At 43.8% G+C, this 72089-nt stretch overlaps 1 long non-coding RNA gene across 1 annotated transcript; it reads left to right on the forward strand.

Annotated features, from left to right (window-relative positions):
* The first annotated feature begins 25105 nt into the window (after positions 1–25105).
* Positions 25106–40324, forward strand: LOC149442490 (uncharacterized). The gene is made up of 2 exons (XR_016307189.1): positions 25106–25244; positions 37391–40324. It is a non-coding gene; the product is annotated as an uncharacterized LOC149442490 (long non-coding RNA).
* Positions 40325–72089: the final 31765 nt, after the last annotated feature.

Here is a 72089-nt window from a genome sequence, read left to right on the forward strand (position 1 = left end):
AGAGCAGACACCCTAGTAAATAAAATGGTGGGTGCTGCAACTTTTTATCTCACATAGTACTTACACAGCGATTTTTCAAACGCAATTGTTTTTTAAAATATACACTTTTTTACATTTTAATGCACAAAAACACAATATATTGGCCAGTTATTTGGTATGATATAAAAGATGATGCTATGCTGAGTAAATAGATACCAAACATGACATGCTTTAAAATTGCGCATGCCCTGTGCAATGGCGACAAATTGCATACATTTTTAATATCTATAGGCAACGCTTTAAAAGCCTTTACAAGCTACCATTTTAAATTTAGAGAGGAGGTCTAGAGCTATAATTACTGCCCTTGATCCAACGTTCGTGGCGATACCTCACCTGCATGGTGCAATCGCTGTTTCCATACTGGCACAGGGTCAACGCTGTCGACCGCAGGTGAGGGTGGGCGAGGTTCCTTTTTTTTTTTCTGATTTAATTATTTTTACACTGTCCCTTTAATTTTTTTTTTTGATCACTGTTAATGCTATCTCAGGGAGGGGGAGGGGGGCATTTTCTGCAGCTAATTAGCCACTAGGAATGCTTTTACATGAAAGCCCATCGCCGGCTGAAAAAAATGATACCAGGATGATGCCTGCAGCTGCAGGCATCACCCTGGTATAACCATTCAAAGTCCAGTGGTGTACCAGTACGTCGCTGGTCCTTGTTGGGTGTATATGCTATGTTCTTTTTTTCTTTATGCAGCCTGTGGGCTGAATGAAAAAAAAGAGAAGAAATCTCTGCAAGGAAAAGTGTGTGGTGGTATGCCCACCATTAGAAACCTCCCTGCATCCACCCACTTCTAATGGTGGGCACACATGAAATGTGCCAACAAATATAAAATATATATACCGAAGCATAGGGGCCATCCACCCACTGGCCACCCCAGGCCCCCATGCTTCGGCATATATGCTCTTTTTTTTAACTGCGGATGAAAAATCTCATCCGACAGCACTGCACACACCTACTTATGTCTATTCTGAAAGCAAGACCCTGTTGCTGTCAGAAGAAACAGGTCAGTGCTGCAGTTTGACATTCCTGCAAAGAAATCAACAATGGTTAACAATAAAACATTAACTCAATAAAACAACTTTATAATTGAAATATCTCTGCAAGGAAAAGTGTGTGGTGGTATGCCCACCATTAGAAACCTCCATGCATCCACCCACTTCTAATGGTGGGCACACATGAAATGTGCCAACAAATATAAATATTTTCCTCGCCGGCTCTTTTCCACCTTCAACTCCCTGCTCTCTCTGCCCCCACCTCCACCCAGTACCTCACTCACCGCCCACGAGATTGCTAACCACTTCCAAAGCAAGATCGACGCAATTCGCAGGGACATCACCACTGCTCAGACTTCCGCCCCACCTAGCATCCCTCACACGAAAACCCCCTCGACACTCCTCTCCTTCAACCTCACCACTGTCCAGACCTCCACCCCGCCCAACATTCCTCACGCTAAAACCCCCTCAAGACTCCACTCCTTCGACCCCGTTACCACCCAAGGGGTCACTAAGATCTCTGAAGCTCGTCTTAGCACCTGCCCCCTTGACCCTGTCCCCACACAACTCCTACGATCACCCTCCTCCTCCATCCTACGCTCCCTCACTCACATCTTTAATCTCTTCCTCTCTACTGGCACATTCCCCTCCACTCTGAAGCACGCGCACATCACTCCCATACTTAAAAAACCCTCCCTGGATCCCACTGACCTGAACAACCTTAGACCCATCTCCCTGCTGCCATTTACATCCAAACTCATTGAGCGCTTTGCCTATAATCGCTTAAGCTCCCACCTCACCGACAACAACCTCCTTGATCCTATTAATATATAGTACCCCCTGTGCTATTATACCGTTAAAACGCTAAGCAGCCAGCACTTAAGTGCCACAACCCAGGCACCAAACACAGTCAAAAAATAGAAAACATAAAACAGTGCAGCGCTACAAATTCCTATACAAATGAACGTATAATATATGCTAATCCAATATATCTCATCCCTTGTAAGAATATAGTACTGTGGTCACTCCCAGTGACATCTAAAATAGCGTTTGTTACACCACACCATAGGTGTACTGCCTGTGTGGATCCTAATAGGGTGCACCAAGATGGCACCCACGCTGGATATGACGTCACTGCGCGGTCCCTTTAGGCCCCTCCCACTGGCGTATCTATGCGTTACGTCACGATTGGTGCACGTGACTTCCTCAGGATGACCTGAGGAAGTCACGTGCACCAATCGTGACGTAACGCGTAGATACGCCAGTGGGAGGGGCCTAAACGGACCGCGCAGTGACGTCATATCCAGCGTGGGTGCCATCTTGGTTCACCCTATTAGGATCCACACAGGCAGTACACCTATGGTGTGGTGTAACAAACGCTGATGAATAGCTGCATAAGTGTGAGTAGACAACTGTAGTGTGGCTTTTAATAAAGTAAACGGTTTTACACTATGTTGGATCTTTTGGCTTTACTGGGGATGCTTATGGAGAGGCACCTGTCCTAGTACCGGGAGGTGTTAACTGGACACAAAACCTACCAGAGGAGGAGAGTCCCACCACTACTGCTGAGGAGGATTCCACGGTTTTGGAGGAACATAAAGAGGCACTTTTAGCTCATTGGTCCTGAGGGGCCTGGGCAGGAAGGTGAGGGGGCACCCCTGTCACTGTGGATTCACACTCAGTTTGGAGCACCTGCATGAAGAGTTGTTGTGTTTCACTTATTAGGACACTCAAGGACTTAGTATTTTAGATGTCACTGGGAGTGACCACAGTACTATATTCTTACAAGGGATAAGATATATTGGATTAGCATATATTATATGTTCATTTGTATAGGAATTTGTAGCGCTGCACTGTTTTATGTTTTCTATTTTTTAACCTCCTTGATCCCCTACAATCTGGCTTCCGTCCTCTACACTCCACTGAAACCGCCCTACTCAAACTCACCAACGACCTGCTAACCGCTAAAGCCAATGGCCACTATTCAGTGCTACAACTCCTCAACCTCTCCGCGGCTTTCAACATGGTCGACCACCCCCTCGTCCTCAAAAGACTATACTCTTTCGGCCTCAGAGACTCCGCTATCTCCTGGCTCTCTTCCTATCTATCACAACGCTCCTTCAGCGTTACCTATAACGCTGCCACCTCCCCCTCACTCCCCCTCTCTGTTGGGGTCCCCCAAGGTTCTGTCCTCGGGCCCCTTCTCTTCTCCATCTACACCTCCTCCCTTTGTCACCTGATAAACTCCCATGGCTTCCACTACCATCTCTATGCCGATGACACTCAAATCTATCTCTCTACCCCTCGCCTCACCCCTTCAGTCTCCGCCCGAATCACTAGCCTTCTGAACGACATTTCAGATTGGATGTCACTTCACTTCCTCAAATTAAACCTTGCCAAAACCGAGCTCCTAGTTTTCCCCCCAGCCCGTGTCTCTCACATGTGGTACCCCCATACTCGGGAGAAGTAGCAGAATGTATTTTGGGGAGTAATTCCACATATACATATGGCATGTGTGAGCAAAAAACGATTTAAATGACAATTTTGTGTAATTTTTTGTCATTTTCCAAAAACTTGTGGTAAAAAATAAATTCTTCTATCGATTCAACATGTCTCTCAGCAAATAGTTTGGGGTGTCTACTTTCCAAAAAGGGGTCATTTTGGGGGTTTGGGGCATTTTATGCTTAGCATTAGAAGTTTATGCCACACATCACTCACTCTTCTAACCACCTGAAGACCAAGCCTTTTCTGACACTTTTTGTTCACATTAAAAAAATCAGTATTTTTGCTAGAAAATTAAAGTGAACCCCCAAACATATATTTTTTTAGAGCAGACACCCTAGTAAATAAAATGGTGGGTGCTGCAACTTTTTATCTCACATAGTACTTACACAGCGATTTTTCAAACGCAATTGTTTTTTAAAATATACACTTTTTTACATTTTAATGCACAAAAACACAATATATTGGCCAGTTATTTGGTATGATATAAAAGATGATGCTATGCTGAGTAAATAGATACCAAACATGACATGCTTTAAAATTGCGCATGCCCTGTGCAATGGCGACAAATTGCATACATTTTTAATATCTATAGGCAACGCTTTAAAAGCCTTTACAAGCTACCATTTTAAATTTAGAGAGGAGGTCTAGAGCTATAATTACTGCCCTTGATCCAACGTTCGTGGCGATACCTCACCTGCATGGTGCAATCGCTGTTTCCATACTGGCACAGGGTCAACGCTGTCGACCGCAGGTGAGGGTGGGCGAGGTTCCTTTTTTTTTTTCTGATTTAATTATTTTTACACTGTCCCTTTAATTTTTTTTTTTGATCACTGTTAATGCTATCTCAGGGAGGGGGAGGGGGGCATTTTCTGCAGCTAATTAGCCACTAGGAATGCTTTTACATGAAAGCCCATCGCCGGCTGAAAAAAATGATACCAGGATGATGCCTGCAGCTGCAGGCATCACCCTGGTATAACCATTCAAAGTCCAGTGGTGTACCAGTACGTCGCTGGTCCTTGTTGGGTGTATATGCTATGTTCTTTTTTTCTTTATGCAGCCTGTGGGCTGAATGAAAAAAAAGAGAAGAAATCTCTGCAAGGAAAAGTGTGTGGTGGTATGCCCACCATTAGAAACCTCCCTGCATCCACCCACTTCTAATGGTGGGCACACATGAAATGTGCCAACAAATATAAAATATATATACCGAAGCATAGGGGCCATCCACCCACTGGCCACCCCAGGCCCCCATGCTTCGGCATATATGCTCTTTTTTTTAACTGCGGATGAAAAATCTCATCCGACAGCACTGCACACACCTACTTATGTCTATTCTGAAAGCAAGACCCTGTTGCTGTCAGAAGAAACAGGTCAGTGCTGCAGTTTGACATTCCTGCAAAGAAATCAACAATGGTTAACAATAAAACATTAACTCAATAAAACAACTTTATAATTGAAATATCTCTGCAAGGAAAAGTGTGTGGTGGTATGCCCACCATTAGAAACCTCCATGCATCCACCCACTTCTAATGGTGGGCACACATGAAATGTGCCAACAAATATAAATATTTTCCTCGCCGGCTCTTTTCCACCTTCAACTCCCTGCTCTCTCTGCCCCCACCTCCACCCAGTACCTCACTCACCGCCCACGAGATTGCTAACCACTTCCAAAGCAAGATCGACGCAATTCGCAGGGACATCACCACTGCTCAGACTTCCGCCCCACCTAGCATCCCTCACACGAAAACCCCCTCGACACTCCTCTCCTTCAACCTCACCACTGTCCAGACCTCCACCCCGCCCAACATTCCTCACGCTAAAACCCCCTCAAGACTCCACTCCTTCGACCCCGTTACCACCCAAGGGGTCACTAAGATCTCTGAAGCTCGTCTTAGCACCTGCCCCCTTGACCCTGTCCCCACACAACTCCTACGATCACCCTCCTCCTCCATCCTACGCTCCCTCACTCACATCTTTAATCTCTTCCTCTCTACTGGCACATTCCCCTCCACTCTGAAGCACGCGCACATCACTCCCATACTTAAAAAACCCTCCCTGGATCCCACTGACCTGAACAACCTTAGACCCATCTCCCTGCTGCCATTTACATCCAAACTCATCAAGCGCTTTGCCTATAATCGCTTAAGCTCCCACCTCACCGACAACAACCTCCTTGATCCTATTAATATATAGTACCCCCTGTGCTATTATACCGTTAAAACGCTAAGCAGCCAGCACTTAAGTGCCACAACCCAGGCACCAAACACAGTCAAAAAATAGAAAACATAAAACAGTGCAGCGCTACAAATTCCTATAGAAATGAACATATAATATATGCTAATCCAATATATCTCATCCCTTGTAAGAATATAGTACTGTGGTCACTCCCAGTGACATCTAAAATAGCGTTTGTTACACCACACCATAGGTGTACTGCCTGTGTGGATCCTAATAGGGTGCACCAAGATGGCACCCACGCTGGATATGACGTCAATGCGCGGTCCCTTTAGGCCCCTCCCACTGGCGTATCTATGCGTTATGTCACGATTGGTGCACTTGACTTCCTCAGGATATCCTGAGGAAGTCACGTGCACCAATCGTGACGTAACGCGTAGATACGCCAGTGGGAGGGGCCTAAAGGGACCACGCAGTGACGTCATATCCAGCGTGGGTGCCATCTTGGTGCACCCTATTAGGATCCACACAGGCAGTACACCTATGGTGTGGTGTAACAAACGCTGATGAATAGCTGCATAAATGTGAGTAGACAACTGTAGTGTGGCTTTTAATAAAGTAAACTGTTTTACACTATGTTGGATCTTTTGGCTTTACTGGGGATGCTTATGGAGAGGCACCTGTCCTAGTACCGGGAGGTGTTAACTGGACACAAAACCTACCAGAGGAGGAGTGTCCCACCACTACTGCTGAGGAGGATTCCACGGTTTTGGAGGAACATAAAGAGGCACTTTTAGCTCATTGGTCCTGAGGGGCCTGGGCAGGAAGGTGAGGGGGCACCCCTGTCATTGTGGATTCACACTCAGTTTGGAGCACCTGCATGAAGAGTTGTTGTGTTTCACTTATTAGGACACTCAAGGACTTAGTATTTTAGATGTCACTGGGAGTGACCACAGTACTATATTCTTACAAGGGATAAGGTATATTGGATTAGCATATATTATATGTTCATTTGTATAGGAATTTGTAGCGCTGCACTGTTTTATGTTTTCTATTTTTTAACCTCCTTGATCCCCTACAATCTGGCTTCCGTCCTCTACACTCCACTGAAACCGCCCTACTCAAACTCACCAACGACCTGCTAACCGCTAAAGCCAATGGCCACTACTCAGTGCTACAACTCCTCAACCTCTCCGCGGCTTTCAACATGGTCGACCACCCCCTCGTCCTCAAAAGACTATACTCTTTCGGCCTCAGAGACTCCGCTATCTTTTGGCTCTCTTCCTATCTATCACAACGCTCCTTCAGCGTTACCTATAACGCTGCCACCTCCCCCTCACTCCCCCTCTCTGTTGGGGTCCCCCAAGGTTCTGTCCTCGGGCCCCTTCTCTTCTCCATCTACACCTCCTCCCTTTGTCACCTGATAAACTCCCATGGCTTCCACTACCATCTCTATGCCGATGACACTCAAATCTATCTCTCTACCCCTCGCCTCACCCCTTCAGTCTCCGCCCGAATCACTAGCCTTCTGATCGACATTTCAGATTGGATGTCACTTCACTTCCTCAAATTAAACCTTGCCAAAACCGAGCTCCTAGTTTTCCCCCCAGCCCGTGTCTCTCACATGTGGTACCCCCATACTCGGGAGAAGTAGCAGAATGTATTTTGGGGAGTAATTCCACATATACATATGGCATGTGTGAGCAAAAAACGATTTAAATGACAATTTTGTGTAATTTTTTGTCATTTTCCAAAAACTTGTGGTAAAAAAATAAATTCTTCTATCGATTCAACATGCCTCTCAGCAAATAGTTTGGGGTGTCTACTTTCCAAAAAGGGGTCATTTTGGGGGTTTGGGGCATTTTATGCCTAGCATTAGAAGTTTATGCCACACATCACTCACTCTTCTAACCACCTGAAGACCAAGCCTTTTCTGACACTTTTTGTTCACATTAAAAAAATCAGTATTTTTGCTAGAAAATTAAAGTGAACCCCCAAACATTATATATTTTTCTAGAGCAGACACCCTAGTAAATAAAATGGTGGGTGCTGCAACTTTTTATCTCACATAGTACTTACACAGCGATTTTTCAAACGCAATTGTTTTTTAAAATATACACTTTTTTGCATTTTAATGCACAAAAACACTATATATTGGCCAGTTATTTGGTATGATAAAAAAGATCCACCCACTGGCCACCCCAGGCCCCCATGCTTCGGCATATATGCTCTTTTTTTTAACTGCGGATGAAAAATCTCATCCGACAAATATAAAATATATATACCGAAGCATAGGGGCCATCCACCCACTGGCCACCCCAGGCCCCCATGCTTCGGCATATATGCTCTTTTTTTTAACTGCGGATGAAAAATCTCATCCGACAGCACTGCACACACCTACTTATGTCTATTCTGAAAGCAAGACCCTGTTGCTGTCAGAATAAACAGGTCAGTGCTGCAGTTTGACATTCCTGCAAAGAAATCAACAATGGTTAACAATAAAACATTAACTCAATAAAACAACTTTATAATTGAAATATCTCTGCAAGGAAAAGTGTGTGGTGGTATGCCCACCATTAGAAACCTCCCTGCATCCACCCACTTCTAATGGTGGGCACACATGAAATGTGCCAACAAATATAAATATTTTCCTCGCCGGCTCTTTTCCACCCTTAACTCCCTGCTCTCTCTGCCCCCACCTCCACCCAGTACCTCACTCACCGCCCACGAGATTGCTAACCACTTCCAAAGCAAGATCGACGCAATTCGCAGGGACATCACCACTGCTCAGACTTCCGCCCCACCTAGCATCCCTCACACGAAAACCCCCTCGACACTCCTCTCCTTCAACCTCACCACTGTCCAGACCTCCACCCCGCCCAACATTCCTCACGCTAAAACCCCCTCAAGACTCCACTCCTTCGACCCCGTTACCACCCAAGAGGTCACTAAGATCTCTGAAGCTCGTCTTAGCACCTGCCCCCTTGACCCTGTCCCCACACAACTCCTACGATCACCCTCCTCCTCCATCCTACGCTCCCTCACTCACATCTTTAATCTCTTCCTCTCTACTGGCACATTCCCCTCCACTCTGAAGCACGCGCACATCACTCCCATACTTAAAAAACCCTCCCTGGATCCCACTGACCTGAACAACCTTAGACCCATCTCCCTGCTGCCATTTACATCCAAACTCATTGAGCGCTTTGCCTATAATCACTTAAGCTCCCACCTCACCGACAACAACCTCCTTGATCCTATTAATATATAGTACCCCCTGTGCTATTATACCGATAAAACGCTAAGCAGCCAGCACTTAAGTGCCACAACCCAGGCACCAAACACAGTCAAAAAATAGAAAACATAAAACAGTGCAGCGCTACAAATTCCTATACAAATGAACGTATAATATATGCTAATCAAATATATCTCATCCCTTGTAAGAATATAGTACTGTGGTCACTCCCAGTGACATCTAAAATAGCGTTTGTTAAACCACACCATAGGTGTACTGCCTGTGTGGATCCTAATAGGGTGCACCAAGATGGCACCCACGCTGGATATGACGTCACTGCGTGGTCCCTTTAGGCCCCTCCCACTGGCGTATCTATGCGTTACGTCACGATTAGTGCACGTGACTTCCTCAGGATGACCTGAGGAAGTCACGTGCACCAATCGTGACGTAACGCGTAGATACGCCAGTGGGAGGGGCCTAAATGGACCGCGCAGTGACGTCATATCCAGCGTGGGTGCCATCTTGGTGCACCCTGTTAGGATCCACACAGGCAGTACACCTATGGTGTGGTGTAACAAACGCTGATGAATAGCTGCATAAGTGTGAGTAGACAACTGTAGTGTGTCTTTTAATAAAGTAAACGGTTTTACACTATGTTGGATCTTTTGGCTTTACTGGGGATGCTTATGGAGAGGCACCTGTCCTAGTACCGGGAGGTGTTAACTGGACACAAAACCTACCAGAGGAGGAGAGTCCCACCACTACTGCTGAGGAGGATTCCACGGTTTTGGAGGAACATAAAGAGGCACTTTTAGCTCATTGGTCCTGAGGGGCCTGGGCAGGAAGGTGAGGGGGCACCCCTGTCACTGTGGATTCACACTCAGTTTGGAGCACCTGCATGAAGAGTTGTTGTGTTTCACTTATTAGGACACTCAAGGACTTAGTATTTTAGATGTCACTGGGAGTGACCACAGTACTATATTCTTACAAGGGATAAGATATATTGGATTAGCATATATTATATGTTCATTTGTATAGGAATTTGTAGCGCTGCACTGTTTTATGTTTTCTATTTTTTAACCTCCTTTATCCCCTACAATCTGGCTTCCGTCCTCTACACTCCACTGAAACCGCCCTACTCAAGCTCACCAACGACCTGCTAACCGCTAAAGCCAATGGCCACTATTCAGTGCTACAACTCCTCAACCTCTCCGCGGCTTTCAACATGGTCGACCACCCCCTCGTCCTCAAAAGACTATACTCTTTCGGCCTCAGAGACTCCGCTATCTCCTGGCTCTCTTCCTATCTATCACAACGCTCCTTCAGCGTTACCTATAACGCTGCCACCTCCCCCTCACTCCCCCTCTCTGTTGGGGTCCCCCAAGGTTCTGTCCTCGGGCCCCTTCTCTTCTCCATCTACACCTCCTCCCTTTGTCACCTGATAAACTCCCATGGCTTCCACTACCATCTCTATGCCGATGACACTCAAATCTATCTCTCTACCCCTCGCCTCACCCCTTCAGTCTCCGCCCGAATCACTAGCCTTCTGAACGACATTTCAGATTGGATGTCACTTCACTTCCTCAAATTAAACCTTGCCAAAACCGAGCTCCTAGTTTTCCCCCAGCCCGTGTCTCTCACATGTGGTACCCCCATACTCGGGAGAAGTAGCAGAATGTATTTTGGGGAGTAATTCCACATATACATATGGCATGTGTGAGCAAGAAACGATTTAAATGACAATTTTGTGTAATTTTTTGTCATTTTCCAAAAACTTGTGGTAAAAAATAAATTTTTCTATCGATTCAACATGTCTCTCAACAAATAGTTTGGGGTGTCTACTTTCCAAAAAGGGGTCATTTTGGGGGTTTGGGGCATTTTATGCTTAGCATTAGAAGTTTATGCCACACATCACTCACTCTTCTAACCACCTGAAGACCAAGCCTTTTCTGACACTTTTTGTTCACATTAAAAAAATCAGTATTTTTGCTGGAAAATTAAAGTGAACCCCCAAACATTATATATTTTTTTAGAGCAGACACCCTAGTAAATAAAATGGTGGGTGCTGCAACTTTTTATCTCACATAGTACTTACACAGCGATTTTTCAAAAGCAATTGTTTTTTAAAATATACACTTTTTTTACATTTTAATGCACAAAAACACAATATATTGGCCAGTTGTTTGGTATGATATAAAAGATGATGCTATGCTGAGTAAATAGATACCAAACATGACATGCTTTAAAATTGCGCATGCCCTGTGCAATGGCGACAAATTGCATACATTTTTAATATCTATAGGCAATGCTTTAAAAGCCTTTACAAGCTACCATTTTAAATTTAGAGAGGAGGTCTAGAGCTATAATTACTGCCCTTGATCCAACGTTCGTGGCGATACCTCACCTGCATGGTGCAATCGCTGTTTCCATACTGGCACAGGGTCAACGCTGTCGACCGCAGGTGAGGGTGGGCGAGGTTCCTTTTTTTTTTTTCTGATTTAATTATTTTTACACTGTCCCTTTAATTTTTTTTTTTGATCACTGTTAATGCTATCTCAGGGAGGGGGAGGGGGGCATTTTCTGCAGCTAATTAGCCACTAGGAATGCTTTTACATGAAAGCCCATCGCCGGCTGAAAAAAATGATACCAGGATGATGCCTGCAGCTGCAGGCATCACCCTGGTATAACCATTCAAAGGCCAGTGGTGTACCAGTACGTCGCTGGTCCTTGTTGGGTGTATATGCTATGTTCTTTTTTTCTTTATGCAGCCTGTGGGCTGAATGAAAAAAAAGAGAAGAAATCTCTGCAAGGAAAAGTGTGTGGTGGTATGCCCACCATTAGAAACCTCCCTGCATCCACCCACTTCTAATGGTGGGCACACATGAAATGTGCCAACAAATATAAAATATATATACCGAAGCATAGGGGCCATCCACCCACTGGCCACCCCAGGCCCCCATGCTTCGGCATATATGCTCTTTTTTTTAACTGCGGATGAAAAATCTCATCCGACAGCACTGCACACACCTACTTATGTCTATTCTGAAAGCAAGACCCTGTTGCTGTCAGAAGAAACAGGTCAGTGCTGCAGTTTGACATTCCTGCAAAGAAATCAACAATGGTTAACAATAAAACATTAACTCAATAAAACAACTTTATAATTGAAATATCTCTTCAAGGAAAAGTGTGTGGTGGTATGCCCACCATTAGAAACCTCCCTGCATCCACCCACTTCTAATGGTGGGCACACATGAAATGTGCCAACAAATATAAATATTTTCCTCGCCGGCTGTTTTCCACCTTCAACTCCCTGCTCTCTCTGCCCCCACCTCCACCCAGTACCTCACTCACCGCCCACGAGATTGCTAACCACTTCCAAAGCAAGATCGACGCAATTCGCAGGGACATCACTACTGCTCAGACTTCCGCCCCACCTAGCATCCCTCACACGAAAACCCCCTCGACACTCCTCTCCTTCAACCTCACCACTGTCCAGACCTCCACCCCGCCCAACATTCCTCACGCTAAAACCCCCTCAACACTCCACTCCTTCGACCCCGTTACCACCCAAGAGGCCACTAAGATCTCTGAAGCTCGTCTTAGCACCTGCCCCCTTGACCCTGTCCCCACACAACTCCTACGATCACCCTCCTCCTCCATCCTACGCTCCCTCACTCACATCTTTAATCTCTTCCTCTCTACTGGCACATTCCCCTCCACTCTGAAGCACGCGCACATCACTCCCATACTTAAAAAACCCTCCCTGGATCCCACTGACCTGAACAACCTTAGACCCATCTCCCTGCTGCCATTTACATCCAAACTCATCGAGCGCTTTGCCTATAATCGCTTAAGCTCCCACCTCACCGACAACAACCTCCTTGATCCTATTAATATATAGTACCCCCTGTGCTATTATACCGTTAAAACGCTAAGCAGCCAGCACTTAAGTGCCACAACCCAGGCACCAAACACAGTAAAAAAATAGAAAACATAAAACAGTGCAGCGCTACAAATTCCTATACAAATGAACGTATAATATATGCTAATCCAATATATCTCATCCCTTGTAAGAATATAGTACTGTGGTCACTCCCAGTGACATCTAAAATAGCGTTTGTTAAACCACACCATAGGTGTACTGCCTGTGTGGATCCTAATAGGGTGCACCAAGATGGCACCCACGCTGGATATGACGTCACTGCGCGGTCCGTTTAGGCCCCTCCCACTGGCGTATCTATGCGTTACGTCACGATTGGTGCACGTGACTTCCTCAGGATATCCTGAGGAAGTCACGTGCACCAATCGTGACGTAACGCGTAGATATGCCAGTGGGAGGGGCCTAAACGGACCACGCAGTGACGTCATATCCAGCGTGGGTGCCATCTTGGTGCACCCTATTAGGATCCACACAGGCAGTACACCTATGGTGTGGTGTAACAAACGCTGATGAATAGCTGCATAAGTGTGAGTAGACAACTGTAGTGTGGCTTTTAATAAAGTAAACGGTTTTACACTATGTTGGATCTTTTGGCTTTACTGGGGATGCTTATGGAGAGGCACCTGTCCTAGTACCGGGAGGTATTAACTGGACACAAAACCTACCAGAGGAGGAGAGTCCCACCACTACTGCTGAGGAGGATTCCATGGTTTTGGAGGAACATAAAGAGGCACTTTTAGCTCATTGGTCCTGAGGGGCCTGGGCAGGAAGGTGAGGGGGCACCCCTGTCACTGTGGATTCACACTCAGTTTGGAGCACCTGCATGAAGAGTTGTTGTGTTTCACTTATTAGGACACTCAAGGACTTAGTATTTTAGATGTCACTGGGAGTGACCACAGTACTATATTCTTACAAGGGATAAGATATATTGGATTAGCATATATTATATGTTCATTTGTATAGGAATTTGTAGCGCTGCACTGTTTTATGTTTTCTATTTTTTAACCTCCTTGATCCCCTACAATCTGGCTTCCGTCCTCTACACTCCACTGAAACCGCCCTACTCAAACTCACCAACGACCTGCTAACCGCTAAAGCCAATGGCCACTACTCAGTGCTACAACTCCTCAATCTCTCCGCGGCTTTCAACATGGTCGACCACCCCCTCGTCCTCAAAAGACTATACTCTTTCGGCCTCAGAGACTCCGCTATCTCCTGGCTCTCTTCCTATCACAACGCTCCTTCAGCGTTACCTATAACGCTGCCACCTCCCCCTCACTCCCCCTCTCTGTTGGGGTCCCCCAAGGTTCTGTCCTCGGGCCCCTTCTCTTCTCCATCTACACCTCCTCCCTTGGTCATCTGATAAACTCCCATGGCTTCCACTACCATCTCTATGCCGATGACACTCAAATCTATCTCTCTACCCCTCGCCTCACCCCTTCAGTCTCCGCCCGAATCACTAGCCTTCTGATCGACATTTCAGATTGGATGCCACTTCACTTCCTCAAATTAAACCTTGCCAAAACCGAGCTCCTAGTTTTCCCCCCAGCCCGTGTCTCTCACATGTGGTACCCCCATACTCGGGAGAAGTAGCAGAATGTATTTTGGGGAGTAATTCCACATATACATATGGCATGTGTGAGCAAGAAACGATTTAAATGACAATTTTGTGTAATTTTTTGTCATTTTCCAAAAACTTGTGGTAAAAAAATAAATTCTTCTATCGATTCAACATGCCTCTCAGCAAATAGTTTGGGGTGTCTACTTTCCAAAAAGGGGTCATTTTGGGGGTTTGGGGCATTTTATGCTTAGCATTAGAAGTTTATGCCACACATCACTCACTCTTCTAACCACCTGAAGACCAAGCCTTTTCTGACACTTTTTGTTCACATTAAAAAAATCTGTATTTTTGCTAGAAAATTAAAGTGAACCCCCAAACATTATATATTTTTTTTAGAGCAGACACCCTAGTAAATAAAATGGTGGGTGCTGCAACTTTTTATCTCACATAGTACTTACACAGCGATTTTTCAAACGCAATTGTTTTTTAAAATATACACTTTTTTACATTTTAATGCACAAAAACACAATATATTGGCCAGTTATTTGGTATGATATAAAAGATGATGCTATGCTGAGTAAATAGATAACAAACATGACATGCTTTAAAATTGCGCATGCCCTGTGCAATGGCGACAAATTGCATACATTTTTAATATCTATAGGCAACGCTTTAAAAGCCTTTACAAGCTACCATTTTAAATTTAGAGAGGAGGTCTAGAGCTATAATTACTGCCCTTGATCCAACGTTCGTGGCGATACCTCACCTGCATGGTGCAATCGCTGTTTCCATACTGGCACAGGGTCAACGCTGTCGACCGCAGGTGAGGGTGGGCGAGGTTCCTTTTTTTTTTCTGATTTAATTATTTTTACACTGTCCCTTTAATTTTTTTTTTTGATCACTGTTAATGCTATCTCAGGGAGGGGGAGGGGGGCATTTTCTGCAGCTAATTAGCCACTAGGAATGCTTTTACATGAAAGCCCATCGCCGGCTGAAAAAAATGATACCAGGATGATGCCTGCAGCTGCAGGCATCACCCTGGTATAACCATTCAAAGTCCAGTGGTGTACCAGTACGTCGCTGGTCCTTGTTGGGTGTATATGCTATGTTCTTTTTTTCTTTATGCAGCCTGTGGGCTGAATGAAAAAAAAGAGAAGAAATCTCTGCAAGGAAAAGTGTGTGGTGGTATGCCCACCATTAGAAACCTCCCTGCATCCACCCACTTCTAATGGTGGGCACACATGAAATGTGCCAACAAATATAAATATTTTCCTTGCCGGCTGTTTTCCACCTTCAACTCCCTGCTCTCTCTGCCCCCACCTCCACCCAGTACCTCACTCACCGCCCACGAGATTGCTAACCACTTCCAAAGCAAGATCGACGCAATTCGCAGGGACATCACCACTGCTCAGACTTCCGCCCCACCTAGCATCCCTCACACGAAAACCCCCTCGACACTCCTCTCCTTCAACCTCACCACTGTCCAGACCTCCACCCCACCCAACATTCCTCACGCTAAAACCCCCTCAACACTCCACTCCTTCGACCCCGTTACCACCCAAGAGGTCACTAAGATCTCTGAAGCTCGCCTTAGCACCTGCCCCCTTGACCCTGTCCCCACACAACTCCTACGATCACCCTCCTCCTCCATCCTACGCTCCCTCACTCACATCTTTAATCTCTTCCTCTCTACTGGCACATTCCCCTCCACTCTGAAGCACGCGCACATCACTCCCATACTTAAAAAACCCTCCCTGGATCCCACTGACCTGAACAACCTTAGACCCATCTCCCTGCTGCCATTTACATCCAAACTCATTGAACGCTTTGCCTATAATCGCTTAAGCTCCCACCTCACCGACAACAACCTCCTTGATCCTATTAATATATAGTACCCCCTGTGCTATTATACCGTTAAAACGCTAAGCAGCCAGCACTTAAGTGCCACAACCCAGGCACCAAACACAGTCAAAAAATAGAAAACATAAAACAGTGCAGCGCTACAAATTCCTATACAAATGAACATATAATATATGCTAATCCAATATATCTCATCCCTTGTAGGAATATAGTACTGTGGTCACTCCCAGTGACATCTAAAATAGCGTTTGTTACACCACACCATAGGTGTACTGCCTGTGTGGATCCTAATAGGGTGCACCAAGATGGCACCCACGCTGGATATGACGTCACTGCGCGGTCCGTTTAGGCCCCTCCCACTGGCGTATCTATGCGTTACGTCACGATTGGTGCACGTGATTTCCTCAGGATATCCTGAGGAAGTCACGTGCACCAATCGTGACGTAACGCGTAGATACACCAGTGGGAGGGGCCTAAACGGACCGCGCAGTGACGTCATATCCAGCGTGGGTGCCATCTTGGTGCACCCTATTAGGATCCACACAGGCAGTACACCTATGGTGTGGTGTAACAAACGCTGATGAATAGCTGCATAAGTGTGAGTAGACAACTGTAGTGTGGCTTTTAATAAAGTAAACGGTTTTACACTATGTTGGATCTTTTGGCTTTACTGGGGATTGTTATGGAGAGGCACCTGTCCTAGTACCGGGAGGTATTAACTGGACACAAAACCTACCAGAGGAGGAGAGTCCCACCACTACTGCTGAGGAGGATTCCATGGTTTTGGAGGAACATAAAGAGGCACTTTTAGCTCATTGGTCCTGAGGGGCCTGGGCAGGAAGGTGAGGGGGCACCCCTGTCACTGTGGATTCACACTCAGTTTGGAGCACCTGCATGAAGAGTTGTTGTGTTTCACTTATTAGGACACTCAAGGACATAGTATTTTAGATGTCACTGGGAGTGACCACAGTACTATATTCTTACAAGGGATAAGATATATTGGATTAGCATATAATATATGTTCATTTGTATAGGAATTTGTAGCGCTGCACTGTTTTATGTTTTCTATTTTTTAACCTCCTGATCCCCTACAATCTGGCTTCCGTCCTCTACACTCCACTGAAACCGCCCTACTCAAACTCACCAACGACCTGCTAACCGCTAAAGCCAATGGCCACTACTCAGTGCTACAACTCCTCAACCTCTCCGCGGCTTTCAACATGGTCGACCACCCCCTCATCCTCAAAAGACTATACTCTTTCGGCCTCAGAGACTCCGCTATCTCCTGGCTCTCTTCCTATCTATCACAACGCTCCTTCAGCGTTACCTATAACGCTGCCACCTCCCCCTCACTCCCCCTCTCTGTTGGGGTCCCCCAAGGTTCTGTCCTCGGGCCCCTTCTCTTCTCCATCTACACCTCCTCCCTTGGTCACCTGATAAACTCCCATGGCTTCCACTACCATCTCTATGCCGATGACACTCAAATCTATCTCTCTACCCCTCGCCTCATCCCTTCAGTCTCCGCCCGAATCACTAGCCTTCTGAACGACATTTCAGATTGGATGTCACTTCACTTCCTCAAAGTAAACCTTGCCAAAACCGAGCTCCTAGTTTTCCCCCCAGCCCGCGCCCCCCCCCCCCCGACCTCTCCATCACGACCAACAACACCACCATCAGCCCCACCCCGCAAGCCAGAGTACTTGGTGTCATTCTAGACTCCAATCTGTCTTTCCAGCCCCAGATCCAATCGCTGACAAATTCATGCAGACTCCACCTCCACAACATCTCCAAAATACGCACATTCCTAACTCCAGAAACTACAAAGCAACGCGTTCACTCCCTTATCATATAACGACTTGACTACTGTAACTCCCTCCTTGTCGGCTTACCCCAACACAGGCTAACCCTGCTTCAGTCTACTCTGAATTCTGCGGCCAGACTCATCCACCTTACTAACTGCTCCGTATCTGCCACCCCCCTCTGCCAATCCCTCAACTGGCTTCCGATTGCCCAACGCATAACACTCAAAATACTAACACTGATGTACAAAGCTGTTCATAACACTGCCCCAAACTACATCACCGACCTGATATCCATCTACCACCCAAATCGCACTCTCCGCTCCTCACAAGACCTCCTACTCTCTAGTTCCCTGGTCTCCTCCTCCCATGCCCGCCTCCAGGGCTTCTCCCATCCTCTGGAACTCACTACCCCAATCCATCAGACTGTCACCTACCCTCCTCACCTTTAGGCGCACCCTGAAAACCCATCTCTTCAGAGAAGCCTACCCCGCCCTCACCTAACTGCTGATCTCCTCCGCTCCCCCCACCACTCCATCCCCCACTGCTATTTCCTCCTGTACCACTCTCCCCTCCCTCCTAGATTGTAAGCTCCAAGGAGCAGGGCCCTCGAACCCCTCATGTATTTTATTGTATTGTTACTGTATTGTCTCATGTATTGTCTCCCATTGTAATGTACAGCGCTGAGCAAACTGTTGGCGCTATATAAATACAGTATAATAATAATATTTAGACTACTACAATAAAGAACATATTTTAAAATATATAATACTAATAATAATATTCAACAACTATATTTTTTTTTGTTTTTTTTTTGTTTTTTTTTTTAATTTTTTTGTTTTTTTGGGTTTTTTTTTAAAGCATTAAATACTATAACTTCTACAAGACAGGAAAACTCTTAAAATATATAATACAATAAATACATCTAAGCTGATAATATTAATAATAGATCTCTATAATACCATTCTCCTCATCGATCACGTAGTCGATTCCATTGTCATCTAGAAACTCTCTCATACGGTTGAAATCCTGGTTCCCTCGCACGATAGGAATGTTCGCCCGGCACATGGGACAGGTAGCACTCTGTTCAACCCATTGTTGGAGGCAGCGGTTGTGGAATTGGTGATCGCAGGGTAGGGTAGTATTGGCGTCTCCATCTTCACAATCTGCTAAACAAATGGTACAGATTACCTGCTCCTCGCCGCGAGGCTCCATGGCCGGTGCTCCCTGTGGCTCCATGGCTGGTGCACCCTGTGGCTCCATGGCTGGTGCACCCTGTGGCTCCATGGCTGGTGCACCCTGTGGCTCCATGGCCGGTGCACCCTGTGGCTCCATGGCCAGAGCTCCCTGTGGCTCCATGGCCAGAGCTCCCTGTGGCTCCATGGCCGGTGCTCCCTGTGGCTCTGGGTGGTGCTCAGCAGCCCTGTTGCGGTCTCTTGGAGATCGGCTTCGGCTGATGGCGGCGTCCTCCCTTCTCTGCCGATGTTGCGCTCTGGACCTCGTCCGATGAGCTATGGGAGACTCTCCGCCCTCCTGACGTGATGGCCTTCCACGAGATGGACGTCGTGAAGATCTCGGCATCCTGGTAGTAATTGATGCCGGAGTACCTGAAAACAGCTTAAATATATCTAATATTAAGTAGAAAAGGTACAATTTCTGGGGAAATTGTGTTCTTGCCTGCAGCAGTAGTCTACAAGTGCAGTGGGCGGAGTAGCATTTGTCACTCTGCTGGCTGCTCACACACCTGGGTTCCTATGGCAACTCACTCTACAGCAAGGGCAGAGGAGTGGGCGGAGCCTCTGTTGACACAGCTGGGTTGCTATGGCAACTCACTCTGAGAGGCATTTTTATATACACACTGCTCCAACTTGCCAACTTCACTGGCGATTGCCATCTTCAAACACTTGTAGTTTTAAAAGTATAAATGCTACCGTGAAAAGGGTTATATTGTTAGAATCACAAGAACCAGACCTAAATTTTGATGTATAGTATGTGTCTGAAATATTAAAAATGAATGCACAGTCGCAGTTTAAAAATGTCCCTTAAAATTTCAGGTGACTGTGAGTGAAGTTTCAATGAAAGTCAATGGGAGGGGTGAGTTGCAAACAAATGGTCATATTGTGAAAACTATCAGGACTATGGCTTAGCCGTGAACATTTTTAGTGACAGCAGGGTTAGCTGAACGTTTTGATATAAGATATGTGTAGGTGGGCTTGAAAATGACATAGTGATGGCAGTTTACAAATCATGTTATGATTTTTCCTTCCACACTGTAGCTTTGTCATTTCTCACTCTAGTTGCACCATTCATTCCTATGGGAAAATTTCACCACAAAAACCGCGATATTTCGTGAACGATTCGGCGAAACGTTCCACAAAGTAATAGCAATCCGATCGGGAACAATCCGCACGTTTTGATATATTACTTGTCTTTGTAGTGTAAAAACTGTGGGAGGAGTTAGCGTGGCAAATTTGGCTATAAGAATAAGAATATATTTGTGAGATAACAATAAGTGATCTTTGCAAGAACACTGAATTACACAGGATTGGGGCCATTCAATGGTTATTATTGAGTTCTGCCACAAGATGGCATTCTCAGGTGTAATACCGCTCCTCGCCATAGATGTCTCCCTTCCCAGTCGGCTCTATACAGAGAAAACGGCGGCCATCTTTAGCTATGTAAAGTCTATGGGAGGCGGAGGAGAGGAGCAGCTGAGAGGGGAACAGGAAAGGAACGGCCGGGGTGGGGATGATGGCCTCCCGGGGGGAGCTGAGCTGAGCAGGTGAGGAGGACAGAGGGCAGGAGAGCTGGGTAGGTGGATGGAGGAGGCCGGGGGGCTTTGTGGAGAAGGCTGGGGGGATTGTCTGTATAAAAAGGCTGATAGGAGGTCATGTCTGGAGAAGGTGGGGGAATAAGAGGCACAGATATAGCTGGGGCTCCCCAACCTGCCCCCCAGCGTCCCCCCCACCTGCCTCCTCAGCATCTCCCCAATTTCCCCCTCAGCGTTATCCCCCCCGCCCCATTCAGCTTTATCCCCCCCACACCCTCAGCTTTATCCCCCCCCAGCTTTATCCCCCCACACCCTCAGCTTTATCCCCCCCCCTCCACACCCTCTGGGTTATCCCCCCCGCACCCACTTAGCTTTATCCCCCCCTCCGCCCACTTAGCGTTCTTCCCCCCTGCCCCCTTAGCGTTTCCCCCCCCCACCTTTTCCCCCAGTTTCCCCCCCCCAGCCCAGTGTTTCCCTCCACCTGCCTCCCCCAGTTTTCCCCCAGAACACTGGGGAGGCAGACTGTGGCTGACCCCCCCCAGGCCTGCACAGGGTACAGCTCACTGAAATCAAAATAAAAGAAAAACAAAACTGTGTGACTGGCCCCCAAGTTGTGGCCAACAATGCCCTGAGTGTCCGAGTTCTCCAGTCCTCCCACTTCTTCCACAAGTCTTTCAGTGCCGCATTCCTGGGCCGTCCTGGTGTCATCCGGCCCTCAGAGTGTAACCAGTCCTCACCCAGGGTGCGTTTTTTTAGGTCATGTGGCAGAAATGTGCTGGTTGTTAAGAAGTGGCCGCCCACCGGCATCCTTCACAGCCAATCAATAGCTGCTAGTTAAAGGATAAGTTCACTTTTTATGAATAAAAGCACTTTTTTTTTAAAATTTTCTGGTGGAAAAAAAATGTGCACTTATTTATTTGTTTCAGGAGCCTGTAAAGCTTTGTACCAGCAATCAGCAGATGGCTGATTGCTGGTACTCAGCAATCACAGAGATCACCAGATGCGCGCTGCTAGGGGCACGCGGGAGGGCGCGTTCTAGGAGGATGTCGTATGACGCCCTCCCAGAACTGGACAACTGCGCTGTAGCCTTTATTCGGCTATAGGCTGGTTGTCAAATGGTTAAGAAGCCAGTACCTGATGACGTCCTTAACAACCAGCTATTCACCAATATGCTTTGCAATGCAACACATTTAACACACACCACAAAACGCACAGCAACCGTGGTATAAACGTGTGAAATATGCATATGTGTTTTTGCCGCAAGTCAGCGTGAAAGTAGCCTAAGTGATGACACAGCCCCTGTGATGTTGCTTGTCACATGGTGTTTCGGGAAGTAAACAGAGGAAGGCTTGTGAGAGTGAGAACCTATACTATAGATCTGTGATCATGTCATTAGAGCAAAGGTGTCTTCACATCGCAGCATTTTAGGATACTGAGAATATTCGTTAGAATGCACACGTGCCAGAGGTGTCCCCAGGAAGGTAAACATCAGTATTGTATTAACCGCTTCCCGTCCACCCTATAGCAGAAGTACTGCTACAAGGCGGCACGGGTGCACAAAATCACGTGTATATACCTGATTTTGCATTTCCAGGTAGGGGGCGCCCATGTGCCCTACCCGCGTCACCATTCGCGGCTGCAGCTATCAGTCACCGGGTCCCAGTCGGTGTTTACTCACCGGCACACGGTGATTGCCGAACATCTCCGACAGTGAAGGGGGGGGGGGGGGGAATGGTTTGTAAACAAAACAGTTCTCTCCCCTGTCAGCTCCTGCCCACTGCTTTGCATGGCTGTGCAGAGCACTAACACACAGCCCCATAGTAACACAGAACACAGGTTAACCCTTTAATTGCCCCACATGTTAACCCCTTCCTCCCAGCTGCCATTAGTACAGTGTCAGTGGTTTTTATTAGCACTGATCACTGTATTGGTGTTCTTAGGGATGTCAGTGAAAACAGGTCAGTTCCACCCAGTGTCAGAATGCCCACTGCAGTCCCGCTATAAGTTACTGATCGCCGTCATTACTAGTAAAAAACAAAAAAAAAAAACCCAGTATATATACCGCCATTTGTAAACACTATAAATTTCACGTAAGCCAATTAATTTACACATATTGGGATTTTTTTATAGCAAAGACATGGAGCAGAACACATTTTGGCTTAAATTTGTGATGAAATGTGATTTTTAAAAAATTTTTACTGGACATGTCTAAATGTCTAATAGCAAAAAGTCAAAAATATTGTTTTTTTTTTTCAAAATCGTCACTTTTTTTTTTTTTATTGTGCAAAAAATAAAAATGCATAGGCAATCAAATACCACCGTATCATTGACCAGCCGTAATGCAAAACAATGGCCTGCTCAGGAAGGGGGTTAAATCCTCTGGAGGGCAAGTGGTTAAAGGTTAATTCACCTTTTGTAACATGTTACCCCCATATTCAGAGTGTAACATGTTATGAAAGCACTGGCCCCCGCTCCCTGCAGATCACCAGCTTTGTCAGCTAGTGAGCGATCTTCTCCCCGATAGCTGTCAAATGTTTAAAAAATGTGGCCGTGCGGGGCTCCATTTGCCTGGTCACATCACTCCTCTGTGAATGAGAAACTACTAGTCCCGACAGACTTAGCGGCTGTCAGTTTGTAGTTCTCAATGAACTACCACGGCACTGTGGAGCACTGGGATAGTTCATTCAGTCTTTCTGTCAGTATATCTGCTTGCTTGTACATCCTGTATGGGGTGAGCAGATGTACTGACAGATCTGCAGGAGACCTGCATGGCATCAGTGATCTGCCTATCGCTGGTGCAATGCTTTCCAGGCTTCGGCAGCAAAAAATAATGCACATTTTTTTACCTGCATATAAAATGTGCATTTTTTTTTTTTTTTTATCAAAAGGTGAACTTACCCGTGAACTAAAGGGCTTTGGAAGGTGAGAATACCGGCAGCAAGTATTATGGAGTATTTTAATTCTTGGGATTAGAAAGCCTTAATGTATAACTAAAGGAAAAACTTTTTTTTTTTTTTTTTGGGGGGTAGAGAGGAGAGGGATTAGAACACCTGTCAGGTTTTTATTGCTGTCTTTGTCCCTGAGAGATCCCCCCTCTCTATGTGTCCTGTTTGCCATTATCATCGAAGGTAAATGTAAAAGAAAATCCCAAATTTTGTGTTGTCCCCAGAAAAGTAATAGAGGGGAAATCTTCCAATGAGGGACCCCAAAGTATTCCCTTAATTTTCAGGGATTTTTTTGACTTCCTGTTTTGGCTATGGGACAGGAAGTGAAGGTAAATCTCCCCAATGGGACACAGATGGCAAAAAATAAAACTGACGGGGGTTATAAATGTCCAAAATGAAAAAGAAATGTTGCCTATAGTTCTACTTTATACCCCTATTAAAACATTGAACTCTTTCTTAGCAGGATCAGTGATGTTCTCGCCTATGCCGTCCCTTCACCCACTTGTCTCCCCCCCCCCCCCCCTTGAGCTGACATCTTAATTGTGGTCACCCAGCTGTGACACCTTTTGGCTTCACAGCTGGGTGCCCACTGCACGAGGTGTACTGCACCTCCCGAATGGTCCGGCAGTCTTCTTGGACCTGTAAAGTGTCCTAGAAGACTGTGGGGGGAAGGAGGAGGGCATGCTAGAACCAGGGACCCGCTCCCCCCCCCCCCCCAAAAAAAAAGTGTAAAATGTGGCAGTGGAGGGGGTAGGAGGCAGACAAACAGAGCTGCCCCTTTTGGTGGAGCTCCCTTTAATATATCTATAAATTATTTTTTTTTAAATGCAAACAGTAACTGAAATTTGATTTATTATCAGCTTCTTGAAGTCAGCAGAGATCAGACTAAGGGGGGGGGGGGTGCTGCAGCAGTGCAAGGGACCAGTTGATTGTGCTCATGTGCTGATAGGAGGAGAAGGGGAAGTGACAGAAAGATTCGGCTTTCTGCTTCTCTCTTTACTGTTCAGTCATAGGCTAGGGGAAAGGCAAGACCTGTAAGTGTTAGTTATCTGCAGCAGAGAAAAATGGGGTTCCTGCTCTGACAAACAGTACTGTGCTGTGTGGCAGAGCTGTGTAGATTTCAGGACTGGAGGGATAGAAATATAAGTCCTTTGTCAGATAAGACCTGTATAAATATTTCAGCCATATGTTTGAGGTTAATATTATATAAAGGCTGGTATGTGTGAAATGTATTTATATATTTTGTTGTTTCTTTTTGTGTATTTTTCTCCTGGTTTAAGGTTTCTGCTGGTTTCTCCTTGATCAGTGATGGTCCAGTGAGCCAAGCAGTGTGTGAGATGATTAAGTAAGAAGTTGGGACCATGGGGCAGAAGAAAAAGCCATTTCTCAGGTTACTGGATTACCTGGTGATCATAGGCGCAAGGTAAGCCATGGTTCCTTTTCATGTTTTATCACTAGAGTACTACAGCAGGCATCACTCGGGCAGTTTAGTTCTATAACCAAAACACACATACATTGTCAGCAGCAATCCACTGCCTATCCAGAGCTCCTTTTTATTCTTAGTAATTTCAGATCATACACTAGAAGGATAGATGACATTTTAGCAAAAATCAATATTCCATCTCTCTGTTCTCTCCTTTGTCTTTGGCTCAGAGACAGCAGCGGGAGCCATTGGCCAGTGAGGAGGAAGCCGGGCCAGGCTGTGCTTTGTGAGTCAATAGACACTCAGAGCTGGCTCTGCAGTGAACCTGCACGAGTGCTCCCATAGCCAGTGGCTTGCTATGAGGACACTTGGCAAAGGGGGAGGAGCCAGGGACCCGAGGGGAGCACAGAGCAGGTAAGTATGACATGTTTATTATTTTAAAGAAAATAAAATGGGTTTAGAATCACTTTAAGTTGCTGTTTTGAGACAATTACAGGGGATTGCCATATCTGTTTTCCTTTTGAAAATGTAAAAGTCAACACATTCTTCAATTTAAATCAGCTAAATACATTTTGGATGCTTCAAAACAAAAGTATTGTAACAAAAAAAAAATATTTTGTCTAGTGGTACATAGAAATGAAAATTCTGGTGCCGAAAATGAAAATTCAAAATGCACTTAGCCGAGAACCGAAATGCACAATTTTTAAACATGAATATATATTTTTTTGAAAAAAATACACTTTGATTAGAAAAAAAACAACAATATATACCTCAATTTTTTTGTAAAATATGAAAGAGAATTTTACGGCGAGTAAATAGATGCCCAACATGTCATGCTTTAAAATTGTGCACGCTCTTGGAATGGTGTGAAACTGCGGTACTTAAAAAATCTCCATGGGTGATGCTGTAAAAATTTCTACAGGTTAGCAGTGTAAAGTTACAGAGGAGGTCTAGTGCGATAATTATTGTTCTTGCTCTGATGTTCGTGGCGATACCCTCACACGTGGTTTGAATATTGTTTACATATGTGGACATGGCCTACATATGCGTTCACCACTACGTGGGGTGACAGGGACACTTTCAACTTTTTTTTAATTTATTTATTTTTGTTTTGTTTTTTGCACTGTCCCTTTAAAAAAATTGTTATCACTTTTATTCTTATCACAAGAAATGCATGCATCCCCTGTGATAGAAATAATTAGTGACAGGTCCTCTTTATGGAGAGATATGGGGTCAATAAGACCCAACATCTCTCCTTTACAATGTAAAGAATTGGATCAAAAAAAAACCCATTGATCTAGTGCTTTAAAAAAAAAAAATGTCCGTAACCGGAAGTGACATCGCTCCGGTCCTCCAAGGGCATAGAGATGAGTGGAGGCCATCTTTCCTTCACTCATCTCTATGCCCAGCGCCGGGATCGATGGTTTCTCAGGTGAGGCTGAGAACTCCCGAGTGGCGGCAGCGAGGGGCGGGGTTTTTTTGGCACCCGTATCGGTGCTTTTTTTCATTTCGGCCGACGGCCGAAAGGGGTGTTTTTGGCAGAAACGCTTCGGGCCACTGAAATTTCGGTGCATCCCTAGTTTGGTCCACTACCTGCAATGCTGCTGAGAAGGACCCTTTCTCGCTGTGTGGAGGCAACGGTTGCCTTTCAGAGATCTGATACACCCACTGCTGAGTCAGAGACAGAACTCTCCAATCTGCAAGGTGCATGAGTGTCGCTGATCCCAAAGCTATAGGTCTGTCCTCTGCAGAACAACTGCTGCTTCCACAGAAAGAGCAAGGGTCCTTCACTGCAAAATGCTGTCAGGGGAAAAAAAGCTCAGTTCACGGGAAAGAAAGTACGTAAATTTCATTTGGGTTCAGCGTTGCATGACCACGAAATTGTCAGTTAAAGTAACGCAGCGCTGTAATGCAAAGAATGGGCTGGTAAGGAAGGGGGGGGGGGGTAAATCCTCAGTAGGGCAAGGGGTTAAATATGTGTTAACCTCAACACAGTGTACCATAAATAATCAAATGCAAACTGCTCATATTACAACATTGTGTATACATTCGATAAACATAAAGTAAACCAAAGAATATGTAAGTTAAAAGTTCAAAAAGATAATACGAAGGTGTGAAAAGGGCCAGTGGTTTGGTACTTGTAATAACATGCTCCACTTAACAGTACTGTTGGTGCCCCACATGGACCAACACTCACCCTATGTAGGTGACCAATTATCTCTAGTATGGTCAACAGCACTTGTGGTGTATTCCCCTGTACAATCATCACAGTTTTGTTTATCCGGGTAGTATGCAGCACACCAGATGAATCCACTCATAGAAAGGATTCCCCCTCTATTTTTACTACATTCTCTCGGGCCCTTAGTAATGTGGGGTCCTTCAGTTGTTCAGTGGCAAAATTTTCCCTGTGTACTTCTAAGTCAAACACTAGGGGTTGTAGGCTCCTCCCTAGGCTCTGTTTTCCCTGCTAATACTGGCAAGGGAAACACAGGCTCAATCCTCACCCTCAGAGGATTCCCTAGGATAACCTTCAGGCTCTGAAGGACCATTTAATGGGAAATCTGGGCCATTCTAGAGCTCCCAGAATTTTGGGAAATCCCTCCCCACAATGGCGTCATGTGGCAGTTGGGGAACCAGATCCACCTGATGACACAGGTTACCGAGGGAGGTCTCAAAGGACACTGTTGCCACTGGATACTCTCTCGTGTCCCCATGAACACAAATGACTGCCAATTTTCTAGGGTGCAAGGTTTTTCCCGTTACCAATTCAGTTTTTTCCAAAGTAACCAGGCTACCTGAATCCAACAATGCAACAACATTTTTACCATCAATACCCATTTTGCATAAAGGTTTCTCATTTCCCTTTTCAGCAGTGCAAGTAACAGTTGCAAATGGGGACTGCTGTCTCTCAGTAAGAAAGTCACAGTGCATTGGTTCATCCGTACTTGGGCAATCTGCTGCTACATGTCCCTTTTCCCGGCAGCGGTAACAGATTATCCTTCTGCTCACCTCTGGCGGGTTTGGCTTTCCAGGCCGCTCACGCCAGATATTGGAAACAGTCCCAAAAGTACCTTTCGTTCCCCCTTTTCCAATCTCTCCACCCCCATCCCTTGGTGCAATGTTACCCATTGCTGGGGATGGTCTGGTCTTGGGGTGGAAAGTCGGTGATTCCTTGAGGGAAGACGTAAGATTTTCAGTCGCTAGATATCTCTCCACAAGGTCCAAAAGCTTGTCTGCTGTTTGTGGATCTCCATGACTCATCCATTTCTGCAAGGTAGTAGGGAGAGACCTCAGAAATTTGTCCATCACCACCCTTTCCACAATCTTTGGTCCAGACAGTGTATCTGGCTGCAGCCATTTCCTGGTCAAATGAATAAGGTCATACATTTGGGATCGGGGTGGTTTTCCCAGTCGATAACTCCAGTTGTGTACCCGATGAGCCCGGACAGCCAGGGTTACGCCCAGCCGCGCCAAAATTTCCATTTTTAAACGATCCTAGTTCTTGGCTTCCTCAGGCTCAAGGTCAAAATAAGCCTTTTGGGACTCGCCAGATAGTGGGGTGGCCACTAGTCCAGCCCACTGCTCTTTAGGTCAACTTTCTTTTTCAGCTGTCCTCTCAAAAGTGGTCAGAAACATCTCAGGGTCCTCATCTGCAGACATCTTTGGCAGCAGGTGACTTACACGGAAAGATGCTATGGTAGTAAAATCACTCCCAGCCTCAGTCTGCTCACTCTGCTGAAGCTGTTTCATGATGGCTGCAATTTGCTGTTGGTGTATCTGTTCCTGCCATTCCAACGATTCCCTAAGGCGTGCCTACGCCTGTTCCGGGGCTTGCTGCTGGGCTGCAAGGCTCTGTTGCAAAACCTGCTGCTGGGCTGCAAGGCTCTGTTGCAAAACCTGCTGCTGGACTGCAAGGCTCTGTTGCAAACTTGCATTTGTTTTCTGCTGACTTGCATTTGCCAAAGCAAGCTGTCTCAGTATCTCTTCCATGCTGGCCTTGCTTCACCTGCCTGCATCCTCCACCATATGTGAGGGATTAACCCAGTAGCGGGTTGTGCTTGGCCCCCTGGATGGGTCAGAACACCGTGAAAGAGGCTCAGCACGACAGCAGGATCTTGGTGAAAAGTTTGTGCTTTATTTACAAGTCGGGTGAACACACGGTGCAAATAGTCAAAACAGCAAAAAAATACAAACAGAAAATAAAACCTTGCCCTGCTGGGCATCTAACTACAAACACAGGTTTCCTATCTAGCTGTCTGAATACAGCCTATTGCTGCTTAGACACAGAGTGTTCACACAGTCTAAGATCACACAGATTATCTCTCACCACAGGATGGTTTGGTTGCTCCCCAGTCTGTCCTGCACAGCAAACTGGTTCCAGGTTGGAGCATCCTCTCTAAGCAGCCTGGGCGTTTTATAGAGCCCAGAGCCCTCAACTCGCTACAGCTGAGCTAATGAAATCATCAGTGACCTAAAACGGCTCACTACACAGCACAACAGGAGAAACAGTCCGTGTATAACATGAACCTGGGGCAAATATACCTTCCATCCTGGACACATCCCTTAGTTCTTCCTGCCTTCTTGTCACAGCACCCTTTGAAATTATGGACAATCCTGAGGCACCCTATTCTGAAATGTATAAAAGTATTCTAATAGTTTTATATAACGCAGCAACATCCGCATACATAGGACGCCCAACATTAGAGGTGATTTGTTTTTCCAAAGTAAATACACTTTTGCACACTGGTACTGACTAGTATTCCAATGTTTCTCTTCTCCCTCAGTTTTTCTCTATCACTGAGATGTGACCCCCAGCACAGACCGAGAGGGGCGGGAGAGGGTCAAACCAAGATACTGTGCAGGCAACCAACATCCTCCTTATCAACTGATGATGTCATTGGTTGTCAGGCACTGGTGGCTAAAAGGTCCTAATGGTGCACAATGAAAACCTGTGGCTTTGTGTTACTAAAAGGCAGGCTTGTTCCACCCGCTGGCTTGTGTACAAGTTTTGGGCAATTTTTAGACCTTTTTCCAAGGCACCCCTGAAGAAACCTCAAGGCACCCTGGTTGAGAAAGGCTGGTCTAGTGCGTTAGTGTACAGTGCATTGCAGTGTCCAGTGTGCCAGTGTACAGTGCATTGCGGTGTCCAGTACATCACACAGTACGCTGCATTGCGGTGTCCAGTGTACAGTGCATTGCGGTGTCCAGTACGTCACACAGTACAGTGCATTGCGGTGCCCGTTGCGTTAGTGTACAGTGCATGGCGGTGTCCAGTGCATCACAGTGTACAGTTAATGGCGGTGTCCAGTGCATCACAGTGTACAGTTAATGGCGGTGTCCAGTGCATCACAGTGTACTGTGCATTGTGGTGTCCAGTGCGTTAGAGTACAGTGTATTTTAAATATTGTATTGTTTTTTTCCAGTTTTTTTCCACTACAAATAAGATGTGTGTGGTGCGCATATGAATTTGTTCTTTTTTTTTTTTCTTCTTCAAACTAGAGTCCGGCCCCCCAACAGTGTGAAGGTCTGTGAACTGGCCCCCTGTTTAAATAGTTTGAGGACCCCTGGTATAACCTGTAGGTCATAAAGCTACACATAAACCTATATTTGTTTTCTTTATTCTTCAATAGTCACAAAGGATATAAGTTCACTTTGTGTGCACCAAATGTCTTTGCAAACTTGGTTATTACCTTGCAGAAGTAGCAGTCCCATCGCTAGGCTGTGTGGAGTCTAGAGCTGTGAGAGGTACCCAGAAGGTACCAGAGCTTTTGACGATCGACGGCTTGACGTCATATCCGGCGCGGGCGCCATCTTGGTGCTCCGGTTTCCGAATCACAGTACACCCCTGGAGTGGTGTAAAGGCTTGCTTGCTTTCAGGTCTATGTGAGTAGTTTTTAGTCTTCTTTGTTTTATAATAAAAGGTTTTACACTATACGAGTCTCTTTTGCCTCACTGGTGACCATACTGGAGGGCCATACACTGGAGAGACACCACGGACTTCATCCACCGCTTATGTTATAGCCAAGAGGAGGGATTTGCACCATTGCAAGAGGGATCCATCTACTATCTGGAGGAATATTCCATCTATTACACAAGGCTCTTTGGTCCCTGGGGGCCTGGGCAGGAAGGTGAGGGGGCACCCCAGCTATAGAGGATTGGCACACTGCAATTCACATCTGCATGGAGTTTGTGTGACACATAAGGACACTATTTCACCAATTTATTCATGTCACCTCTATGTATGTCATTTTCCTAGTTGTCCGCTTCACCCCACATTGATGTCAGTTATTTGTGTTCAAGTCTATTTGCATACTTGGGATATATATCACTGAGTCGCCTGTTTTAATATAGCGCCGTATTATTTGTTTATATTCATGCACCCAACCATCCACACAATGTAAAAATAGTGATGGGCCGAACACCCCCCCCCCCCCTGAATTTCGAACTCATTGCAAGTCTATGGGACTCGAACTTGTAAATTCAAAAGTGCCCATTTTGAAGGCTTATATACAAGTTATTGGCCATGAAAGGGGTGTGGGGACTCGGGTACGGTCCTGAGGTACATAAATCAGTGAAAAAAAAAACTTACAAAAGTATTATTTTTAAAGGGGTAGTCATTTTTCATTGCCTACAGTTAAAAAAAAAAAAAAACCTTTAAATATCATGCCTGGGGGGTTCTCTTAAACTATCTGCAAACTTTCACATCTGTACAATGTATAGAACCTGCTTTAGCAAAAAAAAAGTGAAATGTAATATTTAGAAAAAAAACCTAATCCTTTACGTCTGGTAGGATGGTTTGGAGGGACTCTACAGTAAAAGATATTTTAAAAAGTGCGTGGGGTTCCCCCTAAAAGCCATACCAGGCCCTTTAGGCCACATGCCTTTTAAATTAGGACAGTGTCCCCATGCCGATGGGGACAAGGGCCTCTTCCCCACAACCCTGACCCAGTGGTTGTGGGGGTCTGCAGGCAGGGGAGCTCATTACCATCAGGGTACCCCTTTAAATAATGATTCTGCCCCCCTCCTTGTGAGTGAGTAAGGGGTACTTGTACCCCTACCCATTCACTAAAGGGTTAAATTGAGTAAAAAATAAAGAGACCAGACTTTTTAAAAATTCCTTTAACATAAAAAAAAACAAACGTTTGTAATAAGTCCTTTGCCGGTCAAATGTGAACAATCGGGCGGAGCTAGGGGTAACTATTGTGATGTGATTGGCCAAAACATTGCACCTGACGACCTGTGGTCAGTTGCATTGTTTGGCCAATCACAATACACTGTGAAAGTGCAGTGCATTGTGGGACCCGGCAGGTGAACAGCCTGCCAAATGCCCTTACCATTCATGTGTTCGCAGAACACATGAATGGCCGATGTTCGAGTCGAACTTACAGCCCATTACTATGTAAAAGGAAACGCGATTCATCAGACAGGCCACCTTCTTCCATTACTCCGTGATCCAGTTCTGATGCTGTTTTGCCCATTGTAGGCGCTTTTGCCAGTGGACATGGGTCAGCATGGGCACTCTGGATGGTCTGCGGATACACAGCTGCACACACCACAGACTGCACTGCCCGTTTATTCTGCTTTCGACACAACAATTTCAGGGACAACAGATTTACTTGCTGCCTACCTATTGCTGATTGGTATTTAAAAAAATAAATAAATATATATATATATATATATATATATATACACACACACACACGTGCGTATGAAGGGCAATTTATACAGATTTTCAGTGTCATCTACAGGAAACAAAATACTTATTCAAAGGAATATGGTGAAATGCATGAATGAAGGTCAGCAAGAGAGAGGCTTGAGCAGTGATGCAATCCCAGCACCCAGAGGCAAGGAGCTGTGGGTTAAAGGGGAAGGAAATTGCTCAAGGGAAGGGAGGTACACAGGGCAATCCTTACATAGCACAGATGGCTGAAATGTAGTAGGTCAATACCCAAGACAACACTAATAGAAAGGGCTGGGCACATAGGAGGAAAAAACAGGATCATAGTTAACAGAACAGTAATGAAGTGTGATGTTAGTGCATTACACTACTCCCATATTAAACGTCCCAACAGCACTCTATATTGGTCTGCTGCATAAGGGCTCTTGGTAATTACAATCCCCAGTCCCCAACTGTTTATGTACTGTACTGGTTCACATATATGCAGATTGGATGCGGTTTGAACCACATCCAATCTGCATGACAAGTGAAATAACATTGCTTCCTATGGTGCCTGTTCACATACTGTATGTCCTGTACACTGGCAGTGCTGATTCAATGCGGATTGAAAAAGAGTCCTGTCCGATTTCTGAGCAGTGCAGTCTGGTTCAGGTGCGGATTAACAGGCTATTGAATTCTATGGAAACTGTTTCTAAACCACACGTCATCAGTTGTGAACAGGATAAAATCTTGACCTGAACCTGATCTAAAACTAACCTGAACCGCTGAACAACTACTGTGTCACTTAGCTGTGATATCTGAGCTTCAATCTGCAACGCACATGTGTGTACCCACACGACTCCTTTGCAAGTAACTTTATGTCCACCAGATTTAAGAAATATTTTGGTCCAAAGACCTTTTTAAAAATCCTAATGTACCACTGGAAACTTGTGTTCAAACATGTCCCCTAGAAACCCAATAGCTGTATTCTGGTGGATGCGACTGTCAGTAAATGCAGGACACATCATTCAGACGTGAACAGACATCTGGGTTCAGGTATCTCTCAATATATGCTCTGGATATATTGCTGGCTTTTTGGAGGACATTATAAGGCTGGCCATACACTATACAATTTTCTGTCCAATTTCTGCCCATTTTCCTTTAGATTTAACTTCCACTATGTAAAGCAAGGGCCTGCCTAATTGGATACAGTTGAAAGTGTTTTTCAGGTTTGACCTCATATTCTATGGTTTTTGGTAAATCTAAAGCAAAATTCTCAAGAAAATTGTATAATGTATGGCCAGCCTAATTAAAAGAGCAAACTAAATGGGAGAAACCCGTCCTTTCAAAGCTTGTATGCTCACCTAGGCGAGGATGACATATGAAGTAGGATATCTACATATAGTTTACATGGGCGAAGATATGATGGGGATCTCTGTCAAGTCTATAACGCATGGCAGAGAGCTGCAGCGTGTGTACACATTTGTGCAATCCCACAAAACCCAAATTCATGTCTGGAAAGCAGTAGGTCCTTGCCAGTCTCTGGGGCCAGACAGAGACATACAGGTATTTCCATGCATACAATGGAGTCTCGCAGAGTTTTGCACATGCATAGACGTGCCATGGGCCTCTGCCAGGTCATATAGACTAGAAATAAAAAAAACTTTAGCTAGATAGGCTGCAGTTCCTCTTTCAAGAGTTCCTAAATTTTTTGTAGCCACAGATTGAGTATTATTATATACGGTTGTGCTCAAAAGTTTGCATCCCCTGGCAGAAATTGTGAAATTTGGGCATTGATATTGAAAATATGACTGATTATGCCAAATAATTGTCTTCTATTTAAGGATAGTGATCATATGAAGCCATTTATTTTCTCATAGTTATTTGGCTCCTTTTTAAATCATAATGATAACAGAAATCACTAATCCATTAGTCACCTTAAGTGTCATTGAATGTTTACGATGACACTAACTATAGACATTGGTCTCTGATGTGGGATGTACCCACTATGACCAGGAGACCAAATGTGTGGGTGAAGTGGACAAGCTGGTACTTTGGTAGCTAGAGATCTGCAGGTTGTCCTGATCTAGATGCTAAAACATATACAATTGTGCTCAAAAGTTTGCATACCCTGGCAGACATCGTGAAATTTTTGAATTGATATTGAAAATATGACTGATCATGCCAAAAGAAGTCTTTTATTTAAGGATAGTAATCATATGAAGCCATTTATTAAGTGTTCTTGCATGGCAAGACCACTTACTGTTATCTCACATATATATTCCTATTATTATAATAGCCAAATTTACCACCCTAACTCCTCCCACAGTTTTTACACTACATAGACAGTAATATACCGAAACGTGCGAATTGTTCCCGATTGGTGTGCTATTACTTTGTGGAACGATTCGACAAATGGTTCACGAAATATCGGCGTTTTTGTGGTGAAATTGGTCCCATAGGAATGAATGGCGGAATGTTCAAAACTAGAGTGGGAGCTGAAAAATCAGGACATGATTTCTAAACTGCCATCACTCCCTCATTTTCAAGCCCACCTACACAAATCTTATATCAAAACGTTCAGCTATCACTGCTGCCACTAAAAATGTCCACGGCTAAGCCATAGTCCTGATAGTTTTTACAATATGACCATTTGTTTGCAACTCACGCCGCCCATTGACATTCATTGAAACTCCACTCTAACCACCTCAAATTTGAAGGGCAATTTCTAAACTGCGACTGTGCCTTCATTTTTAATATTTCATATTTCAGAGACATACTATGCATCAAAGATGCATTTGAAGATGGCAACCGCCAGTGAAGTGAGCAAGTTGGAGCAGTTTGTTTTTTACCGCTCTTCTCTGCCCTTGCTGTAGAGTGAGTTGCCATAGGAACCCAGGTGTGTGAGCAGGCAGCAGAGTGACAAGCCACTCCACCCAGTTACTCCGTCCACTCCAGTTGTAGACTACTGGTGGAGGCAAGAACACTTCACACAATTTCCCCAGAAATTGTAGCTTTTCTAGTTATCACATAGTTGTTTGGTTCATTTTTAAATCATAATGATAACAGAAATCACCCAAGTTGCCCTGATCAAAAGTTTACATACCATGGAATGGCCTTTGTATAGACACACGAGGTGACACACACTGGTTAAAATGGCAAATAAAGGTTCATTTCCCATATCTGTGACTTTTTAAATTGCAGTTAGTGTCTGTGTATAATAGTCACTGAGTTTGTTAGCTCTTATGTGGAAGCACTGAGCAGGCGAGATACTAAGTCATGGGAAGCAGAACAGAACTGTCAAAAAACCAGCATAACAAGGTAAAGACACTTTATAAAGATGGAAAAGGATATTAAAAGATATCCAAAGCCTTGGATATGCAAATCAGTACTGTTCAATCACTTATTAAGAAGTGGAAAGTTTGAGGATCACTTGATACTAAGCCAAGGTCAGGTAGACCAAGAAAAATTGCAGCCACAACTGTCAGAAGCATTATTTGGGATACAAAGAAAAACCCACAAGCAACCTCAAATACAGGCTGCTCTTGGAAAAGATGGTGTGTTTGATGGAGCACAATATGACAATACTTGAAAAAATTAGGTGCATGGTCAAGTTGCCAGAAAGAAGCCTTTACTGCGGCAATGCGACAAAAAAGGTTAGTGACCCATGTCAAGGTGTTGTCAGGCATATTGTAGTAAACGGTCACTTGATGGCTAACCTGGAAAGTTAACCCAGGCAGATCCCACCCTCTATTCAGCGCTGCTGGCTTTGCTCTGTTATGTTAGTGACAGCGGTGGAGTCAATCTGGCGTCCGGCCCTAGGTTTCACCCCTCTGATATGACAGTCAGTAACACTGCTCTGGGGGGGTTCAGACCACCATGACCCCCCCCCCTTATCTATGCCCCAGCTCTTCAGTAGCTGGTTTCCTGTCTGGGTAAGCCTAGGTGCCCCACTTGAAAACTGGGTTCATGTGTATATTGTAGATATAGTATTATATGCATGTATTATGTTGTATTCATTCATTTTTCAGATGTTCTGCTCTCTGTTTTCTCCTGAAAAAATGGAATAACTGCAAAACATGTTGAGAAGAAGTGGGTAATTTTTATGCTCTAGATTGTACTCTCTGGCGTTTTGTATTCGTTTTCAGTAACATTAGTCCCGTTATGAAAGAATTATGAAAATTGTGTGGGCATATTATTGGTACATGTTTGTAAATGCTTGTATTTTAACATTGTAATAAAGTACTTTCGGCCTCAACCAAAAAATGTCCTTTGTATAACAGGCTTTGGACGTAGGTGCCCTTACATTTCAAAGTATATATATTTTTGCACATGTTTCTATGATCTCTTGTATCCTATCTGCAGCCTTTAACCATGTCCTGTTTCATGTCCACAATCTCTAACTATTTCTTGTATCGTGTCCACATTCACTAACCGTCTTCTGTATCATGTCCATAATCTCTGACCATCTCTTGTATCATGTCCACAGTTTTCGAATATCTCTTGTATCATGTCTGCAATCTCTGACCAATTCTTGTATGATGTCTGCAATCTCTGAAGAGGAGCCTGGAGAGGAGTCAAGAGCGAGAACGTTGCTAGCACAGGGGTCACAGGAGGAGTCAGATATATGTTGACTGTGGAGAGAATATCCAATGGAACCAGAGAACCAGAGCTGCCAAGCTGGAGTCCGGAGAGGATCATCTCACTGAACCCTACTTTGAGCATCTGAGAGGAGGTCATTGACAGTGCTACCAGTCCAGTCTGAGGGGGGTCACTGATGTAAGGAGGGACTGAATTGAGTTAGGTAAGGGGTAGGGATGCACCAAAATTTCGGTGGCCGAAACGTTTCAGCCGAAAACACTCCTTTCGGCTGTTGGCCGAAATGAAAAATAAGCACCGATACAGGTGCCGAAAAAACCCTGCCTCTCGCCGCCGCCCGCTGCCGCTCGGTAGTTCTCAGCCTTACCTGAGAAACCATCGATCTCAGCGCTGGGCTTAGAGATGAGTGAAGGAGAAATGGCTGCCACGCATCTCTATGCCCTTGGAGGTCCGCAGCGATGTCACTTCCCTTTCCAGCCATTTTTTTTTTTCTAAGGCACTAGATCAATGCTTTTTTTTATCGAATGCTTTACATTGCAGAGGAGAGATGTGGAGTCTTATTGACCCCCATTAAATTAATTTTAAAAAAAAGTTTAAAGTGCCCCCATCCCCCGTGCTACATGTAGTGGTGAACGCATACATAGGCCATGCCCACGTATGTAAATGGTGTTCAAACCACACATGTGAGGTATTGCCACTTACGTCAGAGCAAGAGCAATAATACTCACACCAGACCTCCTCTGTAACTTTACACTGCTAACCTGTACAAATTTTTAAAGCATCACCCATCAAGATTTTTAAGTACTGCAGTTTCACACCATTCCACGAGCGTGCACAATTTTAAAGCGTGACATGTTGGGTATCTAGTTACTTGCCATAACATCCTCTTTCTTATTTTACAAGAAATTGGGGCATATATTGTTTTTTTTTTTTGATTTTTTTTTTTTAACCAAAGTGTATTTTAAAAATATATATATATTCATATTTAAAAACTGCGCATTTCGGTTTTCGGCCAAGTGCATTATGAAGTTTTGGTTTCGGCACCAGAATTTTAATTTTGGTGAACCACTAGTAAGGGGTGCACTGATATACAGGTTCCCTGTCATATCAATAACCCCCCCCCCCGCACCTTAATTAATTAGTTCTGTGGAAATTGGTCTATTGCAGCAGTTTTTACTGGAACGGGTGGTGAGGGGAAACCATCACACGAGGACACCTGTCATACTGAAAACTGCAGCAAGCTCTTTGAACACATTTTTTTTTAACCAAGCATTAGCATTACTGTCTCTTTGGTAACTGATATGTCAGTTTTTAATGTTGTCTCTGTGCTCCAGCTGGGGAGAAATACCCTCCATTTGCCCTGTTCACTTTTCCACCAAGTTCAGAACAGAAATTGAGGGGATTTTTGCTCTCTTCATCCTGGGATTTCCCTTCTATTTCTGTGGTGATGGCTAATTGGCTATGGGACTGAAATTGAAGGAAAATCTCTCCAGATGGATGAAGGTGACAATACTGCTGTGTTATATCAACCTGACCTTCATGGAAATGGAAAAATATGTTTTTTTCACTTTTCATGTAACTTAAACAGATTGCTAATTGCACTAGCTATATGTTTATAGCTTAAATATTGATATTTGCACTGTTGTTCACTGAAAATTGACATTTTATGTACTTTTGTGAAGTAGGAAGATTCCAATGTTACAAACAACCTTTTCATTGGGGTGCAACCTATATGCTAGAGATGGTTTGCACCTAAATGTAAGGGGGTCTGCTGTGCTGGGGGAGAGGCTTATGGGAAGGCTGGAGGAGTATATAAACTAGGATCGAGGGGGGAGGGAGAATTGGATTAGAATGGGGTAGACAGATCAGGCAGGGGTCAGTCCTTATTGGTGGGTGGAATGTTGAAAGATGAGGGGAGGGCTATGGCAGATGATAAGAAGGTTCCCATGTTGCAAACAACCATTGGAACTGGTACCATTTGTAGAAAAATAAAAAACATGCAACATACGCGTGCAAAAGGTTTAAAAGAATTAAAGTATTTGTTCACCAATGCCAGAAGTCTGCCAAGCAAAATAGGTGAGTTGGAAGCAGGGCTGCTGTTAGCAATCATGGGGCTCCATACAGCCTACCTGATGGGGCCCCAAAACCCCAACCCTGCCCCACCCCCCTTACCCCGCCTACCCACCTAAAAAAATATGCAGCTTTGTCTTTAAGGATAGTTATTTTCCCCAGCCTGTTATAGGCAGGCCATACATGATGCAAATTTTGCAAAAATCGATCAATTCCCCCATCAACATCTATGGCTGGCTTAAGGATGCATCTGACTGTCCTATCTTCAGCCCTGACTCACACCACTGTGGCTTTGAAATTGTGCTACTTCAGTGTGATTTCAAAGCCACAGATCAGAGAGATTTGTACCTAGGATTTTACTGCGGCTTGCGACTCCATTTACCAGTCAATGCAAGTCGCAATGAAATCGGAAAAAATTAGTGCAGGAACCTTTTTCAAAGTCGCTGTGACATGAGTCGCAGTGATTTGAACGGTTCCAGTGTAAACCAGGGCTCATCAATCATCACGATTATCATGATAATCATAGTGCAGGTGCTGTGGCTCAAAGCACCTGTACTGTGTGACTATCATCATGACAATGATGATCTCATTTGGCTGCTCCCTGCTGTATAATTGAACATAGTCTAGGCAATGGTCAGGGCACAGGGAAAGGTGTGTATTGTGTCATGTAATTACTGTACCGTTCCTGTGACTTCTGCTGCTGCTGGGTCCGCAGGTGCCCGAAAAAGAAATAAAAGTCCCCCTTGTCTCCCAACCCTCAGGATGAACTGATGGAGCCCCCTCAGCCCAGGAATAATGTTACCACCACCCGGGAGCCATGTACACAGGGGAACAGTGTGTATGCACTGACTGTACATGTGATCCTACATGAAGCCTGAAGCTGCTGTCTGGGCCCCCCTTTTCTGTGGCAGAGCCCAGGCCCCCTACAGGAGGCCCGGTGGTACCCCCTTATCAGCAGCCCTGGCTGTAAGCTTTGGTACATGAAGAGAACTATGATTTGATTGGTATTGCTGAATCCTGGCTTCATTCTTTACATGACTGGGCCATTAATATTCCTGACGATGTTCTCTTTCGGGGAGAGATGGTAAAAAGGAAAGGTGGTGGTGTCTGTCTCTATGTGCGAAGTGATCTCAGAGCGAGTGTGAAAGAGGACCTAGTTGATGGAGAGTGTGATGAGGCTGAAGCATCATGGGTGGAACTGCATATGGGGGTGTGTACTACAAAGGTAATCATTGGAGTTTGTTATAGGCCTCCCAATGTTAATGAGGAGGTGGAGACTCAGCTCCTTGCACAGATTGAAAGGGCTGCAAGGGCTGGGACAGTGATAATAATGGGGGATTTTAACTACCCGGAAATTGACTGGAGTAATGGTACTGCAGGAACAGTAAAAGGGCAAACATTTATCATCCTACTACAGGACAATTTTATGGTACAATTCATAGAAGCCCCAACTTGGAATGGTGCTCTGCTGGACCTGGTAATCTCAAACCATGCAGAGCTTATTACTAATGTCCATATAAAAGAACATCTGGGCAGCAGTGACTATAACATGATTTCATTTATTGTTAGGATGTGGTGAGTGAGTGACAAGATAATAAATTGCACCACATCCCTGGAATTTGAAAACGTTGAACTAGATAGTGTGGGATTTTCAGGGTGCAAATTTACAATGATAAACACATTTAAAAACCACAATAAATTTTATTTAATCTTACAAAAAAAAGGGAAAAGAAAAAGAGTAAATAATTACAATACTGTAAAAAACAAAAATTGAAGCTTGGCTGTATTGTTGCAGTAATTCCCTACATGTTTCACCCAACAAGGGCTTCTTCAGGTGTGAGAGAGAGAGAAAAGCTTCAACCACGATACAGTCTACAATATATCAAAAAGAATATACATAAACAACGGAGTTATGACATACATCCACACAATGAACATAATAATCAAAAGTATAAAAGAACACGCCGGGTCACCCTAGATGTCAGGTTCACGGAGCTACTACCGCATATGAAAATGCACTATCAAAGAACCTAGTTGGCCTATGCATCCGTGCAATTGTAGAGGATATAATAGGGATCAAATATCCATCCAAACATAGGTATAAATATGCAAAAATTAATAATTACATTTCTACCAGATGGGGCAAAAAAAGAATCAGATAGAGGGAGAGAGAACAGCAGGTGATGTCAAGTCATTGAAATAATTAAAAAATAAATGAAAAATGAATTTACCTTTAAATTATCACAATTCAGGCAATAGAGGAAGCAAGAAAACAGTTTTTGACTCAAATTGTTAATATACAATTCAGCCACTAGATGTCAGGAGAGGTCACAAGTTCATAGAATATTAGCTGTAAAAATCAAACAGTACTCGAAACAATGCAGTGTACAGAATCACCCAGGTGACTGAGCAGTCACCATTTTCCTGAAGCCCTCCCCTCAACACAAGTCTCTCAAATTACCTCCAGGGGGTCTCAAAACGTCTCAAGAGATCCTACATGTGCACAGTTGTTTAGCCAAAGTACCATATCTTTATTCCCGCCATAATTTACCTTCCACGCCGGCCGACTTGTGACGTCACAGGCCGGGTGCAGAAGTCAGACATACAACTGCGCATGCGTGAGGTCTCTATTGCGCATGCACAAACTGAAGCCGACGAAAACACAGCCAGATCTCTTAATAGGAGCAACACCTAAGCAGGACAGCTGAAGAAAAGAAATAAAAACAAACAAACAAAAAAAACAAATCCATTTATACCATGTAAGGAAGACATCCAATCATTTCTATATAAGCCTGTTTTGGTCCAATCCAAACAAAAAATAATTAAGCCTAAAAGACAACAATTCCAAATCTAAGTAAAAGGGGGCCGGAATTATGGTTTGCAAGTTGTGTTTAGGCAAGCACATCGGAAAAGGAATCTTCAGGTGCAGCTACGCCCTGGGCGTCCGTACAATTGCACCTAGGGACGCATTATGGCATAAGTTACAAACACTAGAGATTGTAAGTAACATCCGAGTGAGCAAGGTGGGTTCCTAAATCAGAATAATTTTCTAGCAAATAACAGCATTTATTCTTTAATTTTATTACAATAGATAAAAAATGTACAGACTAAGCAAAATATTATAGCATTTATGTTTATCATTTCATAAGCATAGTATTAAAATATAACAACTTTTTTTAATCGGTCCTTACTGTGGGGTGATGGATAGGCAGGATAAAAGAAATTGTAAAATCACAAAAAACATGTTCATTGTGTGGATGTATGTCATAACTCCGTTGTTTATGTATATTCTTTTTGATATATTGTAGACTGTATTGCGATTGAAGATTTTCTCTCTCTCCCCTGAAGAAGCCCTTGTTGGGTGAAACATGTAGGGAATTACTGCAACAATACAGCCAAGCTTCAATTTTTGTTTTTACAGTATTGTAATTATTTTCTCTTTTTCTTTCCCCTTTTTTTGTAAGATGAAATAAAATTTATTGTGGTTTTTAAATGTGTTTATCATTGTAAATTTGCACCCTGAAAATCCCACACTATCTAGTTCAACATTTTCATGATTTCATTTATTGTTAGCTGTAAACAACAAGCATATATGGGAAAATAAAAACACTCAACTTTAAGAAAGCTAATTTTTCCAAGGCTAAGAGCTGCTCTCCAAGAATTAGACTGGGAGGGAATATTAGCATCGATGAACACAACACAGACATGGGAGTTCTTCAAAAAGACTGTATGTGAACACACTGCAAAATATATTCCCATGAGCAACAAGTTTAAAAGGCTAAAAATCAAACCTATGTGGCTTACGGCCAAAGTTAAAAAAGCAATAAATAATAAGAAAAGAGCTTTTATGAAATGTTAAAATGAAGGAACGCTATCATCGTTTAAACATTACAAAGAATATAACAGAATATACAAAAAAGAAAATCAAGGCCGCAAAAAATTGAAAAAAAAAACCGACAGATTGCAAAAGATAGCAGGATAAACCCGAAAAATTCTTCAAAATATATTAATAGAAAAAAGGTTCAGTCTGAGCATGTAGGCCCTTTATAAAATAATGAGAGTGGGTGACTGGGGACAAAGAGAAAGCAAATTTATTAAATACCTGCTTAAGCTCTGTGTATACAAAGGAGCATGGGGGAGCTCTTGTCCATAATGGACATGGTATTGACACAGCTCCAGATGATCCACATTGGCTTACAATTGATATGATCCAAAAATATTTAGACAGAATAAAGGTAAATAAAGCACCTGGACTAGATGGCATACACCCACGGGTCCTTAAAGAATTGAGCTCTGTCATTTCAAAGCCATTGTTTCTCATTTTTAGGGACTCTTTAATGACTGACATAGTACCACTGGATTGGCGTAAGGCCAATGTGGTGCCTATATTTAAAAAGGGAACAAAATCTTTAACAAGTAATTATAGACCTGTTAGTTTAACTTCTATAGTTGGGAAGATAATGGAGAGTTTATTAAAAGACCACATAGATGAGTTCTTGCTGGAAAAAAATATTTTAAGCAACAGACAGCATGGATTCATGAAAGACAGAAGTTGTCAAACAAATCTGATTTCTTTTTATGAGGAGGTAAGCAAAACCTTGTACAGAGGGGTGGCTGTGGTATACAGTACTTGGATTTTGCAGAAGCATTTTACACAGTTCCCCACACACCACCCAGACCCAGTGGTCAGAAAGGTGGTGGGGTTGGTTTGCTTCTATCCCCACTGAGCACCTTTCAAGTCTTCCCTAACCCTCTCTCTCTATCCTTCTCTTCTTTCGAGACTCCCTGGATCCGGCTGTTTTCTCCCATTTCTCTGAGGATCGCAGTGATCTATCGGCCTCCTGGACAGGTGTCCAGCTTTCTGGATAATTTCTCTGCCTGGCTACCCTACTTTCTCTCCTCTGAACTACCCGCTATCATTCTTGGAGATTTTAACATCCCTATTAATGTCAACAACCCGGCAACATCCCAACTCTTCAACATAACCTCATCTTTTGCATTAGCACAGTGTATACAGTCCTCCACTCACTTTAATGGGAATACATTAGACCTTGTTTCCTTCCATCTTTGCACTCCCTACAACCTCACAAACACCCCCTTTCCTCTCTCTGATCACAATCTCATCACCTTCACACACCTATCCCTCCAAACGGCAATTACCCGCAGAAACCTTCACAACTTGAACCCTGCTCCTTTCCACTCTGCCACTGACCAACTCTATGACAGAATCTCTCCCCTGTCCTGCCCTGACCTGGCCACTGCTGTCTACAACAGTTTGCTTTCATCCGCATTAGACTCGGTTGCTCCTCTAACAACACAAAGCATCAGGCCCCGACCATTACAACCTTGGCAGACTGACCACACCAAAAATCTTAAACGACATAGTCATGCGCTGGAGCGATTGTGGTGTAAATCCAAATCCCACCAAGCATTCACCCGATATAAATCTGCTTTCTTAACATACAATTCCTCCCTTCATGCTGCCAAACAAGCCTACTTTGTCACTCTTATTAATACCTTCTCATCCAGTCCTCGTCGTCTCTTCTCTACTTTTAACTCTCTACTTTCTCCACCTCCACCCAGTACCTCACTCACTGCTCACGAGATTGCAAATCATTTCAAAAACAAGATTGACGCAATTTATAGGGGCATCGCCACTGCACAGACATCCATCCCACTTAGCATACGTTATACTAAACCTCCCTCAACACTTTCCTCTTTTGACCTCACTACTACCGAAGAGGTCACTAAGGTTTTCTCAGAAGCCCGTCTCACTACCTGCCCCCTGGATCCTGTCCCCTCACAACTACTACAGTTACCCTCTTCTTCCATCCTATGCTCCCTCACTCACATCTTCAATCTCTTCCTCTCTAACGGTGCCTTCCCCTCCCCTCTAAAGCATGTGAACGTCACTCCCATACTTAAAAAGCCCTTCCTGGACCCCACCAACCTGAACAACTTAAGACCCATCTCCCTGCTGCCATTTACCTCTAAACTCCTAGAACGCTTAGTCTACAATCACCTGAGCTCCCACCTCACCGACAACAACCTTCTTGACCCTTTACAGTCTGGCTTTCGCTCTCTACACTCCACTGAAACTGCTTTACTAAAACTCACTAATGATCTACTAACTGCTAAAACCAATGGCCACTACTCCGTACTCTTACTACTTGACGTCTCAGAGGCTTTTGATACAGTTGACCATCCCCTCCTCCTCAAAAAACTCCACTCTCTTGGCCTCAGAGACTCTGCTCTCTCCTGGTTCTCCTACCTATCGCAGCGCTCCTTCAGTGTTACCTATAACGCTGCCTCCTCCTCTTCACTCCCTCTTTCTGTAGGGGTCCCTCAAGGTTCTGTCCTTGGACCTCTTCTCTTTTCCATCTACACCTCCTCCCTTGGTCACTTGATAAACTCCCATGACTTTAAGTACCATCTCTATGCTGATGACACACAAATCTATCTTTCTACTCCTCACCTCACCCCTTCAGTCTCCACTCGCATTACTAACCTACTAAGTGACATATCGGCATGGATGTCACTCCACATCCTCAAACTCAATCTTTCCAAAACTGAGCTCTTAGTATCCCCCCCAGCCCGTGCCCCCTCCCCTGACTTCTCCATCAAGATCAATAACACAGTCATCAGTTCCTCCCCTCATGCCAGGGTACTAGGTGTAATCCTAGACTCCCATCTGTCCTTTCAGCCCCAAATCCAATCGCTGTCCAAATCATGTAGACTTCACCTCCGCAACATCTCCAAGATACGACCATTCCTAACCTCGGAAACTACTAAGCAACTTATTCACTCCCTTGTTATATCTCTCCTTGACTATTGTAACTCCCTCCTCATTGGCCGACCTCATCGCAGGCTATCCCCTCTTCAGTCTATCATGAATGCTGCTGCCAGACTCATCCACCTTACTAACCATTCTGTATCTGCCACCCCTCTCTGCTATGGTGGTTTATGTAAGGATTTATTCTATTTATGAAGGGCGGTGTCCCTTTCCCTTAGATGAAATGTTACAGTGCCTCCAGCCGTTAAAATACGGCAAATATTTAGTGAACCAATAATTTGGACACCTTGATAATTTGATCACCACTTTTATTATACCTTGAATTCTTTTAGCCAGTATGATTTCGTACCATACACACAAAATTTGCCTTATAATAGATAATTATATAAATTTATTTATGTACAAAAACTATATATATCTTAACACAAAACGCAAAAGACTGGTGATGAATGAATACTGGTACACACGATCAAAGATATACTATACCAATATTATACACAATACAATATTTCTAAATAATGATAAACAAGATAACAATTTTTCTAGATGATAATGATTAAAAATTTAATTTAATAATAACTGATAATTTAGAGTATCTCAGAGGTTATTTTCTCTCATAACGTGGCCATAGGAATGGGAGAAGATGTTCCCTGATACATTATACTCTAACTACTAATATTTAATAATTTATGAAATATGTAAATTTGCAATATGACACCAACAATATCTAACAGTAATACAGGATCTCTCTATATATATGTGAATACCCACTGCAGTTGTTATCACTCTAAGGTAATTCTTATCACTCTAAACACATAGGAAATATGCAATACAATATTAAATATAGACAGTCTCACCACACCCAGAACTTGGACTATGACACCTTCCCAGTGGATTCAGCTGGCAATGGAAACGCCTTCAGAATAATGGCCACAGGGCAAGTGATAGATAGGCAGTGTTGGAAAATGTAGGATGGGAGAAATTTAGAGAGTGTAGAAGTTTAGTAAAAAGTTTTTAAAAGTTTGAAAGGATGAAAGAGTGGTTATTCAGCAGGGATGGATTTCAGCCTCGTCTGATTTCTTCAGCTTGTTTTTCTTTGGCTCCAGTGAGATTTTTCAGTGAGTCTTTCAGTCAGTCTTTTTTTTTAGTGAGGTTTTTTTTTCAGGTTTTTTTTTTTTTTCTAAATCGGGTGCATGGCTTTTTATACCATCTAAACTATTATTTTAAAAGACCCTCCCAACAGGCTTTTGATTGGCCGGTCGAGAAGTGTATGTACCTAAGCTATCTCTCACCTGTCCGCCAGGTGGCAGTCAGGTACCATAGAACAATTTGAGTATTGATGATGACTCACACCTCGGGTGGAATTCAAGGTGATTTCAGGTATTAAATATACGTCTCATCCAGATATATATATTTGATTATACCTATAATGTCCTGGATAGGAACTATAGAAGATATATGTGTATTCAGTTATTCATTTCCCTGAGATACAAACTTGTGTGAAAGCATTTGTTTTCTGATAAAACATACAACTGATACTAACTCACAATATATCTTACTTTTCATCATTTCATACTCAATTTAGTGATATACAATCCCCATTGCTGAATGTATTTTTGTTTCAGAAAGAGTAGGAATAATGTCTCTTTTTGTTAATGTCTTTGTGGGTAAAATATAAGTTCCAAGCTTTAACTTTTAGTCTTAAGAATGACACAATACTGATGTTTACGTCCATTGTAAAGATAATAGGGCAACAACCAGTTGTCCTTGTAGTTTGAAAAAAAACAGTTTGAAAAGACTGTTGACTCATCACTCTTTTCAAGGCTTTGTTTACTCTTCTCAGACTTGCAAGTATGGTCTCATATATTGTTAACTGTCGGTGTGGTGACTCAATGTTTAGAGGTCCAACGTCTTATTTGACTGTCTGATTAACTTTTGTAGATGCACTTTCCCCAACCCCAATGGATAAATAGCATTTGTTGAGAATATACATTTTAACTAGTCTCATAGTCGCCAACTTAAACTTCTCAGGATTGTCTATCTTGGGCCACCTGTAGATAGTCAAACAGTCTATTGTCTCTGGAAAGAGCTCCTTCCACCCATTGTCTGCATGTAACTTCATTAGAGGGTCCTTTGAATTTCGACCAAAAAGAGTTAACCCTTAACAGATGGCTAGGCTGGTTGGCTGTTGAAATAAAGTTATGTTTTTGATAAATAACTTCAAAAGGCACTACACTGCCTATCCCTCCACTGCCTTCCAGTTGCCCAACGAATAAAATTCAAAGCACTAACAATAACGTATAAAGCCATTTATAACTCTGCCCCAAATTACATCACCAATCTTGTCTCTAAATATCACCCAAACTGTACTCTCCGCTCCTCACAAGACCTCCTACTCTCTAGCTCCCTTGTCTCCTCCTCCCATGCTCGTCTCCAGGACTTCTCCAGAGCTTTCCCCATCCTCTGGAACTCTCTACCCCAATTTATCAGACTATCACCTTCTCTGCTCACTTTTAGGCGAGCTCTGAAAACCTATCTCTTCAGGGAAGCCTATCCTGCCCTCAGCTAATACTGGAATCTTCTACTCTTCCAACCAGTCCATCCCCCACAGTTACTACCTTTTGCACCACTAGCCCCTCCCTCCTAGATTGTAAGCTCCAAGGAGCAGGGCCCTAAAATCGCTCTTGTATTGAACTGTATTGTTACTGTATTGTCTCCCGTTATATTGTAAAGCGCTGAGCAAACTGTTGGCGCTATATAAATCCTGTATAATAATATAATAATAATATGGCTAATGTGTAAGGTAAAGTCTACAGGCTTGGAAAAATCTGTATCTAAATGGATAGAAAACTGGCTAAAAGATCGTATTCAGAGAGTAGCTGTTAATTATTATTATTATTATTATTATACAGTATTTATATAGCGCCAAAAAGGTTTGCTCAGCGCTGTACATTATAGTGGGGGACAGAACATGAGACAATACAGCAACAAACAATACACGAGGGGTTCGAGGGCCCTGCTCTTTCGAGCTTGCAATCTAGGAGGGAGGGGATAGTGGCACAGGAGGAAGTGGCTGTGGGGGATGGAGTGGTAGGAGGAGTGGAGGAGATCGGCAGTTAGGTGAGAGTGGGGTAGGCTTCCCTGAGGAGATGGGTTTTCAGGGTGCGCCTAAAGGTGAGGAGGGAAGGTGACAGTCTGATGGATTGGGGTAGTGAGTTCCAGAGGATAGGGGAGTCCTGCAGTTGGGCGTGGGAGGTGGAGACCAGGGAGCTAGAAAGTAGGAGGTCTTGTGAGGAGCAAACATTACGGGTTGGGTGGTATTTGGGTATCAAGTCGGTGAGGTACTTTGGGGCAGCGCTGTGAATGGCTTTGTATGTCAGTGTTAGTAGTTTGAATTTGATGCGTTGGGCTATCGGGAGCCAATGGAGAGAATGACAGAGGGGGGTAGCAGAAGAGGAGCGGTTGGTAAGGTGGATGAGTCTGTCTGCTGAGTTCAGGATAGACTGAAGCAGGGATAGTCTGTGATGAGGTAGGCCGGTGAGGAGGGAGTTGCAGTAGTCCAGACGTGAGATAATAAGGGAGTAAACGAGTTGTTTAGTAGTGTCTGGGGTTAGGAACGTATGTATTTTGGAGATGTTGCGGAGGTGGAGCCTGCATGAGCTTGCTAATGATTGGACATGGGGTTGGAAGGACAGGTTTGAATCTAGAGTGACACCTAGGACTTTGGCTTGCGGGGTGGGACTGATGGTGGCATTGTTGGTCGTTATGGAGAGGGTGGGGGGGGGGCGCGGGCTGGGGGGAAAATTAGGAGCTCGGTTTTGGAAAGGTTCTGTATGAGGAAGTGGAGCGACATCCAGTCTGATATGTCATTCAGCAGGTGGGTGATACGGGTGGAGACTGAAGGGGTGAGTTGAGGGGTGGAGAGGTAAGTTTGCATGTCATCGGCGTAGAGGTGATAGTTAAAGCCATGGGAGTGTATCAGTTTGCCGAGGAAGGAGGTGTAGATGGAGAAGAGAAGGGGCCCGAGGACAGAGCCTTGGGGGACCCCAACAGAGAGGGGGAGAGAGGGGGAGGTGGTAGCGTTATAGGTTATGCTGAAGGAGCATTGGGAGAGATAGGAGGAGAGCCAGGAGAGAGTGGAGTCTCTGATGCCGAGGGAGTGTAGTTTATCAAGGAGGAGGGGGTGGTCAACTGTGTCGAAGGCCGTGGAAAGGTCAAGGAGTAAGAGGACTGAGTAGTGGCCATTAGCTTTGGCGGTTAGCAGGTCATTAGTGATTTTGAGTAGGGCGGTTTCGGTGGAGTGTATGGGACGGAAGCCAGACTGTAGTGGATCAAGGAGGTTGTTGTCAGTGAGGTGGGCGCTTAGGCGATTGTAGACTAAGCGCTCAAGGAGCTTGGATGTGAATAGCAGCAGGGAGATGGGTCTAAGGTTGTTCAGGTCAGTGGGGTCCAGGGAGGGTTTTTTGAGTATGGGAGTGATGTGTGCGTGCTTTAGGGGGAAGGGGAATGCGCCAGTAGAAAGGGAGAGATACTCTGAATGGTCTAGCTTTGTTAGTGGTGTACCCCAAGGTTCAGTGATGGGACCCTTACTTTTTAATATAATTATAAACAATATAGGGTCTGGGATTAAAAATACCATTTCAGTCTTTGCAGATGACACCAAGCTGTGCAGAGGAATAACGTCCTTACAGGATGTCTCCAATTTACAAGCTGACCTCAATGCACTGTTTAATTGAGCAGCTATGTGGCAAATGAGGTTTAATGTTGATAAATGTAGGTTAGCACTTGGGGACTAAGAATATGCATGCATCATACATACTAGGGGGCGGTACAACTGTGGGAATCAATGGTGGAGAAGGTTCTGGGAGTTCTGGTAGATCACAAGCTTAATAATGGATGCAATGCCAAGCTGCGGTTTCTAAAGCGACCAAATCCTCGCTTGTATTAAAAGAGGTATAGGCTCCAGAGAGAGATATCATATTACCCCTGTACACATCATTAGTAAGACCTCATCTGGAATATGCAGTTCAATTTTGGGCACCAATTCACAAAAAGAACATTGGGGAACTGAAGAAAGTACAGAGAAGGGCAACTAAACTGATAAAAGGCATGGGGGAGCTCAGCTATGAGGAAATATTAGAGGAACTGAATTTATTCTCTCTAGAGAAGAGGAGATTAGGGGCGATATGATCAACATGTATAAATACATCAGTGGTTCATATAGTGAACTGGGTGTAGAGCTATTCCCCCTGAGGTCATCACAGAGGACAAGGAGGAACTCTTTATGTCTGGAGGAAAAGAAATTTAATCTCCAAACACAGAAAAGTTTCTTCACAGTGAGAGCTGTGAAAAGGTGGAATAGACTCCCTCAAGAGTTGGTTCTGGCCAGCTCGGTGGATTTCTTTAAAAAAAAGCCTGGATTCTTTCCTAGATACACAGAATATAACTGGATACTAACAGTTATAGGTAAAGTTGATCCAGGGAATATCCGATTGCCTCTCGGGGGATCAGGAAGCAACTTTTTTCCCTGCAGGAGCAAAATTCGATCATGCTTTGCTGAGTTTTTTGCTTTCCTCTGGATCAACTGTGGGTATAGGATTTTAACTTTTTTTTTAATGGTTAACTGGATGGACTTTTGTCTTTTTTCAGCCAGACTAACAATGTAACTATGTAAATAAAGTCTTGTAATCAGGTAGGTGATCCCCAATGCAGCGGGGTAACTTTCACTACTTTGGCCACTAATGCAGGGGAAAGGAACCAATAGGCTGCAGATTTAATTTTATTTTTATCCCTCTTCCACACAGAAATGGGGTCTTCTGTTGTACAGATGACATGTTTTACTAAGTTATCCAAGTAATGAATTATTTGATTGCATTTCAGATGATGAAGAGCAAGGATTTGTGAGTCGCACTTGAGGTAGAATCAGTGAAGGAGAAAATGGAAAGAGACAGAACGCAAAATGAACAAAGCTCTCCCTTATTTGGTCTACATTGTCACTGAGGTGAGTGTCATATTTTTTTCTTTTTAAGGGTTTATTAAAGGAGTAAAGCTCGTTTGGCTCTACTTCTCCTGGGAATCACAGTAGTGCAGTTCGTTCAGCACTCCTATGACCCATTTTCTGAAACCCCGTCAGCTGACATCACTCAGCTGGTCCAGGTTCAGGAAAGATCTTGACTTTAACCACTTGCCCTCCTGAGGATCCCCCCTTCATCCTGACCAGGCAATTTTTTGTGTTGCGGCGCTGCGTTACTTTAACTGACAATTGCACAGTCACACAACGCTGCACCCAAATGAAATTTATGTCCTTTTGTTCCCCACAAATTGAGCTTTCTTTCAGTGGTATTTGATCGCCTGTGCATTTTTTATCGACAATTTTGAAAAAAAAACAATATTTTTGACTTTTTGCTATTAAACATGTCCAGTAAAAATTTTTTAAAAATCAAATTTCATCAAATTTAGGCCAAAATATTTTCTGCTACATTTCTTTGTTGAAAATAACTCGAATCAGTGTTTATTATTTAGTCTGTAGGAAAGTTATAGAAACCACAAACTATCGTATATACAGTTCCTTGAAAAAGTATTCATACCCCTTGAAATTGTCCACATTTTGTCATGTTACAACCAAAAACATAAATGTATTTTATTGGGATTTTATGTGATAGACCAACACAAAGTGGCAAATAATTGTGAAGTGGAAGGAATGATAAATGGTTTTCAAAATTTTTACAAATAAATATCTGAAAAGTGTGGTGTGCATTAGTATTCAGACTCTTTACTCTGATACCCCTAAGTAAGATCTAGTGGGACTAACTACCTTAAGAAATCATCTAATCAGTCCATCTATGTGTAATTTAATCTCAGTATAAATACAGCTGTTTTGTGAAGCCCTCAGAGGTTTGTTAGAGAACATTAGTGAACAAACAGCATCATGAAGGCGAAGGAACACACCAGACAGGTCAGGGATGAAGTTGTGGAGAGGTGTAATGCAGGGTTAGGTTATAAAAAAGCATCCCAAGCTTTGAACATCTCATGGAGCACTGTTCAATCCATCATCTGAAAATGGAGAGTATGGAACAACTGCACACCTACCGAGACATGGCCGTCCACGTAAACTGACAGGCCGGGCAAGGAGAGCATTAATCAGAAAAGCAACCAAGAGGAGAATCTGTCCACAGGACAACTAATAGTCATGCACTCCACAAATCTGGCCTTTATGAAACAGTGGCAAGAAGAAAGCCATTGTTGAAAGAAAGCCATAAGAAGTCCAGTTTGCAAACACGTCGAAGAAATTGCTCTGGTCAGATGAGATCAAAATTGAACTTTTTGGCCTAAAAGCAAAACGCTATGTGTGGTAGAAAACTACCATTGCACATCACATCACCCTGAACACACCATCCCCACCGTGAAACATGGTGGTGGCAGCATCATGTTGTGGGGATGCTTTTCTTCAGCAAAAACAGGGAAGCTGGTCAGAGTTGAAGGAAAGATGGATGGAGCCAAATACAGGGCAATCTTAAAAGAAAACCTGTTAGAGTCTTCAAAAGACTTGAGTCTGGGGTGCAGGGTCACCTTCCAGCAGGACAACGACTCTAAACATACAGTCAGAGCTACAATGGAATGGTTTAGACCAAAGCATATTCATGTGTTAGAATGGCCCAGTCAAAGTCCAGACCTAAATCCAATTGAGAATCTGTGGAAAGACTTGAAAATTGATGTTCACAGACACTCTCCATACAATCTGACAGAGCTTGAGCTATTTTGCACAGAAGAATGGGCAAAAATTTCACTCTCTAGATATGCAAACCTGGTAGAGACATCCCCAAAAAGACTTGCAGCTGTAATTGCAGCGAAAGGTGGTTCTACAAAGTATTGATTCCGGGGGGCTGAATATAAATGCACGGCACACTTTTCACATATTTATTTGTAAAAAAATTTGAAAACCATTTCTCATTTTCCTTCCACTTCACAATTATGTGCCACTTTGTGTTGATCTATTACATAAAACCCTGATAAAATACATTTACGTTTTTGGTTGTAACATGACAAAATGTGGACAATTTCAAGGGGTATGAATACTTTTTTAAGGCACTGTATCTGAAAATCAATAATTCCTGATGTACTAATAGCCTGCCTCATTCTTAAGGCCCTAACATGCCAGGACAGTACAAATATCCCCCAAATGACCCCTTTTTGGAAAGTAGACAGTTCAAGGTATTTAGTAAGAGGCATGGCGAGTTTTTTGAAGTTGTAATTTTTTTGTCCTGATATTTTTAAAAATGAAGAATCAGGACAGTACAGCATCATCATATAACTGGTGTGGTGGTGATCAGGAAAACTGGTGACAGTACAAAAAAAATTGTTTTTCATTAATTCAGTTTTCATCTTTTTTTTTCTTATTTATTTTATTACGATTTTTAACACACTGTGACCAGAGCAAATACTCAAATATATAAAAAATACAACCAATTTTAGTAGTTTCACAATAAATAAAACTAAACTTATAAAATATGTCTCTCTGCTGTTGTTATTTCATATAGATACAAATACACCATCAATTATAGTACATAGGGAAAACTTGAAATGTAGAATTTGTCATACGAGATCCTGAGTGTTTCAGAGTCATAAAACTCCTTCTTTGGGGTATTTCTGCATAAAGAGTGATGTAATCTATGAAACTGAAATTGCAATTTTATAATATATAGAATATCAATATATATGTACACGATGCATTAAAATCAATGTATCCACATAAGAATGCAATACTCACACTATAGTGAGTGAAGAGTTAAAAACAGTCACTGGGGCCGCCTAAGTGACAGGTACATAAGGAAGGCTGCATTAATATCATATGACTGCGAAACACCCACCAACTGCTGTTTATGATAGATGTATGCACAGATAAGTGCAAAAGCATCCATATAAGATGATAAATAGTATTGGGATAGTGGAACAGAAGAAAATTCTCTACAAGAATATACACATATATATACATATATATATATATATATATATATTTTTTTTTTTTTTTTTCTTTTGAAAGTATATTAAAGTAGAGGCATATATTTCAGTGGGGGGCATTAAACAGAGGCACCCAAAACACCAAAACAAATAAGATCGATTACATTTTGGTGAGTATATTGACTTGGTGGATATGTTTGTTTTTGTGACTTGGGAGCCTCTGTGTAATGCCCCCCACTGAAATATATGTCTCTACTTTAATATACTTCTAAAGGAATCTTTTGATATATATATATATATATATATATATACATTTTGTTTCTCTTGTAGAAAACTGTCTTCTGTTCCAACGTCCAATACTAACTGTCATCTTAGATGGATGCTTTTGGCCCTTATCTGTGCAGACATCTATCATAAAGAGCAATTGGTGGGTGTTTGGCAGTTACTTCCTTTTTACATCTTTTTTTGATTGTATTGACTGACATTAATGCAGCCTCCCTTACGTACCTATCACTTAGACAGACTGTTTGATGAGCCACAGGAAGCTGGGACCCTAAGGGGACACAAGTGGGGAAGTGATGGTCATGTGGTTTGTTTTTATGCTACGGCTGATGTTTCAACCTTATATTCACTCTAGTGTGAGTATTGCATACTTACATATATCTGTATATTGATAGTGTATTTATTCAAAAATTGCAATTTCAGTTCCATAGATTAAACTATCCTTCATGCAGAAATATCCCTGAAGAAGGAGCATTATGACTCTGAAACGCTTGGGGTCTTGCATGACAAATTGTACATTTCAAGTTTTCCTTATGTACTATGGTGGGTCGAAATAATTTTGTCCAGTCCATTTTTGGCATTTTGCATGGAATATGTCAGATTTGGCTTTTTGTTCCTCCATTTTTTTGTCTCGTATCAATACAAACAAAAGAAATAAACATGAGAATGCTTAAATATTTATAATTGCAACAATTTTCTGGGGCAAAGTGGTGCATTGTCTGACAGAAATGTAGGGGTGCTAGTATTTTTGGCCATGACTGCATTTTATAAGTATTGTTTTATTTATTGTGAAACTACACAAAATTGTTTTTTTTACATATTGGCTGTAAAAATCCCAAACAATTGGGGAAAAGTCTCCATAGTCAACTTCTCAATGAAACTAAATTTACATCTGGAATATGGTACACCTTTGGATGAGCTGATTGTGGTGATAGGCACTGATCAACTCACTTGTATGCAGGTACAATGTAAATGTTTTCTGTATTAAAGTGGTTTTATCTGCACTCTCCAGTGTGCTCTGCTTCTGTCATGTATAATTGGCCCTTGGATATATATATACAGAGCTTGACTGGATCCAATGTAGCCCGATACATTTGTAAGATTAGAGATACAGTCTATATAAATATAGCCGGTAACTGACAGGCTCCAAACTGTCACATAGACCTATCAATCCAGGAAAGTCGTTGCATTCCAAAATGTCTCAATCAATATGTTTAATTCATTTCAGGTTTAACAGTTGCACAAGCGTTTCAAGTGTCCCCACTCTTCACCAGGTGCAGGTAAGCTCAACCATTGTTGTGCAGTTGTTACCTGGAATAAATTCAACATATAGAGCAAGAGGTTTGACTTCCCTGAATTGATGTGTGTGTGTATTATACCACCACCACCCGCCTGAACCATAGATACAAGGCAGGATGGATTCATGCTTTCATGTTTTTTACGCCAAATTCTAACCCTACCATTTGAATGTCTCAGCAACCAGTCTGCCCATACTCCTCTGACATCATCAAGGTATTTTCGCTCACACAACTGCCGCTTACTAGATATTTTCACTTTTTCAGACCATTCTCTGTAAATCCTAGAGATTGTTGTGCCTGAAAATCCCAGTATGTCAGCAGTTTCTGAAATACTCAGACCAGCCCATCTGGCACCAACAACCATGCCATGTTCAAGTCACTTAAATCCCTTTTCTACTCCATTCTGATGCTCGGTTTGAACTTCAGCAAGTCGTCTTGACCATGTCTAGATGCCTAAATGTATTGAGTTTCTGCCTTGTGATTGGCTGATTAGCAATTTCTGTTACCAAGCAATTGAACAGGTTTACCTAATAAAGTGGCTGTTGAGTGTATAATTAGGCTTAAATAACTAAATGAATCACCTGACAAGAGCTATAGAAGATATATATCTTTATTATTTTCTAAAAAAAAAAAAAACCCTAAACATGATAGAATATGAGACCCTAGAATAAAAATCACTATTAAAGCAGTGTTTTTTTTTTAAGAAACATTTTCCTGTTTTCACACTTAAAATGGAGCTAACCTTACTGTTCCTTCAATGGTCTTGTCTCTCAATGGCATGTCCTCCTAGGTGACTGTCACATACCTGGTCGAGGCCAAGCTGACGAGAGGGCTTTCCCTTACACCTCCTGTCCTGTTTCACCTGGAGTTGATGACAGGTGATAACAGGGCATGGAGGGGCATGGGTGCCTTGCTGGAGATCCTGGCTGGAAGAGATGCCGGACAGCAGGCAGACTGGTGAACTTACAGATACAGAAGGCGCTGTAGCAGGTGCAGAAGAGCAGGCAGTAGTCAAGCTGGTGAGCAGGTGGATGCAGGATCTCAGGTGGGCAGAAGTCGGTAGTAGCCAGGTAGCCGAGGTACAGAATCGAGAACCAGAGCGTACTCCGAGCCAGGCCAGGGAAAGTAAAGTTTAGCAGAGAAGGTATGGGAACAGCTGGCAGGAGGCAGAGTCAGGTCACAAGCCGGAGTCAACAGAGTATCAGGAACAAGCGGAGTCAAACAGATCGGGCCAAACACAGGAGTGAGCACAGAATCAGGTCACAGGCAGTAGGAGCTGACGACCACTCAGCAATCCTCTGGTTTCTACAGCAGCTTTAAATAGGCAAGTGGGTGCCAAACACCCATGCTTACTCATGCTAATGTGCGTGAGTGTAATGACCATGCTAATGTGCTTACGCATGTGCATGAGTTGGGCACGTCCAGTTCTTGTTTTTGAGAGTTGTATTATACACATGCGCATATCTTCACACACGACCATATGATTCCCCTGGCAGTGTTAGTTATCAGCCATCTTCGTTGGCTGGTGCAGGATGAAGTCATTTCTGCACATGCTCAGAAGGCCATCATCCCAGCACACAGTGACCATACGCATGTGCAGCTCAGTTTACATAGCCAGAGAAGACAGCGGGCAGGCAGGTAGCTGTATTTTACTGCAAAAACACTGCATGTCTCTTTAGCAATAAAAAGCCTGCCTGCTCACTGATTATGGCAATGGAAGCTTAGTTCCGCTTTCAGAAAGTTGCATATACTCATTCTCTGGGCTGGGTGGTCATTAAATTATACCGAATGGATCTCACGTTAGCACCATCCGGTGCAGTAATTCTAAATAAAGGCTTGTTCATAACATGTCTGTTGAGTTGCATTTTACTGTACACCTCCACACATGTATGATGGCATGAAGTAAAATGCAGCTAAATAAACATGGTGTGAACAAGCCCTAAATGACAAAAATAAAAATCTGGCCTTCTTCATCACTGAAAGTCTGCTAGTTACATTCCTTTTTTAATTTTTCTTCTTTTTTTGCCAGACCTGTTTAAAAAAAAAATCCTGACTCCTCCTCCCCTTATAGCCAACCAGTCAAGCTCTCTTTTTTGCAAGATGTTTTTAAAAGTAAAATCCAGCAGCCTCCTCCTCCCCTTATAGCCTGCCAAGCACGCTCCTTTCTCTTTTTTGCAAGATGCTTAAAGAAAAAAAGAAAATCTGGCCTCCTCCTCCTTTTATAGCCGGCCAATCACACTCCTTAAAATGCAGCTAAATGAACATGGTGTGAACAAACCCTAAATGACAAAAATAAAAATCTGGCCTTCCCCATCACTGAAAGTCTGGTAATCTTTTTCTTTTTTTTTTTTGCCAGATCTGTTTTAGAAAAAAAAAATCAGGCCTTCTCCTTCCCTTATAGCCATCCAATCAATCTCTTTTTTGCAAGATGCTTAAAAAAAAAAACAATTCGGTCTCCTCCCCTTATAGCCAGCCAATCACGCTTCTTTCTCTTTTTTGCAAGATGCTTAAAAAAAATAAAATTGCGGCCTCCTCCTCCCCTTATAGCCAACCAATCATGCTCCTTTCTGTTTTTTTGCAAGATGCTTAAAAAAAAAATGAGGCCTCCTCCTCCCCTTATAGCCGGCCAATCACACTCCTTTCTCTTCTTTGCAAGGCACTTAAAATGCCATGGCAGATTTTAGGGAAAGGTGAACTAACCCTCTAAAGCAGTGGTTCTTAACCTGGGTTCGATCGAACCCCAGGGGTTCGGTGAGTCAGTCTCGCGGGTTCAGCGGAGGTGAAGACCCACACCCGACTCATATGATTCGTGCAGTAAATATTCATTATTATGTTTTTGTTTTTGTGTGAAAAACATGTTTTAATGGTTTTGTTCTTTGTTCTTAACGGTTTTGTTCATTTTGTGCACCTATGTATAAATATATACCTATGTTTTGAATTTTAAAAATCATATTTTATTTTTCCAATTAAGAAGGGTTCGGTGAATGCGCATATGAAACTGGTGGGGTTCAGTACCTCCAACAAGGTTAAGAACCACTGCTCTAAAGTCTAAGTTCCTTTTGCACCATGTTACACTTGTATTTCCCCGCACTGTGCTTAGTAGCAAACCTAGCCCCAGCATAGCTGGTAAAAGGGAGGGAGTTCTCCCTTACCTGTTAAAGCGGTTGTAAATTCTGTTGTTTTTTTTTTGTTTTTTTTTTTTAATTAAAATAACAAACAAACATGTCATTCTTTCCTTCTCTGTGTAATGGTATTGCACAGAGTGGACCCAATCTTCCTCTTCTGGTGTCCCCCACTGGCAATCTTGGTTCCTCCTCCACCAGATTTCCAGGCTCCATGCCTGATCCCGGTTATCCTGGGACGAGCATGGCAGATGCCACCGTGTAGATGGTAGGGAGATCTGTGAATGTCCATTTGCTGATCTCCCCTTCCCGTTAATGACTCAGAAGGGACATAAAAGAGATACTTCTGAGTGGTGGTGTCCCTTTTCCCAGCCAGTATTATTATTATTATTATTATACAGTATTTATAAAGCGCCAATAGTTCGCTCAGCGCTGTACATTACAAAGGGGGACAGAACATGTGACAGAACAATACCAATACAATGTGATACACGAGGGGTTCGAGGGCCCTGCTCTTTCGAGCTTAGTATGGGAACTGCACTCTATTAGTTTCATTTCAGAGCAGGTGAGACATCAAGAGTCAGTCACCAAAAATGCATCACATGAGGGACTTTATGTCCCCTATGTGATGGGGAAAAACAGACTTAGAAAAAATTGTGTAAAAAATTAAAGTTATACCCAAGCACTTCTGCTGGATTTCTTCCACATGCCCCAAGAATGCCTTTTAACCCCATGCACCCTCATTATTTTTTCCAGACTTTTTGTGCCCATCTGAAACTCAGGACCAGAATGGTTGATGCTGCTGGGTAGAGGGGAGGTAGATCAGTGAATAGGTCATGTCCTGGGGTTCAGGCTCGAAGACCAGTAGCTATAGCAGTAGAGAGGTTCCCACAGACCAGCAGGATAAGTACACTGGCAGGTCATCCTAATGGATGATGCAGGCTTACCCGAGGTGCAGGGTCTAAGTACCAACCCGTCTCCACCAGAGCTCCTGATGGTGGAGATAGTATTTAAGATAACAGTCTCTCGATGTGTGTGATATCCTCAAATCAATGTGAATTTGTGCTCCTAAAATTAGTCCACCTTCATGAAGGCATTCTTTATATCCATGTGTTCCTCAAAAAGAAAATTCTACATAGTGCATTACCCCACAAAACATTAGGGAATATAATAACCACCCGGTGCTAATAAAGTGTCACGCCACTCAGTGTCCACTTCTAAGCGGCTGTATTAAACACCCTTACCCTATCAAAGCTTGTAAACGACTTTCTATCTCATAATAATCCACAAAAACTGGTGCTCCATGCCGTCCTTTTCTCCCATCGGTATTACCTCCGACAAAAAACATATAATAGTGCAATATTCTTTGGGATACCAAAAAGTGCTCCCCTTATATTTCACAGCATTAGTGTAATGTAAATCCACTCCCCGTCACCTTACACACCATGCACCTTACCGGACTAAACACTTCCACAAGTATAAATGGCTCTCCTCATCTGATAATCCCTGCCCTGTTCAATCTCCATATGGCATCACGACATGGGTCAAAAAACAAGATCCTTATAGTGTAGTAAGTCTTAGAAAAAGGGTCTAGTTTATTAAAGTTATGCTTACAATTAAAACAGTAGTAAAACGCATTATCTTCCATTGTGGGGAACATGAATCCTCAGAAAAAACGTCAATCAGTGAATAAACCTCAATCAAGATGGCCACTCCGCAACTTCCGGTCTATGTCTATGTCCGATGTCAAGTCCTTGATGTGTTTCGTCACTTCCGACTTCTTCACAAAGGGTGCGTACGTCAGACCGGCGGCCACTTATATACTCTCACTCCTCCCCTTAACACAGACCGATAGCGCCATCTTGAAATAGGGCATTAGCCCACTGATAAAATAAATGAAAACCACCAACTCAAATGGGCCAGTATATAAATGCTAGTATGTATAATGCTCTATATACATATCATGGGGACATAACTGGCATAACACTCTATACCCGCACATATACACCCGCACACATATACACCCGGGCATACGATAACAATAGCAGCAATGCATAATATTATACCTAACACCATCTAGTGGTATAAATTGTATATGCACTATCCATCCACTATTCAAATAAATATTGGATAAATAGATAAATAATAATAAATACACAATTTTAAAAAAATCTCCTGACTATCTCATGAATAAATATGAATAAATTAATTAATTGTTATTAATATACAATATCCATAACACTATATGCAAATGAATCCTATAAATAATCCCCATAGCATATAATACCTCGTAAATCTATCTATTAGTGGACAAATAAATGGGAATATTTTACCCCTATATAAAACTATACAATTTTGGTTAAAAATGAATGAGTTTAAAAATAGAAATAAGGCACCTAGACACAGTTATAATAAAACCCAATTACCATGTATTAAAATACCAAACGTTCATCTAAAATACCTCTAATCCAGTGGAAAGGCAACTACTCCTAATCCCCTAAATATCTATTCTAAAATAGACTAGAAACTAATAGAACCCGTCATGCAAACGGTATCTCTGTACTGAGCTTAAAGCCCGTCTAGAATATAAATAGTAATTACCATTACACTCCACCAGTATGCTAATATCCCAGAGCTGGGTATGGGAGATGGGACGTGGACAACTAGAAAATTTAGACTTAAATCCCTATTTAATATAATATATAGTAAAACTATTTATGTGTCTGAAATAAAACAATTAAGGTCCAGATCAACATCCAGACCTTTAGGTTTCAAAGTGTCCAGTTGGAAAATCCAAAACATTTCATTTCTAGAGATTTCTATAATTTTGTTACTTCCTCTCCAGTGTCCCTCCACTTCATCTATTCCACAAAATCGTTATTGTGTTGGATCACATTTGTGGACGTCTCTAAAATGCCTGGACAAATGATGGTCCTTCTTCCCCTTCTTTATATTAGAGACATGTTCTCTGAGTCTTTTACACAGTGACCTAGTCGTTCTGCCTACATATTGAAGTTTACATGAAGTTTCCAATAAATAGGTCACATAAGGGGTAGTGCATGTTATGAACTAATCAATCTTAAATTCTTTTGTCGTGACCTGTGACATAAAGCTCTCTATTTTCCTAGTTTTCATCCCTGTTGTTTTACAAATATTACACTTTTTACATGGGAAAAACCCTTTGAGATCAAACATCTTAATTGGATTTTTCCTTGGAGGGGAAATTATATTTTTAACCAGCTTGGTCCGTAGATTCGATGCCTTTCTATATATAAACCCAGGTTTATTTGGTAACTGTCACGTACCTGGTTGGGGAGCCTGACGTGGAGAGGATGGCGTCCTCTTACTACTCCCACTCGGGGCCCTTGATAGTGGGGACAGAGGGCACCGAGCCAGGAGTGGCACGAGTGCCTGGTGGGTCTTGAGATGACTGTAGGCAGGTGATGACTCGGACGATCCGAGTGCAGGCCAGGTGCGGGTGCAGGAGTGTAAGTGCAGCAGCAGGTAGGTATGGCGGCAACAAGGATACAGGCCAGGTGCGGATGCAGAAACGTAGGTGCAGCAGGTAAGTATGGCAGCAACCAGGATACAGGCCAGGTGCGGATGCAGGGATGTAGTTTCAACAGCAGGTATGGCGGCAATCAGGATACAGGCCAGGTGCGGATGTAGGAACGTAGGTGCAGCAGCAGGTAAGTATGGCGGCAACCAGGATACAGGCCAGGTGCGGATGCAGGAACGTAGTTTCAGCAGCAGGTAGGTATGGCGGTAACCAGGATATAGGCCAGATACGGATACAGGAACGTAGGTGCAGCAGCGTCAGACAAGCCAAGTCAGGATCAATCGGACAGATCAGGTACAAGGGAGCAGGTAAGCGGATAGTCAGGGATAAGCTGGGTCGGTGCAAGCGGAGTTCTTTCTTTGTCAGGGTCAGATCAGATATAGGCAACAGAATCAGGTTATGGAGTACAGGATGTTGTAGACCAGAAGGCATAGGCTAAAGTGTGTTGGTGATTTAAATAGCCCGCCTTGCAATGATGTGCACGCCAGTACGCATGTGTGTAACCGCATGCTCCCATGTGCATTGCCACAGCTGACAGGGATCCGGCACAGGCGCATAGATGTGCATCGGCGAGGGTACGATCCCTGACAGCTCCCCCCCCCCCAAGGGCAGCCTCTGGATGCCAACTGGGCCATTTTCTCTGGATGCCTGCGTCTGATTGCCAAGATTAAGTCTTTAGCGTGGATGTTGGATTCCGATTCCCATGAATTGTCTTCAGGTCCATATCCTTTCCATTTAATTAAATATTGGAGCTGGTTCCTCCTCTTTCTACAGTCGATAATTGTCTCTACCTCATATTCCTCTTCACCATTGACGATCACTGGCTCAGGTGGCCCCAATCCCCGGCCAGGAAAAGGTTTTGAGCAGTGATACGTGGAATACCGGGTGAATCCTTAGTGATTCCGGTAATGTAAGCTCGTATGCTACGTCATTAATCTTTCTTTTTACTGGGAAGGGTCCCACGAACTTGGCACCTAGCTTCTTTGAGGGATAAGTCAATTTTAAATTGGCTGTTGACAACCATACTTCCTCACCAGGTTCCAGGACCAGGTCCCCCTTTTTTTTCCTGTCAAAGAATCTTTTGTTGTCCAGTTGAGCTTTTGTGATTGTCTCCTGTAGCACCTTGTTGTTTTGCTGAAGGAATTCAAAAGTGTTTTGGACCGCTGGAATTGATGATTCAGGCACTATTTTGTATAGAAACACAGGATAAAATCCATAATTAGAGAAAAAGGGGGACTGTTTCGTGGCCGAGTGTTTTGAATTGTTATATACAAACTCGGCCAAGGATAAAACTGATACCCAGTCATCTTGGGGAAATGACGTAAAACAGTGAATGTATTGTACCAAGGTCTGGTTGGTTCTTTCCGTTTGCCCGTTGGTCTGAGGGTGATAAGTGGAAGAGAAAGAGTCCCATTTTCAACTTCTCACAGAGTGCTTTCCAGAATTTTGAAGTGAATTGTACCTCTCGATCCGAGACAATGTTCCCTGAAACACCATGGAGCCTCACCACCTCTCTTATGAAGATTTGGGCAGTCTCAGCTGCAGAATGTACTCCCTTCATGGCAATAAAATGGGCCATTTATGAAAAACGATCCCTACGACAAAAATGGGCGAACATCCCTCTGATGGTGGCAGTTCTACAATGAAATCCATTGAGATAATTTCCCAAGGTCGAACAGGGACTGGTAGGGGCCTCAATCCCCAGGTCTTGCTTCTGTTGCCCTTGTTACATATACATGTGGGGCAGGAATTTACATAAGCTTTGCAGTCCTTCTCCCAATCAGGCCACCAGAACAGGCGCTGCACTAGGTCTAAAGTCTTGTGGACCCCAAAATGTCCTGCCAGGGGATGGTCATGACATAGCCCCAAAATGACCAATCGGATACTTTCTGGTGCAAAGATCTTGTCTACTGACCAGAGTAAACCTTCTCTAATGGATAGAGTTACTCCTGGTGGGGAAGGAGCCCCTAAAGATGCCTGCTGAATTTGTAAAAAAAGGTCTGTTTGTAAAAGACAGAAGTTGCCTGCTGAGAGCACCGTATCAGGGGTAGGAGGATCCTTAGGATCATTGGACATCCTAGACAGAACATTGGGCTTGATATTCTTAGAGCCTGGTCTGTAGGTAATGTGAAATATAAACCTGGCGAAACTAAAGTGCCCACCTGGCTTGTCGGGGTTTTAGACGTCTCGCAGTCTTCAGGTACTCCAGATTCTTGTGATCGGTATAGATCAAAATGGGGTGTGCTGCTCCCTCTAAAAGGTACCTCCATTCCTCCAAAGCTGGCTCGATGGCAAGTAATTCTCGATCCCCTACATCATAGTTTCTCTCCGCAGGGGATAGCTTACGGGAAAAAAAAGACAACTGGATGAAGTAAGAGTTGCAGGCCTTGCCGCTGTGATAGGACAGCCCCAACAACATTCTCCGAGGCATCTACCTCTACCACAAAGGGTAGTGCTGGATCTGGATGGTTTAGTATGGGTGCTGAAGTAAATAGTCCTTTTAATGAGTCAAAAGCGCTTTGAGCTTCTGGTGTCCAACAGAATCAGACCCCTTGTTTGGTCAGTTGGTTGATAGGAGCAATGATAGATGAGAATCCTTTGATAAATCTCCTATAAAAGTTTGCGAAACCTATGAAACGTTGTATTCCTCTTTTTTCAGATGGTGCAGGCCATTCCAGGATGGCAGAGACTTTTTGGGGGTCCATCCTAAAGCCTTCAGAGGATATAATTAATCCTAGGAATTGAATGCTCTGGCGTTCAAACTCGCATTTTTCAGGCTTTGCATATAGTCTGTGTAGTCTGAGGCGACCGAGGACCTTCTGCACAAGTCCTCGGTGAAGTTCAATAGATGTGGAAAAAATCAGAATGTCATCCAGGTAGACTATCACAAAATTATCTAAGAAGTCTCTGAAAATGTCATTTACCAGGTGCTGAAAGGTTGCAGGGGCATTACATAGTTCAAAGGGCATGACTAGGTACTCGAACTGCCCAAATCTGGTACAGAAGGCTGTCTTCCACTCATCTCCCTCCCGGATTCATACGAGATTGTATGCCCCTCTTAAGTCCAACTTGGTAAATACGGTTGCGGACCTGAGTCTTTGGATTAGTTCTGGGACTAATGGCAAGGGATAGCTGTTTTTAACCGTAATATTGTTCAACTTGCTGTAGTCTACACGTGGACGGAGGGAATGATCTTTTTTTTCTACAAAGAAGATACCTGCTCTTGCTGGGGAGGTGGAGGGGCGGATGAACCCCTTGTTTAGATTATCATCAATGTAGTCTTTCAGTGCCTCCAACTCACGCTCTGACAGTGGGAAGATCCGACCGAAGGGAATCTCAGCCCCGGGTAGCAGTTAAATTGGGCAGTCATAGGGTCTGTGGGGTGGAAGGGTGTCTGCACCACGTTTACTAAAAACATCCAGGAAGTCATGGTAGGCTGCAGGAACGATTTGGCATACCTCAGCATCAATGTCCATACACAGTAGGGGCACAGGTTGAGCAGGAAGTTGAGGTAAGCAATGCTTGTGGCAGTAGGCCAATTTAAAGTCCACTTCACCAGATACCCAATTCGCGCTGGGGTTGTGGGCTTGTAACCATGTGATTCCCAAGATAACTGGAAACAGTGGTGCTGCAATAACATCCAGGCATAGTAGTTCCTTGTGACTAGATGGAGGTATTACAATGGGTAGCGGAATGGTCTCCTGAGTGACTGCCCCAGATTTAATGTTGGATCTGTCAGCCAAGTATACTGTCAGTCTCTGCGTTTTGGCTTTTAAGGGTATCTGATGTTGCAGGGCGAAAGTTGAGTCGATAAAGCAGCTGCAGACCCCGGAATCAATGATAGCGGACACTGGCAGGGGTCTTTCCGGAAGCTGGAATGAGACAGAAATGGCATTGTGAGCAGGGTTGATGGTTGCAGGTGGTAGTTTAGCAGGCAGGATAGTCAGAGACTTACATAGCTTTGCGGGACAATTTCATACATAATGGCTGGGTTCTCCGTAATAGAGGCACGGCGTTGGCGTTCTTCCGGAGTAAGTGAGGTTCGTAGCAACCCTATTTGCATTGGTTCGGATTCTTCAACACTGGGTGTGGTAGGACTAGGTGGTACCATGTTTGCTGGAGATGGTGCCCTGGGTAGCATCCACATAGGGCGGACTTGGTTGGCAGACCTTTCCAGTCTTCGTTCCCTAAGCCGGCGGTCAATCTGGATAGCAAGATTAATGAGCTCTTCCAGTGTGTTTGGTACCCCTACACAGGCTAGCTCATCTTTAAGGGGTTCAGCAAGGCCTAAACAGAACTGATAGCGTAGGGCAGCATCGTTCCAATTGGTATCGGAGCTCCAGCGCCTAAACTCCGTCACATAGTCCTCAGCTGCCCTGCTAATGGGAATGGAGAGCTGCTTCTGCTGATGCAGATTGCTGGGGATCGTCATAGAGCTGAGCCATAGCCTCGAAGAAGCGATTTAAGGAAACTAACTTGACGTCTTCCTTTTCCAGCAGATTGTGAGCCCATGCTTGTGGTTCTCCCTGGAGGAGTGATATCACGAACCCCACCTTGGTTGCCTCTAATGAAAAGGTGCGAAGTTGTAATGCAAAATACAGTTCACATGCGTTGCGTAATGCCCTGAATTTGTTGCGATCACCAGAAAACCTTTCGGGTGTGGGGACCCTTGGCTCCGGGGGCAGCAGCATCACTGCAGGGTTCATCATAGCTCCCGAAGCGACAGTTGGAACAGATGTCGCTGTGGCGCTGGCAGAAAGTGCGGCTACAGATAGGGTTTGAAAACGATTTTCAAATCGGTTATATCCCTCTTGCATGCCCTTGACGGCTTGTGTCAGTGCCGCAATGTGCTGACAGATTTCTTCTAGAGGAGAGGCCCTTCTCTAAGGCTCCGACATGGCCTTCTGGTACTGTTACGTACCTGGTTGGGGAGCCTGATGTGGAGAGGAGGGCATCCTCTTACTACGCCCGCTCGGAGCCCCTGATAGTGGGGACAGAGGGCACTGAGCCAGGAGTGGTTTGAGTGCCTGGTGGGTCTTGAGATGACTGTAGGCAGGTGATGACCCGGGAGCAGGCCAGGGGACGATCCCTGACAGTAACAATAGGCCCAAAATGTTATCCCTTTTTAATATAGGCCAGTACTTACACATAATCCCTTCCATCTCCATACTGGCAACTGAAGTTGGAAATAAAAGCAAATTCCATCTTCTTTTCTTCTTTTTTAGGTCTCATTTCTTTTAGTGTTTTTATCTTTCTGTTTCCCATGTATTCTTTACTGATTTCAAATCTGTTTTTCCAATCTACCTGGATCATACCCTTTTTGCACAAACCTTTGTTTAATCAGTTCAGATTGATCAATATAATCCGTAACCCTCGAACAATTTCTCCTTATGCGACTAAACTGCCCCTTCGGTATCCCCTGAATCCATTGTGGATGGTGACAACTGGAGGTAGGCATGTATTCATTCCTATCTGTCTCCTTAAAGTATATTTTGGTATATAATCTCTGATTATCTTTAAAAATACATAAATCTAGAAAATTTACTGATTCAACATTTATAGTCTGGGAAAAACTCAAGCCGTGTGGATTATTTTCTATGTGTTTTAAAAAAAACCTGTAGTGGCTCCATATAACCAGGATATCATCTATAAATCACTTCCATGTTCTTAACCCTTTTCATACCTTCCCAAAAATTACTTCATGTTCCCATCTCGCCATGAAAATATTTGCTAGGCTAGGTGCAAATTTTGCGCCCATTGCCACGCTTTTTTTCTGGACAAAAATCTCCTGCATACCAGAAATAATTGTTAATTCTTAAATTGCTTAAAAAAAAAAATATCTGGCCTCCTCCTTCCTTCATAGCCGGCCAATCACACTCCTTTCTCTTTTTTGCAAGATGCTTAAAAAATAAATCCGGCCTCTTCCTCCCCTTAGAGCCGGCCAATCACGATCCTTTTTTTTTTTTGTTGAATAGAAAAAGAGTAAAAAAAATGAAAGCCATAGAAACGTATTAAAAAACATATGCATATATATTATTTATTTTTTGTGAAAGGTGAACATATGCATTGACAGATTTGGCGGAAAGGTGAACTATTCCTAAAAGGTGGCTATAAATCTTTTCTTTTGATATCCCCCCACCAGCAATCTTAGCACATGCTTTCACTGGATTTCCAGGTTCTACACCCAATCGGTGAACCCAGAACCAGCATGCTGTGTGCCGCTGGGTAGATGGGAGGAAGATCAGTAAATGGATCTTCCATTTCTGTTAATGACCCAGAAGTGGCATGTAAAATGTAATTTCCAGGTCCTGGTGTTCCTAGCCGGGGAAGAAACTAGTAAAGTGAGATATTCAGGGCTTTTTTTCAGCTGGAACATGGCGGAATGGCATTCCGCTACTTCCAACACTAGCCCTGTGCTCACCACTATCTACTGCCCGGCTCCCCTGTGACAGCACAGCTGAGCTAAACTAGCAGGCGGCTCTCTACAGCTCTCCCTGCCTTTGCACACAGTGCAGACGGAATTCACGGCAGTCAAATCATTAATTTGAGTGACTTAAGCACTTGCAGCTTCAGCTCTAACTAGCCTCTTTATCTCTGCGCCTCTGAATGGGGATGGTGCAGTGCCCTCCCTCCCGCTCATCAGCTAGTAAGCCATCCCGCCCTACCACCCTCCAGCTTATCAGCTACTAAGCCTGGCAATTCTATTCTGGCTCTCCCTTCCTTTTAATGTGTGGGCAGATTAGGTGGGGGGGGGGGGGGTGCAGAAGTAAGAATTGATGAGAAAAGAGTGGAGGGCAGAGATAAGACTGGTGAAAGTTTAACTTTAATATTTATTTTAGCATAAAAGTCAATTCTTCTGTTGCTGGAGGGTGCAGAAATTAGCTTTGGAGAGGAGTACAGGGTGTGAACTTTGGGCAAGGTACTGGGGTGAGCTGCGAGTAGGGTACAGGGGTGATCTGCGGGCAGGGTACAGGAGTGAGCTGCGGGCAGGGTACAAAGGTCAGCAGTGGACAGAGGTAAATGTGTGAGCTGCGAGCAAGGGTGAACTGTTGGTAGGGTACAGGGGTGAGCTGTGGCAGGGGTACAGAGGTGAGCTTTGGAGAGGAGTACAGAGGTGAGCTGCAGCCAGGGTATTGGGGTGAGCTGCGGGCAGGGTACTGGGGTGAGAGGTGGACAGGGGTACTGAGGTGAGCTGAGGGCAGGTTACAGAGGTGAACTATGGGCAGGGTACTGGGGTGAGAGGTGGACAGGGGTACAGGGTTGAGCCATACACAGGGGTATAGAGTTGAGCTGTGGGTAGGGTACAGAGGTGAACTGTGGACAGGGTATGGGATGAGCTTTGGCAGGGTTACAGAGATGAGCTTTATAGAGAGAGTACAGAAGTGAACTGTGGTCATGATACAGGGGTGAGCTGTGGGCAGGGGTACAGAGGTAAGCTTTGAAAAAGGGTACAGAAGTGAGCTGTGGGCTTGGGTACAGGGGTGAGCTTTGGACAGAGATATAGAGGTGAGCTTTGGAGAGGGATACAGGGCTGAGCTTTGGCCAAAGATATAGAGGTGAGCTTTGGAGAGGGACACGGGTGAGCTGTGGACAAAGATATAGAGGTGAGCTTTGGAGAGGGATACAGAGGTGAGCTGTGGACAGGCGTGAGCTTTGAACAGTGGTACAGAGGAGAGCTTTGGACATGGGGGAGAGGTGAGCAGTGGATAGGAGGTGCATAGGTGAGTGTTGGGTTTTGCTTTTTTAGGGAATACAATTTGTAAAGTTTTCACTGGGGAAGATTTTTACTTGGTAGGCAGGGACAGCATACATACAGTATAGCAGGGCTTGAAAAAGCCGCTCGCCCGCTCGCCAAATGTGAGGAGCAATTCCTCTGTGGAGAGCGGCGAGCACAGATGAAGCTTGGAGCGACTGCACCTGTGCTCCAAGCCTCATTGTGAAGCCAAGTTCCGGTTTATAACTTCCGGTTTCCGACTTCTGCGGCACCGCCGCCGAGGGGACAAGTGCAGGAGAGGTCTGCTCTCCTCCGCTGAGAGGAGACACCCTCTCCACCGCCGCGGGGGACTCGAGGGGACAGTAAGTACTGTATACAACATGTCCTATCACTATAATGGAGTACAGGGGAGCTGGGATATACATTACTCAGTAATGTACGTATATCCCAGCTCCTCTGTACTCCATTATAGTGATATGACATGTATACAGTAATGTATATCCCAGCTCCCCTGTACTCCATTATAGTGATGACATGTATACAGTAATGATTACTGTATACATGTCATATCACTATAATGGAGTACAGGGGAGCTGGGATATACATTACTATGATTACTGTTTACATGTCATATCACTATAATGGAGAACAGGGGAGCTGGGATATACATTACTGTGTACATGTCGTATCACTATAATGGAGTACAGGGGAGCTGGGATATACATTACTGTGAACATGTCATATCACTATAATGGAGTACAGGGGAGCTGGGATACACATTACTGTGTACATG

The sequence above is a fragment of the Staurois parvus genome, unplaced genomic scaffold (assembly GCF_062004578.1).
Source record: "Staurois parvus isolate SC_StPar_1 unplaced genomic scaffold, SC_StPar_1.0 ptg000885l, whole genome shotgun sequence".
NCBI classification, from domain to species: domain Eukaryota; kingdom Metazoa; phylum Chordata; class Amphibia; order Anura; family Ranidae; genus Staurois; species Staurois parvus.